A 52,337-nucleotide genomic window follows, 5' to 3' on the forward strand; every position below is an offset into this window, starting at 1 on the left:
GTCTCCCACTAACTCTCCTTTATGACTTGTAACCGTTGATATCGGTTGAGGCGATGTACCCTATAAATATCCTCCCTTATGATCTCACTCCCTCGTTCGCCATTTTTCAGAGAAACTAAGTGATGTTCATCTTTCTTCTCTTCCTCCCTTTGTTGCCGACGCCATTAATTCCGGTGACTCTCTTCTCTTTTCAATCTTAGTCTTTGTTGTTTTTGTTGGTGAGATTCGCGACAGTTGTGGTTAGTTCTTCCTTTTTCTTTTCTCTTCATCAGATCTCGTATCTCCCCGTTCGTTTTTCTTGCCATGGCTTCTTCTTCTCCGTCAATGACCGAAAAAAGGTGCGTGAGTGATACCTTCTCCGAGGGCGATGTCGTTTCTTTGGATTCCCTGTTTTGGCTTGAGAGTCCATCCCATAACGATTATCGTGATATAAATTCCCTTTTCCCTAATGAATATCCTTCTTTTTCATGAGGTCTGATAAGAGAGTCTCAAAAGACTTGTCTGATGATGAGTTTATTGAACAGTTGAAGGAAGAATTTGGCCTTCAAAACTACGAGTTATCCCTGGTCTCGGGCCAGACGGGTGTATTGAGAAATTCCGATGTCGACAGATATGATCAGTCATCCGAGGCGGTTATCGTTACTCGTGGGAAATTAGAGCTCGGTCTTCGCTTTCCTTTGTATAACCCTGCTAGCCCTTTCTACTATGAGGTGTTTGGTGGGCCCGGGAACGTGTATAAAAATTAAGCGCAATGAAACGCGATCCTACAGTAATACCGCAAGTGCACGGTCGTCGGTTGTAGCTCGTGCAAGTACGGGTCGATCCACAGAGATTGGGAGTGTTTTGTTGTGTTTAGCTATTTGGGCTCTAAATTGCTAATGGGCTCTAAATTGCTAATGGGCTTAGAGTACTAATGGGTTTGATAACAATAAAATGAACTGAGCTTGGGCTCAGTTGGTCTTTGAAGTGTAAATGAGCTTTGGGCCTTTGAATGATGAACTGAGCCTTGGACTCAGTTGGTTTGGTCTTGGGCTTTTGAGTTTAGGCTTATGGATTAAGCCCACAGTTGACTGAATTGGGCTTCAACTTTAGGTTCAAACCTGGGCTTGGTAACTGTGAACTGGGCCTTTGCTTGGAAAGTAAACTATTACAGTGGGCTTTAGTAATGACTCTTAGCTGAGCCAAGCTCAGTTGCAGCAGCAGGGGAAGGGGAGCAGCAGTACTGCAGCAGCAAAGCTGGAGAAAACAGCAGCAACAGCAGCAGCAGTGCAAAGAAAGCAGCTGCACAAGCACTGAGTAGCAGGGGAAAGAAAAGGCAGCTGCAGCAACAGCAAGGGAAGCAACAGCAGCAGTAGCACAAGCAAGGAAGAAAACAGTGGGAAAACAAGGCAATAAAGCAAAGGCAATGCAGTAAACAACAACAATGGAAATACTAGACAGCAAAGAAAGATGACAATGAAGAAAACAGTGTGAACAAGATAAATGAACCAAGGCCTAAGGCCAAGGGCAGGGATGTGGAGAAGAAGTAACAAAGCAAAGCTAAGGCATTCATAAAGAAAGGGAAGAGAATTAGCTTGCTATGAGCACTAATTTCTCCCAATGCTCAATCAAATCAGTGCAACCTAAGCATACAAAAATGGAATGGCAAGATAATCAGCTTGCTATGAGCACTGATTTCTTCCATTACTCAATCAATTCAGTGCTTCAAAGGTTTCTAGCCTAGCATTCTATCACTTCACATGTATCACAAAACAGGTATATTAACATTACATGGAACTAAACATGCATTAATATTAAACAGGACACATGTAAACAACATCTAACAGTAACAACACACATTAACAGAACACATGATTAAACAGGAGCAACAATTTTAACAGGAGCACATTTAACAGGAGACAAACAGGATATGAAAACAGGAAATTAAAACATGAAATTAAAACAAGCACATTAACAGGAACTTAAAATTAAAACACAAATTGCAATAAAAAGTGACAGAATTTAACAGAACTTGAAATTAAAATTGAAACCCTAAATTGAAATCTAATTGAAATTTAAGAACTGAAATTAAACCTAAACTAACCCAATTTTGGGGGAATCTCGGCTAGCCCAAGAACACCTTCTACACCATACCCATCTCTTCTATTTATACAAAAAAAATGTAAGCAAAACCCTAATTTTGAAAACCCTAATTTTTCTAGGGTTTGAAACTTCACCTAATTGACGTGACAAAACAGCTTCAAAATGTCGACCCATGCTTCTTCTCTGCTCCTACTCCATTCCCATGCTCTATTTTGTTCTCTAGACTCATCTGTTTTAATGATTTATCACCTAGGGTTATGGTGTGAAATCATTAAAATAGAGGGCTAGAGAGAGTGAAAGGAAAGGGTATGTGAAGGTAGGTTTAGGGGAGAAATGGTGTGGTGTACGGTGGCGGACATGGTGTTCGGTGGAGAAGGTGGTACGGGCAGAGAGGAAGAAAGAGAAGGAGAAGTGAAAATATTAGGGTTTCTTCATTTTTTTGGGTTATATATCCTAGGGTTGTTTTGGTGTGAGGCGAGTTCATCGATTTTTGATGTTCAGCGAGACTAAGCCGAGAGATGTGGAGCTGGTAGGCAGATCGGACGGTGATGCGGAGGCGAGCGAGGATCGACCGTCGGATGAAGGGATACAACGAAACGAACGGTGCTAGATTAGGTTAGGTGCTGTAGTGTAAGGCGGAGATATCAAACTTCGATGCACAGCAAGGGAGCAACCGTTGGATTCAAATACCATCTAATCTGAAGGCTTGGAATTTCAGCGCTGTGGTGCTTGGCAGAGACTTCAGATTTTGATGCTCTATGAAGGAGCGACCGTCGGATGCTTCTGAGAACTGATCTGATGGCTGAGAACGGAGGCGTTTTTGTGTGTAGAAAATGAGGTTGTGCGCACCATTCTTCGCGGCTTCCTTGCGTGATTTCTCCCGGCTTTTCACTACTTTTCTGCTCTTTTCGCTCCGCAAGTCATCCAGACTTTATTTATTACCTAAAAATGCAAAATTAAGTAAGAAAAATATTTATTCTTGAAAACAATGAAAATACAGAATATGGGATAAAATGTAGAATTAATGCACAAAAGATGAGTTAAATGCCAACAAAAAGGGATAAATATATACAATATTAGGCACTCATCAGTGTTGTCGCAGCTTCATCCTCCTCGGAACTTGACCCAGTGGAATGGCAACACTTTCCGTCTGATGAATGAGTAGAGAGACCGGGGCGAGGGTCATGGATCTACGGCCGATTGGTCGACCTACAGGGCCGAGGATGCTCCCAAATATATTTTCTCCAATTTCCTTGCGAACTATCGGAGTGGGACATCTACCAATGGTGACCTTGCTGGTTTTGCTGCCAGCCCTCATCGCTTGAAGTTTATGCCTGATGGTGCTGAACGATTGATGTTGGATGCTGATCCTCTAGGGAGAGGTTCCAACAAGCGTGCTCGCCATACTAATAACCGATACTGGGATCGGGTTTCATTTCTTGTTCACTGCCAGATTTTGCATGGTAGCTTCCCTCCTCCTCAGTTTCATGCGGATCCTTACTCATTCTGGGTGATTAACGATGACAGGGTATGTTGTTTTCTTTCCATTTTCTTCGATTCCTGTTGTGTCGGCTCAGGGTATTGATTACTTTCTTGTCGTAGGTTAAGCCTCAGGGCGAGCCTACCAAATCGGCTTCTATTTCCAAGAAGAGGAGCGCTGGCACAAGGGTCGAGGAAGACCAGGGGAAGGTAACAAACATATAGCTTTTAATCTAAGTACATGTACTTGCCCCTGTTTTTTTCTTTCACGTGTTCTGACGCTGAACCTTGTGCAGAAAATCTCTAGGCGCGAGGATGAAGATGTTGGAGGGTACGATACTGTTGGTGATGAAGGTTTGGTTCCAAGGCGTAATCCTCCTCGGGGGAAAGTGGCGGCGAAGGGAGTGATGCTGAAAAGTTCGGACATCGCGATCGACATCCCCGATCAAGATGATGAGGACGATATATTCGGGGACGAGCAGCTGTTTGATGAGGATGGGGTGCGCAGAAAGAAGGGGAGATTCCCTTGGAGAATACTATTGTGACTCCTACCATGCAGCCTTGGGCTCAGGGGCCGACCGAAACATCGCTCCAGAAGCGGCCCCCAATGGATGTTGGTTCTTCCTCGAGTGTTCACACATCTTTTACCATATCGGTCCCTCTGAGTGATTCTCTCGGCGCATTACACTCGGAGGAGTTCGGCTCCTATACTGATGAGAAGATGATTGCTGTCGTGCCCCTGTATCCTGAAATTGCGCCGGTCTTTGATAATCTGGTAAGTGGTTTGTCTGAACTCTTCGTTTTGATGTTTTTGGGCCTTACTAATCTCGTCTTGGAATGAAATTTGTAGGCATTGAATCGGTCGAGGTTGGTGGCTGCACTTCACCGACAAGAGATTAGGAAGTTGGAGGCTACTCTTCAGCAGGATAAGGAACGATCTCGTGAACTGGAGATCAAACTCGCCGATGCTCAAGGTATATTGTTTACATAGTTTTGTTGATTGAGTTCTTCCTACCAATATCCTGAGTCAATTATCGTTCTTCTAGCCGAAATATCTAGTATAGATCTAGATGCTTCTTCGGAGTATAGGCTTATGAAGAGAAAATGGGATATCGAGAAAGATCTTGTGGAGAATCTTTGACAACGAATTTGCAATAAGGATGGGAAGATAGACCGACAGGAGGCCGAGATCCAACAACTTCAAGAGGAATTGGACAGATATCGCCTGTTTGATTATGTCCCCGAGGAGATAGATAACTTGCGAGCTCGCTTGGGGATGTTTCAGAGACTTGATGGTGATAAAACGTTACTAACCGATAATTTGGAGAGTCAAAATGGTTCCCTTAGGCTTCAAAATCGAGATATTCATGAAGATCGGCGACGAATTTTGAAGGAAAAGGCTATGGCCGAACAATCCAACCGAGATCTTCTTTAAAGGACCAAGGGATTCGATAAGCTGTCCAGTTACCTAGAGTGGTCCCAAGCCCAGTAATCGATGCTACAATTGTCGTATAATCGTCAGAGGGCCTAGTAGAGCGATCACAAGAAATATTGCCCTTCGAATGAATTCAATGAACAATACTATAATGAGTTAACTTTGAAGCTTTCTAAGGCCTAGGATGAGTTGTCCAAGTCCGTGGAGTCGTTAGAATCTGTGTTGTCAACCCTATCAGGTCTCTGGGGTGTATGCTTGGGTGGCCTTAGATCGAGTTAATTTGTTGTTCTTATTCTGCATTCTGTTATACTCCTTGTCTAACATGCTTGTGATTCTTTGCTACAGCCGAGCAGGGTCGCGTTAAGGATCTGGAGCGAGATGTGCACAACCTCGGGAAAGAGGTGGAGCAGTGGAAGAAGGCTGAAGGTGAGGCGAAGGTTAAGCTCCAAACCGCCGAGTCGAGGTCTGAGCAGCTTTCTCAGCAGATTGTGGATGAGATAAACGCTCATCAGAGCGAGCTAGCTGAGGCGATTAAGGCCGGTGTGAATGAGTACATCGCGCAAAAGCATCGTGAGGTTGCTCAGAGGAAGGGAGGGGCCGGTGTTGTTCCACCCAGGAGTTGATCACGCCTTTTGTAGTGTTGCGTCACTAATTTTCCCTTTGTTGCGGGTTGTAATTCGTTTGAACACTTGTCCCATGCTTCTTTAAACAACTTCTTTTAAATGGGGTGCTGCGTCGCCAAGCTTGTTTTTTCTTTTCTATTTTCCTTGAAAATTTCCGCCTTTTCCACTGTGTTGACAATTCTCTTGATAATTTCAGTCTTATCTTGTTGATGTTACACACCTGCATTTAATGTCACACGTATTGGTTATTAGTGCCTTTTCTGTCGAACACACTCAACAAGGAGGGTCATCGGGCCCGATGCCATGTCCCAGCCGAGGTATCTCATCACTACCTTTTAGATTCAGTGGAAGGGTTATAGTTTCCCTGGGTATAGGCCCGATAATCCCGAGTAATTATCGACCACTCAACTCGGGCAAGTGGTCACGGCCACCTGCGATGGGGGTAACCTTTCAGATGTAAGTAGGTTACCTGGCTGAGAAGAAATCGTATCTTAACAACCTTTGGAATCTGGCTTCCAACCACCAGTACCCTTAGGCTACCTCGGCACTTGCACACCGCCACTGCCCCGAGTATCGGATTAGCTAGTCGACTGTAAGTCACCTCGGCACTTCCACACTGTCTTTGCCCCGAGTACGAATGACCATTCGAGTGTAAGTCACCTAGGAACTTCCTCATTGTCTTTGCCCCGAGTATGAATGACCATTGGTCGCTCATGTCATATTTCCTACCCATCGCGATTTTAAAGAAATGAATGACAAGTATGTTTTCCTGTTTCCCTCGAACTCCTCATGGGTAATAGAGTTTCAGATGTTGTGCGTTCCACGGTTTTAACTCGGGTTTGCCGTCTGGTTTGAGTAATCGATAAGCTCCCTCGCCCGGTTTAGACACGATTGTGTATGGTCCTCCCCACCTTGCCGCTAGTTTACCACACCTTTTGTCACGTTACCAATCGGCTATATATTTCAACACTAACTGCCCCGGTTGAAACTCTCTTGGTCGAACTCGTTTTTTGTACTCTCGTTGTAATCTCCTATGGTAATTCTCCATTTTTTGCAACGTCATCTCCCTTGTTTCCTCCAAGTCATCGAGCTTGGCCAATATTAGATCTGCCGATAGGTTTCGCCTCCAGGCTTCAGTTATTGTGGTGGGTATCATTGCTTCAGTTGATAGTATCGCTTCGGTTCCATAGGTCAGCATGAAAGGTGATAACCCTGTTGCTTCCCTTAGAGTGGTTCGATAGGCCCATAAAACATTGTAGAGTTCTTCGCACCAATTACCGTACTCTCCATCTAGTTTTTTCTTCATATTATCGGCGATAGTTTTGTTTGTGATGTCGGCCTTCCCATTACTTTGAGGGTATATGGGGGTAGCCTTGCTTTATCTGATGTTGTAGGTGTTAAATAGTAGGTCAATGTTTTCTCCCTGGAGATGTTTTCCGTTATCCGAGACGATGGCCGCTGGTACTCCGAAACGACTTATGATGTTCTCCAAAATAAACTTAAAGACGTCTTTGTCACGGATATGTCTCAGTGGTGCCGCCTCCATCCATTTAGTGAAGTAATCCGTCGCTACTATTAAGTATTTTCTCTACCACGATCCCACATGTAATGGCCCCACGATATCGATCTCCCACTTGGAAAAGGGCCAAGGGCTCACCACCGAGTTTAGAGTTACAGATGGCGCATGTATCTTCTTACCAAACAACTGACATTCTTCGCAAGCTCGTGCCATTTGGTTTGCATCATCATTCATGTACGGACAGAAGTATCCCATCGTTTTCGCTCTCGCTGACAAACTTCTTCCAGAGCTGTGATTTCCGGCTGCCCCATAGTGTAGTTCGTTCAGTATTGTCTGGCCTTCTTCCTTGATCAAACATCTTAAGAGGGGCCCCAAGTACGATTTTCTGTATAAGATTCCATCTCTTAACTCATAAGCGGCCGATTTGATTTTGATCTTGTTGATCACGGGTCTCCCTTTGGGTAATTCACATGTCTCCAAGTACGAATGAATCGGCTTTCTCCAATCTCCGTCTGGATATCTATCGGCCGTATTGATAGCCACGTCGACAGATATCTCGGGTTTCTCTGGTATGGATGGGGCGAGGAGTCTCATGACACGAATTCCCTCCACAGTTGAGTCTTCTAGCTGGGAGGCGATGTATGCCAGTGCGTCCGACTATCGATTGTCTTTTCTGCATATGTGGCGGAATTTGATGCTGGGGAGGTGGTTGATATAGAATTGGGCGAGCTCCCAGTATTTCTGCATAATTGGATCGTGAATTGCATATTTGCCCGAGATTTGTCGGATTACCAACTGTGAGTCGCTAGTTAGCCTTACATCTTGTAGGCCCATCTCGACGATTAATCTCAGGGCGTGGATTGCAGCTTTGTACTCGGTGACGTTGTTTGTCGCCTTAAATTCCAATCTAAACGAATGGACCATTTTTTCGTCCCTTTGGTATGGTAAAGACTATCCCAAGTCCCGATCCATCTTTGTTTGACGCTCCATCGACGAATACTTCCCAACGTGATGGGCTACTTGCATCGAGTAAGTCGGCCGGGTCTTCTAGATCTTCTTCCATTCCGGGTATGTCCTCGACCTCATCTTCGTCGCTTAGTGGAAAATTTGCCAAAAAATCTGCCACTACTTGTGCCTTCACTGCTGTCCTCATTTCGTAGAAAACGTTGAACTGTTTTATTTGCGCCCCCCAATTGGAGATCATTCCAGATCGACCTGCATTGTCTAGTACCGCCTCAATAGGTGATTTTGTGAGCACTCGGATCCAATGGGCTTGGAAATATGTCCTCAGCTTCAAGGTGGCGAAATCTAGCGATAGAATAATCTGTTCCATCCTTGTATAATTTTTCTCGGCCGGACTCAGTATCTTGCTAATGAAGTAAACGGGCTTTTCCTCGTTCTCTTCATTTCGAACAAAGATTGCACTGATAGCATATGAAGTTTGTCTGAGGTATAATGTGAGGACCTCCGACGGCTCGGGTCTTTGTAATACTAGAAGACTTGCAAGATGTAGCTTAATATTCTGAAACGCCTCCTCACAGGCATCCGTCCATTTGAATTTCTCTCCCTTTTTAAGAGTGCTAAAGAAATCCTTGCATTTGTCGGACGACCGAGATATGAATCGCCCTAATGCTGCTATACTTCCGCTTAGCTTTTGTACGTCTTTTATTGTGACTGGTGACGGCATCTCGAGGATGGCTCTGACCTTCTCGGGATATGCTTTTATCCCATTTGGAGTGATGATATATCCCAAAAATTTTCCCGATGTGACCCAAAAATCGCATTTGGTCGGGTTAACTTTCATTTTATATTCTGTCATCGTTCGAAAAATTTCCCGCAGGTCTCGGATGTGATTCTTGGCTAGGCGAATTTTTACTAACATATCGTCAACATAGACCTCAATGGTGTTGTGGATCTGGTCCTCAAACATATCGCCCACCAACCTATGATATGTGGCGCCTGCATTCTTTAGCCCAAACAACATCTTGGTGTAGCAGTATAGGCCCCTTGGTGTGAATAAGGAGGTGTGTTCTTGATCTGGTTATACCCCGCGTATCCGTCCATCAACGGCAGTGCCTCGTACATGACTATATATTCCACCAGTTGATCGATACTTGGGAGAGGGAAACTGTCCTTCGGACAAGCTTTGTTCAGGTCGCTGAAGTCGATACAGATTCTGATTCCTCCATTTCTCTTTGGTACCACGACCATGTTATATATCCATTGTGGGTAGTGTGATTTCCTAATTATTCCTGATTCATGTAACTTCTTTAACTCCTGGTGTGATTCGCCTCATCTTTTGTCGGACTGGCTTGAAGCTTGGGTCGATCCTTAGATAGTGACAGCATACCTCTGGATCTATACCCTCCATATCGTGCATGTTCCATGTGAATGCGTACATGTTTTCCTTTAGCACCGCCACGAGCTGGTTTACCTGTTCATCCGATTGTAAGGACCTGATCCTTACCACCCTTGGTTCCTCTTCAGTTTCCAAATTAATCTCTCGAGTGGCTCCACGGCCGAGAAGTTTGGTCTTGATTCCTTCATCGGCGTCGTCTCCTTTAATTGCTATGAAGGCTCGCTTCCTTGTGCTTCGTAAGCCATGACCGCTTGCGAAATAACCTTTTCCAGTTCTTCTGCGACTTTGGCTTCTTTAGCCTTTTTATTCTATCCCCTTTGTCGTGCTCGCCGCTCCTCATTTATCTAGGCGTCGGCCTATATGCACTGTCGGGCATCTTGTGGATCTCCTACGACTTCTGTTATCCCCTTGTACGTTGGGAACCGTAATCTTTGATGATAGGCCGACGCCACTCCTTTGATTCCCGCGATCCATGGTCTTCCGATAATAACTTCATAGGGCGAGGCGACATCAACCACACAGAATGTGGTTAAAGTATCCAGGTAGCCAGCTCCATCCGATACCCTTAGAGTTACTTCCCCCTTCGGGATGGTTGCCGTCCCATTAAAACTGTATATACGATATTTTGACGGGACGAGTATATCATCCGACAACTCCATCCTTTTGAACGTATCGTAGAAGAGTACTTCGACGGAGCTCCCACTATCTACTAGTATCCTTCTTACCCCTCATTCCTCAATTAGCAGGGTAATAACCAAAGGATCACCGTGAGCTTGGCCGTTCATCGGGACATCCTGGGCCGAGAAAAAGATAGGTCGCACCATCCATGGTTCCATAGGCAAAGATTTTGCTATACTGAAAATTTCCTTCCCACTATGATCTCTCTTGTTGATTCTAGACATTATTCCGGGATTCATATTGTATGCTTGACTGGCGGAATGCGAAATCGTGTTGACAAACTGCATGGATCTGTCTATCCGAACCTGATGGACTGGTGCACTTGACGCTGCGGTCGCCTGGGCTGGATATCGGACGAACTATCTCAGATAACCATCTCTGATAAGGTGTTGCACGATGTCTTTCACTTCTTGACAGTTGTTTGTTGAGTGGCCTCAATACTGATGATAATGGCAATATTCCGGGTGATCCTTGGTCTCTTTGAACTGTATCCCTCTTGAAGCTGGGTATATGATGTCACTCCTTTTTTCGACTTCTTTGAAGATTTCTTCCAGTGGAGCATTCAAAGGGGTGTACGTTCTCGCCTCGTGCCTTAGCCTCTTCCCTTTAGTTATCCATTCCTTCTTCCCATTTCCTCGCACGGGCGAACTCGGTCTCTTCTTGGGCCATCTTTGAGTATCGTCTGACGTTGACTCGGGCGCTGCACTAGCTTATTGTACTCCTCTATCTCTTGACTCTTCCTGTATTTTTTCTAGGGCGATGAAATACTCTTGCATTTTCCCCATTTCTTTCAACGTTTATGGTTTCTCAACGAACTTGGCTACCCAGATGGGATCCGATCTCCCAAGTGCGTTTTCAAACCCGAATATCTGCTGGTCGACGGGTACATTCCCAATCTCTGTACACAAATTTCTCCATCTATCGATCAATGATCTGAGAGGTTCTCTGAACCGTCGGGCCAAGGTGAATAGCCTGTTAACCCTGGGCCGAGGTCTACTGTTGTGCATGTATGTCTCAAGGAAGGCTTCAACTAGAGTCTCATAACTGTTGATTGTTCCTGGGGCGAGGTTGTAGAACCATTTCCTTGCCCCGCCTTCCAAGCTTGCAGGGAAGAATTTGCACATTACCACCTCGTGGTTTTTCCATCGTATTAGGGACATTGTGTACATCTTCAAATGCTCAACTGCGTCTCCCGTGCCATCAAACCTTGATGAGAAGGTGGGGAGCGTGCACTTAGGTGGTAAGGCCCTTAGTTCTAGCTCTTGGGTGAAAGGGGTCCTCTCGGCCTCGCTTATAACCTCGACGAGTTTGTCTTCATTGCCAGTTCCTGACAACTTCCTTATCTTCTCCTCCAACTCTCTCAGTTTGGCTTCAGTCGCATTATCATACCTTGTGTTTCTCTGCTGGTTGTTCCTCTCTCGCCTTTCGTCGTCTGTTGATGAATCTCGGGTGGCCCGTATCCCTGACAGGTGGTGTCGGGGGTGGTCCCGATCGACCGGAATTGCTAGGTCCCACTGCATGTGGTGCTTGCCTGGTTCGGCCTTGGTGACCCGATGTTCCTCGACTTGAGGATTCTTTCGACCTCGGCCTTAAGTTCCGTAATTGATAGTTCTCGAGTTCTAGAGACAGATTCCTCTGTTGAAGATCTCTTAAAGCCTCCTCTTTCCTTCTTTGGCTTTCTAGAATCGCGATGAGTGTTGGGTCTGTGTTCTCATGGCTGGAATAACCATTTGGATGACCTAGATGAGCAGGGGGTGGTGTCATCGTCACAGGTGGTGGAGGTGGTATATTGGGAGGTATCTGAGTCGATGTCGCCGGATCGACCCCGATAACCTCTTCTCATCCCAGTTGTACTCTCCTTAACCGTTCCTTCTCTCGTCCGAGGGCTTCTTGATACTCAGCTTGTCGTCTGATGTTTCGTCTCTGAGCATGCAGAATCAATGTTGCCTCATCATCTTCCGTGTCTGACGCGGTAAGTCCATCTATTTGATCATCCCTCCTTGGGGGCGAGGAGATTCGCTCCAGAGGCGGTGGGTCGTCGTCTCGTCCCAGATCGATCTCCTCGTCCACAGTTGGCATACCCCTTACAGCAGCTCGTGACTCCTATGGTGGTGGATGCCCGTTACTCCTTCGCCTCGTCCCAGTTACTCCTCCTTGCATGTTGTTACTGGAGATCGTGCGATTCCTCAGAGTTCTTCTCATCCCTAACGTGCTAGCCATCAGACACAGTGTGTTGTTAGTCCGAGAGTCATCCCTACCTTGCTAGTTTTCCACGTTCCGACACTAAGTGTTTCTTTTAGGCGGGTATCCTGCTACGTCTCTTTCAAGGGCACGATGTCGCTCTCAGTACCACCGCTCTGCATTAACTACAGTTTGTCCTACATTCCATAGACCCCAAATCATTAGCGCCTAGTTATTTGCGAGTAAAAAAGGTCTAAATTCGTACTTTTATGGGGTCAGCATGCCATGGAAAAAGACTAAACTAAGACTTATGCACTTCCTTGGAACTGCCAAGGGATGTATTCCCTTGATTCCTTGGATTCTTTCACCAGCAATGTATGATTCGTCGTGTTGTTGTTTCGGCACTTTCCCATGCCAAAATGAACCTCAAACAACTTCCTCCATACATCAAAGATGTTACTTGGGAGTTTGTGAGTTTTCTGCTGTCGGACTCACAAGACAATAACTAAGATCAAAATATGAAGAGAAGTACGAAAGATTCTACGAAAACGAAAATTGAGACCTGAAAACAGACTCGGCTAGAGACAAGACTAGTCGACTGTTCAGATTCAACCCAGCTGAAAATGTTTGCTAACAACTCAACTTTCTCAACAAAAACTTAACTATACCAGCATAACTTAAACCAAACGACTATAAACAGACTTTTGCCGAGCAGAGTTTATCCCCTAGCGTCAACTAACAAGCGAAGCGTTTTTAGGAGATTTTGGATCGTCTCTGCGGTACATGCCGTCAAGGTATCCGGAGAACTTTGACGTTCCCCTTATTCGGCGCCAGAATGTAGTAGCATAAAACCACACACTACATCCAATGAAGTATAAGATGATTTAACACAAAGTGAAGATACACAAGCAAATGTAGACACAAGGATATACGTGGTTCAGTATGATTACCTAAGTCCACGGGGTGAAAGGATGAATGTTCTTATTTCTCTTCTTTGGTTACAAGTTGCTCCCTCCTTCTCAAATAGTGAAGCTCTCACAACTCAAGTTTAATTCCTTGTTTTTTTTCTCTCCTTACAACCTACCTCTCTCTCGACCTGCCCTTATATTTATAGGCCAAAGTCGACATACAACAGAATTACAATGTTGGTCATATTACATCATTTTAGATGTTCTCTATCGGACCTTCACTGATCGCCCGACTTCCTGGTTTGACCGATAATTCTTCATCCGAGACCGAGTCTGTATCTCCTGGTTAGCACGATGTCGCCCTTCTTTCTTATCGCTCCTTTGTTTGACCGTCTTCCTTCGTCTGACCAAGTGCTTTCTTATTGTTCGCCCGACCTGTCAGAGGATAAGGGTCACATCACATCCGACACCTATTGGGCCATCACGTCCGACCACGTGATACCTCGCTCTTTGCTCCGCTTGGTTCTATCATGTGCTTCGCCGCTCTTTTCTCTTTGGTGTATCATACCTTAGGATCTTGCCACCTAACCCTGTGAATTATCTGCACCTACAATAGGTGAAGCTAGTAATGTTTCATCTAGAAATCCCGCAGTCATCTGTCTTGGTTTTCAGTGTTGCGTCTTTGTTATAAGTTATGAGAGTGAAATGCTAGAGACATAAATTTACGAAGACGTTGACAGAGGTTCATCCGAAGATATGAACTTTTTGTTTTAAATTGCAGCCTCAAGGCGTGGCACCTTTTTAGATTTGAGTCATATCCGATGTCGTATGCATCTTTTGTATGAGTTTAATCTTGGTGTATGTAATCGAATTCAAATCCTCGATAGCGGCTCACATCTTTTGTATGAGCTTTTTTTCGGCGGATGTTAACGGATTTAAATCCTCAATAGCTACTCACATCTTTTGTATGAGCTTGGTTTCGGTGGATGTTATCGGATTAAAATCCTCAATAGTTACTCACAGGAATATTCAAAATCATTCATGTCAATACGAAATCCATGTCGTTTTATGTATACAAAAATAAAACAAGATCATTAAAACTATCATGTTTATGAGAAGTTCTATATAATGCTCGACAGATCTATTTATAAGCTATAAACAGATGCAGCAGATCAGTCTTGACAGATTGAAGTTCAAGCAAGATTTTCGGTTTAAAAACTAAAGTTACGCTCATCATGATTTGAATTTACGTTCAAATCCATAGATTTGCATTTGTAAGCAAGCATATAAAAGAAAATTCAAAATTGAGATAAGTGTGCACTTAGCTTTTTTCGCAGTCTTTGGAGTTGACGTTGTTCTCGACATTTGGCTGTTTCTGCGCGACTTGCGACTTGCCAACCCGTTATCGTCAGCCTCAAAATTGTAAATAGTAAGCACAACTTCGAGAGTTAGCTTAGTTTAATTGAATATCTTGCTCTGTAAGTTTGTGCCTTCGGAATTTACTACTGCATGTGGAATTGCCGATGAAGCTTTGATGCAATATGTAGTATGTATAGGGAGGTAAGAACATTTGATTAAAATTTCCTTAAGATTTTGGGAAGATGCAATATAATAAATTTTGTGATAAGGAGGTAAGAACATCCCTGTTTAGTTTGTAAATTTAGTAGTGAGTTTAGCGAGCAAGGATACATCATCATGGATGATCCGAGATGAGTGCTTTCGACAGCATACAACCATTGGTTTTGAGATGAGCATCTAAGATAGATTCCATAGAAGAGTCCTTCTGTAAAGCCTATTAGCATACACCTGTTGCTCATGGACTGTATCAAATTTCCTTCAGTTCAAACAATAATCATTCAAGTATTTAGAAGTTTTAACTATTACTATCCAAAGAACTGATTAGTATAGCATGTATGCAATATTCCAAAAGAAATCAGTAAAGAGAGCTGGGATAATATGTTATCCGATTTGCTGCTCCGAGATGAGTTGATGAGCTCGGGATGAACATCATCGTGCTGATTGCTTCTTCAATGTACGATCTTAATCGTGTAGATTGTCTGTCCCATATCGCCTCTGGTACGATAGGGGTTGAACATCATCGTGCTGATTGTCTGTCCGATATGGATTGAATCCGAGATCATTGAGCTCGGATTCTCTTTCCGAGGTTGGTTCTCTCTAGATTGGGAAATACGAGTTGATTGGCCCCGATTGAATTCATAATTCTATGCGAGTTGGTCTCAAAATGGTGGCGATGCTGATTGTAGTGGCATAAAACCACACACCACATCCAACGAAGTAGAAGATGATTTAACACAAAGTGAAGATACACAACAAATATAGGCACAAAGATATACGTGGTTCGGTATGATTACCTACGTCCACGGGGTGAAAGGATGAATGTTATTATTTCTTTTGTTTGTTTACAAGATGTTCTCTCCTTCTCAAATGGTGTAACTCTCCTTCTCAAATGGTGTAACTCTCAAACTCTCCAATGTAGTGTCTTGTTTTTTTTCTCTCTTCCAACCTGCCTCTCTCTCTCGACCTACCCTTATATTTATAGGCCAAGGTCGACATACAACAGAATTACAATGTTGGTCACATTATATCAATTTAGTTGTTTCATATCGAACCTTCACTGCTCGCCCGACTTTCTGGTTTGACCGATAGTTCTTCACCCGAGGCCGAGTCTTAATCGTCTGATTAACACGATGTCGCCCTTCCCTTCTTCTCGCTCCTTTGTTTGACGATCTCCCTTCGTCTGACTTAGTGCTTTCTGATTGTTCGCCCGACCTGTCAGAGGATAAGGATCACGTCACATCCGACCCACGTGATACCTCGCTCCTTGCGCCGTCTGGTTCTATCTTGTGCTTCGCCGCTCCTTGTTCTTTGGTGTATCACAACTTAGGATCTTGCCACCTAGCCCTGTGGATTATCTACACCTACACTGATGATAGCCTGTAATCGTGAACTGCTGTCACTTCTCTGATGTGACTTTGCCTATCACCATTCTTCTGTAAAGAAAAGTCAACTAAGTGAGTAATCACAATGAAAATAGGCTAGTTTGGCAACTAATGAAGGAAAGTATGAAGAAATATCGAAAAGGATAAGCCCAAGTCAGGGTAAGATGCTGAGGCATCCGAGTTCATGCTCTGGTTGTCCTGTTGATTGCCTGTCCGAGATTGGTGTTCGCAGATGAACTGATGAGTCCGAGTGGATTCAGTGATTAGCCTGATATCACGTCGTCTTGCTGACTGCTTTGCCAGTACGAGATGGTTACTGCAATTGAGTTGTCGTGCTAGCTATGGTTGTTCGTCCGAGCTTGATGATCTGGGATGAGATAGTTTTTTATGTGATCCGAAGGAGCTCTGCATGATGTTACCGAGTAGAAAGAGGAAACGTTAACACACATATCCAAATGGGTGACGATGGTGCTACTTGATTGAAGGAGCTTTGTTATGTTCTCGGCATCATGATATCGAGGCTTTTAGTGGGATGAAGACATTGGATAAAAAGGTAGGTGGAGCAACAACTTGTTAGGAATACATCTCATCAAGACTCAGTCAAAGCTCTTCTGGTAACAGCTGCCAGGAGAAAATCACGTATCAATCACTAGCTTGTGTTACGCTACAGATTGATATGGATTTATTGCAAATATATTCTCTATAATTGCTAGCTTATGTTACGCCAAAAACATCTCTGTAACCCTTGTAAGAAAGGCATGTAATCGCTATATATTTGTATACCTTTCCACCAGTTGAAGTGTGGATCAATTCACCAAAATATTGTATTCTGTTTTGGTATCAGCGCAAGGAAGGTTTCCACAGAATCGATCTCAACAAAATCAAGGTTTTCGTCAGCAAAATCAACACAATCGACAGCCTAAAAGATATCAAGGACAAGGTCTTTGTCGAATTTGCAATCGCAAAAACCATAATGCAAGTTTCTGCTGGTTTTGCAAAGATAACAATGCACCACAAAGAGGAGAACCAGCTGCATATCTTGCTTTACCTGGTGGTCCTGCTGATAACAATTGGGTGACTGACACAGGAGCAACTCATCACTTCACTACAAATCCCAACAATCTGAACATCAGGCATGAATATGATGGAACTGAACAAGTTCGTGTAGGAAATGGCAATGCTCTACACATTGAAAATATTGGTAATGCTTTTTTTACCCATAATAATCGATACTTTTATCTCAAAAATATACTTCATGTGCCTGACATAAAAGCAAATCTTCTTTCTGTTTCAAAGTTCTGCAAAGATAATAATGCATATTTTGAATTTCACTCCAATTTCTTTGATGTAAAGGATCTCAAAACCAGGACAACACTGTTACAAGGAAGGAGTAAGAATAGGCTCTACATGTTTGATGATGTTCGAGAGATTACCAATACAACTCCAGCTGCTCTAGTAACCAACACTATTCCACTGTGGCATCAACGTCTAGGACACCCAATGCTCCGTACTGTTTTCCGAGTCATTAAAAAATTTTCCCTTCCAGTTTCCAATAAGAAGTTTGAGTTCTGTCATTCTTTTCATGTGAGCAAGAGTCATAAACTTCCCTTTCCAAATAGTAGTACTATAATCGATAAGCCATCGATCTTACTTGTGTCTGATTTATGGACATCTCCTTACTTATCTATAAATGGATATCGATATTATCTTCTGCTTATGGATGTTTTCTCACATTACACATGGATCTATCCACTGGTTCGTAAATCAGATGCATTTCCTGTGTTCATTCAATTCAAAAAACTCATTGAGAATCAAACTGATCTCAAGATTAAAGTTTTTCAGTCAGACAATGGGGGAGAGTTTAAAAAGTTCACTGCCTTTCTAAATAGCTCAGGAGTTATACATAGATTTTCATGTCCTCACACATCAGCTCAAAACGGTCTTGCAGAACGTAGAATTAGACACATAACAAAGTCAGGCTTAGCACTTCTTTTTCATGCCTCAATGCCAAAATCCTACTGGTTTGAGGCTTTCACAACTGCATGTTACCTCATCAATAGACTCCTAGCTTCAAAAACTGAGTCTAAATCTCCTTTAAAGTTATTGTTCAACAATACTCCTGACTGCTCCTCTCTTAGAGTTTTTGGATGTTTATACTATCCATGTCTTAGACCATATGTCTCAAACAAACTCGAACCAAGATCTTTACCATGTGTTTTTATAGGGTACAGTAGTGCTCACAAAGGTTATTTATGCTTACATGTTTCAACCAACGGGATATATATCTCTCGACATGTCAAATTTGTGGAAACAAGCTTCCCATTTGCTACCTGGCAACAGGTAAATTCTCCTAACTTCACACAGAAATCACTCACTACAAATCTCTTAAGCTCATCTGTTTTATCAGTTTCATCTTCTAGTGCATCACTTGAACCTGTCCAACCAGCATCACCATCCATTGAAGCTGAAGCTGTAATAGATCAACCGTTGTCCTCTAGTCTGCCACAAGTATCATCTCCAGTCATTGATCAACCCACAGACAATACTACCGTTGGTACTTCATCAGTAGCAGCTGATAACACTGTTTCTCAAGCTCAACCACAAATTCAGCAACATCATATGGTCACACGAGCTCGAGATGGAATTAGAAATCCTGTAAAAAAGTTGTGTCTGCAAGCAACTAAATATCCACTAGAGACAACACATATTACCGCTCCAACATCTTATACTGAAGCATCAAAAGATCCAACATGGAGACCACCCATGGATGATGAAATTAATGATCACATTCGCAATGGAACTTGGAGTTATGTTCCATATGAGGAATATATGAATCTAATTGGCTCAAAATGGGTGTTTCATGTCAAAGAAAAAGATGATGGGTCAATTGACAGACGCAAAGCCAGATTGGTAGCACAAGGATATAATCAGCGTGAGGGACTTGATTACTATGAAACATTTATCCCAGTGATAAATCCTAGCACGATAAGGCTTGTTCTCTCAATTGTTGTGTCTCAAAATTGGACGATGAAGCAATTAGATGTCCAAAATGCATTTCTGCATGGTGAGTTAACTGAAGCCGTATATATGAAGCAACCACCAGGGTATGTCAATCCTGACTATCCTAATCATGTATGTAAGCTCAACAAATCGATTTATGGGTTGAAACAAGCTCCGAGAACTTGGTTTTCCAAATTAAGTAATTTTCTCATTGCACTGGGATTCAAGGGTTCTATTTCTGACAGTTCTCCCTTTATACAACAAGCATCGGAAGGAGTTACATATGTCCTCATCTACGTTGATGACATCATCATCACAGGTTCAAACTCTGCTCTTATCACCAATCTTATTACTAATCTGAGCTCTTCCTTTGCAGTAAAGGATCTGGGAAACCTAAGTTACTTCTTAGGCATAGAAGTAATCCACCAAGACACTTCAGTGATACTCAGTCAGCAGAAGTATGTAGTTGATCTACTCAAACGAACAAAAATGGAGGCTGCTAAACCAGTCTCTACACCTCTTCCAGTAAATGCCAATATCAGTAAACACGGAAGTGTGAAATTTGAGGGCCCTACTCTGTATCGTAGTGTCTGTGGAGCTTTACAATATCTTCATCTCACCAGACCAGACATTGCGGTAGCAGTCAACAAAGTCTTTCAGTATATGCATAATCCTTTTGTTGAGCATAGGGATTTAGTTAAGAGAATCCTACGATATCTCAAACATACAGTGCATTATGGTTTAGCTTTCCGTCCTTCAGCGGATACAACACTTCATGCCTACTCAGACTCTGATTGGGCTGGCAGTTTAGATGATAAAAGATCAACAAGTGGCTACGGTATTTACTTTGGCAGTAATCTTATTTCGTGGAGTGCACGCAAGCAAAAAACGGTCTCTAAATCCAGTACTGAGGCTGAATACAGAGGCATACCCATAGCTACATCATAATTGATATGGCTTCAGTCACTATTGCATGAATTGGGCATTGCAGTACAAGTTCCAACATTGTGGTGTGACAATCTGGGTGCGAATTATCTGACAGCAAATCCAGTCTTTCACGCACGAATGAAACACATTGAAATTGATTACCATTTTGTACGATAAAGAGTTGCAAACAAAACACTACTGGTAAAGTTTATTTCCTCAAAAGATCAGCTAGCTAACATTTTTACAAAGGGTCTTGCTTCTGTAAGATTTGAGTTTCTCAGAGACAAGTTGAGCATTCGGCCACTCATGCACAACTTGAGGGGGGATGTTAGGAATACATCTCATCAAGACTCAGTCAAAGCTCTTCTCGTAACAGCTGCCAAGAGAAAATCACGTATCAATCACTAGCTTGTGTTGCGCTACAGATTGATATGGATTTATTGCAAATATATTCTCTATAATTGCTAGCTTATGTTACGCCAAAAACATCTCTGTAACCCTTGTAAGAAAGGAATGTAATCTCTATATATTTGTCTACCTTTCCACCAGTTGAAGTGTGGATCAATTCACCAAAATATTGTATTCTGTTTCAACTAACAAGGACGTTTTGTTGTTTTTTCTTTTGTCTTCTCGGCTTACCAACTTCGGAATTCATCCTCAGTACAGTCATCTTCGGAATTTGAGAGGATCTTTTATTCAGAATTTTTACAGTAGTTGGTGTGCAAGGGCAACTCCTTACTACTTCGGTCCTTCTATAACTGTATCGGCATCCTTGGATGGCAATCGAGTGATGCTTTCGGGAGAAGTGGGCATGCTCCGTTTGATGTTTTGTGATGCTTTCGGATGAACTTCTTATCTTATTCGTGGATGAAATCCAATTGGGGACTATTCCGAAGTGGTGATCCGTCCGATATTGGTATTAAAGATTAGTCCCCAGTGAAGTCTCCAAATGTAAACACCCTTTAATTATCATAGGGTAATGAGGAGACTAATCCCAATACACAACACAATTATCTGGAGAACTCTTCCTTCTTCTGGAAGATTTCCCTGTTATTTATAGGCAAAGCCTGACATATAGGCAAAGCCTGACATGCCAGTACCGTACACGTGTACCTTGCCGCATTCACGACTATGCCAGTACCGTACACGTGTACCTTGCCGCATTCACGACTATCTAACACTTCTCTCTATGCCAGGATTCTTCTTCTTTAGATCCTTGCCGCATTCACGACTATCTAACACTTCTCTCTATCTATATATATTACCCTAATTATACTTTGTTTTAGAGTTGGCCAAGAGTTAGCGGTTCACCATCTAAGGCCCTCCTTTGACCTGAACACAAAATTAGGCGTGGCCCAAGTAATACTGGTACCTCTTAACTCAGCCATGCTACCCAATAATAATATAGCTACCAAAAAAATAAAATCATTCCAGGGATCAGCAGAGTAATTCTGAGACTATTGGTAGTAAGCCAGATATTATGTTTTGTTGTAATTTCTAATGGTAACTTCTCCATTAAATCTCTTAAAGTTTCTTTATTCTTTTCTTTATAATTCTTAACTATTTCACGAATTTCTAACCCATGGAGCGTAGAGGAGGTTATATTATTTTCATTTGCAGCCATAATGTTAATACTTTGTGCAGAGCTAGCATTTTCATTCCTTGAAAAGAAAACATTTCCATCTCGTCGATTAAATGAAAATGTACTGAAAGCATAACAGATATAACAAATTACTAACGTAGAAACCAAAGTGAAACCATAAAACGGTCATTAACATACCACGCATAGCAAATAACATCCAAAAAAGAAAGGGAACAAGAACACACGTATACAGTACATACTTCTAGCTAGTTATAAGCCAAAATACCAAATTATGGTAGAGGATGAACACCACTACCATCTGCACATCCTGCACCACCACCTGCACCTGCAGCACCACCCAAACCACCAAGACCACTTCCACCTCCTAAACCACCAAGACCACTTCCGCCACCTAAACCCCCTGTTCCACCAAGACCGCTTCCACCTCCCAAACCACCTAGCCCACCAAGACTGCCACCGCCGAGACCACTACCACCTCCCAAACCACCGAGTCCACCAAGCCCGCCTGCTGCACCACCAATACCACCGATACCACCAACACCCCCAGCGGCACCTACTCCACCAGCTGCACCAACACCCCCTAGAGCACCACCAACACCAGTGAAACCCCCAATACCTGCGTAGCCACCTATACCACCGTATTTGACAAAATTCTTTTGATCATTCACACCTAGTGCAGCTGACTTGGTTGTAGCTTTGTGAGGATGAACAACTACTGATGATGAATCTACAGGAACATTACGTGCACTAGTAATGTTAACAGAGCACAGTAGTACTAATAACATAACATACCCTAACTTGGCCATTTCACAATTTCTCTCTCTTTACAGACGGAGATGGTGATAACAACTAGTGCGTTCTAGTGTGAGTGAGGAAGTCGCTGTGGTTTTGGATGAGAATAAATAGAGATCAAAGAAGAGTTATGAAGCGGTGGAAAACAGTTGAGAGAATAATAAAGAAGAGAGCAAAGGAAGAGAGATTTAAATGTGTATGTCAGTGTTTCATGATACTTCCGATGATGATGAGGTGCTAGCTACCTAGCTACACATAGTTGAATATACACTGATGCTGATACAGGACTTATGAGTGCATTTAAGATCTTACATATATAATATTTTTTATTAGTCATCGCTTCACCTTTACTACAGCAAACTCTCAACAGTCTTACACATGTACATGTGCATGGCTTATTGCTTCAAAATTTATTACAGCTGTGAGCAGTTTTCATTCAATAAGTGGTATGGACAGGGAGGCTGCATGAATATGTAGGAGATTTAGGGTTAAATGTTCACATTTCTTAAGCTTTACTTTGTTCTAGAGACAATCAGAAAGTGGCAAGATGCATCTAGTGCATGCTGACCCATTCTGCTTGGATCTTAAAAAGAGAGAGAGGTTCTTCATACTGATCACGTAGGATCATTAAATCATCAAATATATTAATGGTTTCTTGGGTTTCTCAAGGAGAGATAAGAAATGGTTGCGTAGAGAATAGAGATGATAGACAATACTGTTTGTAGTCACCTAGGTTTGAAGAAGACAACACAGCTTTGTACTGACATTTCCAATAAAAACTACAGAATAGTTAAGTCAAATGGAAAACTGTAGTCTGTACCTGTTGCCCAAAACAAGTCGCCCGTTTTTGATCCACCATTTAATCCTAACTAGATATAGTTACTAGTGCTTTGCACCGGGACAATAGTGTCGTTGAGGCTCGGCTCAAAATTAGTTCATTCTCCGAGCTAATCATCTAATATCAACTTATGATAACTCATGATAATAAATAATTAACGTTTTTTATGCCCACAGATGATCAACTCGAATAGTGCTGATTTGGACATTAGTTCATATTTTTTACAACGTTTATTTAAATTCTTCCAATCACATGATCAAATATATCAATTGCACGCTCAAATACATACACTTGAAGGAATGGCTTAGTCGCCTAGATATAAATCGTTATTTTTCCATGTCATACTGAAATTTCTCAATATGAATATGTTGGGCTACAATTGAAGTTTAAAAGCCGGAAAAATAAAAAATATCAATAGAAGATTAGTAATAGTAGCACTAAGTTTCTTCCTATTTTGTTTACCGATCAAAATATATATATATATTTTGTTTCCTCACGAGCTTTTCTTTTCTTTCCACCTTTTTTCTTCGTATTTGATAATGGCGAAATGAGGCTATTCACATGAAGAGTTGCTCGATTGGTGGTATACATTAAAGGCGTACAATCACCCATGAATTTCTTCAAAGTCTCATCTAACTTTCTCAAAGACTTAGTTTCAGGGTCATAACAAGAGAGAACAACATTGTACCACAACAAACATCCATCTCTTTGTTAGCGCAAATGGCTGAAACCAGCTGTAGTCTTCCCATGCTATATTGAACTTCATATCCCAAATGGAAAGGTGTCCGTACTGTTCCTGTGAGTAGTTGACAGTCTTCCTACACCTTAACTCCCATACTTGACATGTTTTCTTGGAATTACTTCTATAACACACAAATTCCCTCCCAATGCCATGAGTCCGACATGTTTAACGTCGTGACCAACAAAAGGTATTGATGGGAGCAACTCCAACGTTTCATGTTCCATATCGAAAGCTACAGCCTTAGGTTTTGTACTGGCCCGATCTATCCAGTTAAGAGCTCCACCAGCAAAAACACCGGCTGGCTGTAAAACAGTAGTCAACTGCGACAAAAGCCGTCTATTACTTTCTTTGTTTCTCCACAAAGATCTCCAAACAGACTCAGTAGTACCACCCTGGATGGTACACACCTTAACTTCGCCTTCACCATTGTCCCGGATAAGAACAACCTTGTATTCATTACTTACACGACTGTAACCAAATCCAATAGCCGGATTCGAGTCACAGTTGAAAATACGGTCCGCCCACCAGTTAATAGCAGGAAGTTGAATGTGCTCTCCGGTGACAGGATTGCAGATATAAAAGTTTATCAAAAAGATTTTATAGGTTACTAATCTGGCATAAAAAACTAAACCGTTACAAGAACCAACGATGAAACTTCTGTTTGAAAAACTAAGATTTTCGAAACAACAGAGCTGTTCATCGACATGATTAGTACTGCTAACCTCATAATCAGCATTTTGTTCTGTAAAATAGAATCGTGCTTTAGTTTGACCAGCCTCCTTAAGGTAAAGCAAACCCGTGTTGGAGGCATACCTGCGGCGTTCCTGTGTATAATTTGATTCCCATATCGCGACATGTTTACTTGGAACTACTTCCAGAACACACAAATTCCCTCCCAATACCATGAGCTCTCCAACACCACGACTAACAGATGAGGGTATCAATGGGAGAAATTCAAAGGTCTCATGCTCCAAATCAAAAGCTATATTACTATGCTTATCCATCCAATGAAGAGCTGCACCTGCAAAAACACCCGCTGATTGTGTAACACTCCAGTTGTACAAAAGGTGTTTCTCACTTTTTTGGTTTCTCCACGCAGTATCACTTTGGAGGGTATACACATATACATCTCGGTCATCATTGTCCCTCAATAACTGGAAGTTTAATATGCTCCCCACCAGTCAATAACTGGAAGTTTAATATGCTCCCCGGTGACCAGATTGGAAATATATATATAGATTTTCATAATAAATTTAGCGTGATATGTTTGTAATCTGGCATAACAAACTAACCCGTTACAAGAAGCAACCATAAAATTTTCGGATGTTGAACATCTGTCTAACTCAAGTGTCCCGAAATAGCGTAGCTGTTCATCGCCCTGATTAGTACTACTAACCTTAACATCATCATTATTCTGTTCTGAAAAGTAGAATCGTGCTTCATCAATATTATCAGTGGTAGCGTAAAGTAAACCCATCTTAAGCTTCTTGGGTTTTGGTATCAAAGTTTTCCATGTTTTGCATACTTCTCTGCGCTGTATTTGTGAGACTATTGGTAAGCCAGAAAGAAGAAGTATGTTTGCTGTGATTTCTAATGGTAACTTCTCCATTAAACCTCTTCAAAGTTCTCTTCTTCTTCCAAATTCTTGTCGCGTTCACGACTGTCTAACTCTCTCTATATATATATCTATATTATAAAAAGAAGTGGTGTGTGTAGCCTTACAAATACGTTCATCGATTTCGTCATACCACGATGGAGATTGATCGGTTATATATCCTATATAGACGTCCATCCGATCCCTTGGCTTCCTAATAAAAATATGATTCTAAAGATTATTTAACGGCGTCGGATCTTTGGATTTCTTAATTTGACTGCAGCGTCGGATTTCCTAATTTGACTAAGTTTCCGTTAATATGGGCTAACACTAAGTAGATGTATTTATAGAACAGAAGAGCATCATTCTTTAACGGTTTCACCAACAGATGGTCTTCTATCTATAGTTCTTCCCCTCCATTAACGACTTCTAATTCTTAACTTCGTCTATATATCATAATAATACTGAGTTATTAATACTAAGTTATTATTATGGATGATTTAAAGGATGGATACGGTGAAATAAAAGAAAACTGAGCTGATGATTTTAAAAAAAAAAATTGGTCTAAAGAGGAGAGGAGAAGAAAGAAAACCTAATAGAGGAAGAGAAGTGAATTGGTAAGAGGTTTTATGTTTAATGCAACCAAATATCTCCTTACTAATACATCTTCACGGAAAACATATGGCTAAGGGTCTGTTTGGCTTATGTTTGGTGGATGACCCTCCATGAAGATTATTCGTATACACCAGATATTCTCTGGTCCATCGAACGTTCAATCATCCAATAAGCATAATGATTTGTACCATAACTTTCTCAAGAAAATTTAAGTTAGCCTCAACTAATCTAAAAGCTATTTTTAAAAAATAAATAAAATAAAAAACATGGTAAAGATTTATGTGCGAGATTTAAGTGTCACAACCCCAACCAACAAAACATTAGGGAATGTTTAAGGGCCACGGTCGGGGCTGTAAGCCCCGACTAATTTGACCTGACCAACAAAATACTATAGTATTCTCAAGGGACCACGGCCCCGGCTAGTTTGACCCGATCAACAAAATACTATGATATCCTCAAGGGACCACGACCGGGGCTGTAAGCCTCGGCTAATTTGACACAACCACAAATACTAGGGACGCAAGTCCGAACTAACTTATAAGCTCGATGTTTGACCGTTATAATCTAATTAGTTTTGCGAATGACTAAAAAAGATTTTGGTAGAATACGGACCAGCCGATCAAACAACAAAACGAAAAAGAAAACGAAAAGGGTTGAGCCCCGGCCGTAGGCCGGGGTGATACCTAGTCTATATCATAAAAAGAAGTGTTGTGTGTGTAGCCTTACAGATCCGACCATCGATTTTGTCATCCTACGATGCAGATCGATTGGTTATATGTCTTATATAGACGTCCGTCCGATCTCTTGAGATTTAATTATTTTGGACGACATAGATTATGTCGTGGCCCGTACCAAAGCTAATTTCAAGTTAGACATGGTTCTGAAATAGGCTCTGCCCGACCACCAAGGTAACGAGCCCTTCTTAGTTAACCTGACCTAACACGCCTAAGCTACCAAAAAAGAAAAAGTAAAGCGTGAAAGCGCAAAACAAAAACAAGTGGGACTCGTTTGGTTTTTCTTTTTTTGTGAGCAGTGTACAAACACGAAGAAAAAATTAATTTCCTTTTGCAACGTGGTTAAGATTTGGACTTAGACTTTTCTTCTCGGGATTGATAGTTTTTTTATCCTTTTTCTTTTTTTTTGAAGCATCCTATTGATATTGAGCATCAATATTTGGGATATATAGTCGATCAGATACGGTCCATACGGCAACGTCAGATATTTGCGAGACTACGGCAACTATATTATAAAAAGAAGTGTTGTGTGTGTAGCCTTACAAATCCGACCATCGATTTTGTCATCCTACGATGCGGATCGATTGGTTATATGTCTTATATAGACGTCCGTCCGATCTCTTGTGATTTAATTATTTTGGACGACATAGATTATGTCGTGGCCCGTACCAAAGCTAATTTCAAGCTAGACATGGTTCTGAAATAGGCTCTGCCCGACCACCAAGGTAACGAGCCTTTATTAGTTTACCTGACCTAACACGCCTAAGCTACCAAAAAAGAAAAAGTAAAGCGTGATAGCGCAAAACAAAAACGAGTGGGACTCGTTTGGTTTTTCTTTTTTCGTGAGCAGTGTACAAACAGGAAGAAAAAATTAATTTCATTTTGCAACGTGGTTAAGATTTGGACTTAGACTTTTCTTCTCGGGATTGATAGTTTTTTTATCCTTTTTTTTTTTTGAAGCATCCTATTGATATTGAGCATCAATATTTGGGATATATAGTCGATCAGATACGGGCCATACGGCAACGTCAGACGGCATCTATATTATAAAATGAAGTGTTGTGTGTGTAGCCTTACTAATCCGACCATCGATTTTGTCATTCTACGATGCAGATCGATTGGTTATATGTCTTATATAGACGTCTGTCTGATCTCTTGAGATTTAATTATTTTGGACGACATAGATTATGTCGTGGCCCATACCAAATCTAATTTCAAGTTAGACATGGTTCTGAAATAGGCTCTGCCCGACCACCAAGGTAACGAGCCCTTATTAGTTAACTTGACCTAACACGCCTAAGCTACCAAAAAAGAAAAAGTAAAGCGTGAAAGCGCAAAACAAAAACAAGTGGGACTCCGTTTGGTTTTTCTTTTTTTGTGAGCAGTGTACAAACACGAAGAAAAAATTAATTTCCTTTTGCAACGTGGTTAAGATTTGGACTTAGACTTTTCTTCTCGGAATTGATAGTTTTTTTTATCCTTTTTCTTTTTTTTTTGATGCATCCTATTGATATTGAGCATCAATATTTGGGATATATTGTCGATCAGATACGGGCCATACGGCAACGTCAGATATTTGCGAGTCTACGACATCTATATTATAAAAAGAAGTGATGTGTGTGTAGCCTTACAAATCCGACCATCGATTTTTTCATCCTACGATGAGGATCGATTGGTTATATGTCTTATATAGACGTCCGTCCGATCTCTTGAGATTTAATTATTTTGGACGACATAGATTATGTCGTGGCCCGTACCAAAGCTAATTTCAAGCTAGACATGATTCTGAAATAGGTTCTGCCCGACCATCAAGGTAACGAGCCTTTATTAGTTTACCTGACATAACACGCCTAAGCTATCAAAAAAGAAAAAGTAAAGCGTGAAAGCGCAAAACAAAAACGAGTGGGACTCGTTTGGTTTTTCTTTTTTTGTGAGCAGTGTACAAACAGGAAGAAAAAATTAATTTTCTTTTGCAACGTGGTTAAGATTTGGACTTAGACTTTTCTTCTCGGGATTGATAGTTTTTTTATCCTTTTTTTTTTTGAAGCATCCTATTGATATTGAGCATCAATATTTGGGATATATAGTCGATCAGATACGGGCCATACGGCAACGACAGACGGCATCTATATTATAAAATGAAGTGTTGTGTGTGTATCCTTACTAATCCGACCATCAATTTTTTCATTCTACGATGCGGATCGATTGGTTATATGTCTTATATAGACGTCTGTCCGATCTCTTGAGATTTAATTATTTTGGACGACATAGATTATGTCGTGGCCCATACCAAAGCTAATTTCAAGTTAGACATGGTTCTGAAATAGGATCTGTCCGACCACCAAGGTAACGAGCCCTTATTAATTAACCTGACCTAACACGCCTAAGCTACCAAACAAAAAAAGTAAAGCGTGAAAGCGCAAAAAAAAAACGAGTGAGACTCGTTTGGTTTTTCTTTTTTGTGAGCAGTGTACAAACAAAGAAAAAAATTAATTTCCTTTTGCAACGTGGTTAAGATTTGGACTTAGACTTTTCTTCTCGGGATTGATAGTTTTTTTATCCTTTTTCTTTTTTTTGAAGCATCCTATTGATATTGAGCATCAATATTTGGGATATATTGTCGATCAGATACGGGCCATACGGCAACGTCAGATATTTGCAAGACTACGGCAGGGATGTGGGTCCTGGCTAATTAGACCGACCAACAAAATACTAAAATTCGCGTAAAGGACTAAGGCCGGGGTTGTAGGCCACGACTAATTTGATCCCATTAACAAAATACCAGAGTTTGCGTAGGGGACTACAACTAATTTGACCCGACAAACAAAATACTGGAATTTGTCTAGGGGACCACGGCCGGGGCTTACTAATTTGACCCCATCAACAAAATACCGGAATTTGCGCTACAGCCCCGACTAATTTGACACGACAAACAAAATACTGGAATTTGCGTAAGGGATCAAACAACAACAAAAAAAGAAAGAAATCAAAAATGGTTGAGCCCCGGTCGTAGGCCGGAATTTGCGTATGGGACTACGGCAGGGATGCAAGTTCCGGCTAATTTGGCCCGACCAACAAAATACCGGAATTTGCGTAGGGGATTACGGTCCCCGAATAATTTTCCCAGACCAACAAAATACAAGAATTTGCGTAGGGGACTACGGCCAGGGCCATCAGCCCCGGCTAATTTGACACAACCAATAAAATACTGGAATTTGCGTAGGGGACCACGGCCGGGGCTGTAGGCCCCGACTTATTTGACCCGACCAACAAAATACTGGAATTTGCATAGGGGACCACGGTTGGGGCTGTAAGCCCCGGCTAATTTGACACGATCAGAAAACACTAGGGTCGCAAGCTCCAAACAACAACAAAAAATCGAAAAAAGGTTGAGCCCCGGCCATAAGCCGGGTTGATACCTAGTATAGATATATATAGGTCTAGTATTACCCTAATTAATTAGTTTTAGGTTTGGCCGATACCCAAAAGAAAACGGAAATGTTATTTGGCTCCCTATTCTCCTCCTCCCTATAATTTAAGCCTCACATCCATATCGAGATCCTCATTTAGGCGCAGGTGGGGTTCACCATTCCCCTAATATGGGGTTCACATTGTAGGGAGGAGAATAGGGAGGTGGAGATTAGGAAGCCAAATAGCACTGCCGAAAAAAAAAGGGCACAAATAAAACAGGTACCCCTTAACTCAGCGATGCTACTCAATATTAATATAGCTAGCAATGAAATTTTAAAACTCAATCTTTAGTTCCATCAATGGAGGAGGTCTACGATGTTCTAGTAAAGATTTTTGATGGCGAAACAGCAACCCTAAAATTCACAACTCCCAACAATATCAGGTAAATCAATCAAAAGCCATTATACAAAATAACTCAAATCCCCCAACTTCATCAGAGATTGATCACATGAACCAAACAAATCAACAATGAAACCTAATTACAAAAATCCCTAATAATTATATAGAGATGGTATTCACATTTCAAACTACTGGGTCATCTTCTTGGTGGAAAATGAGGGTTTTGGTCACTCTTAGAGATATGAGTGGTAGAAGATTGAGACATCTGAATGCTGATTAGAAATTAGAAGAATGGAAAGTTAAGAAGAAGAGAGGAAATTAGAGAAAGTTACTGAGAAGTTTCTGAAGAAGATAAGGGAAGAATTGAAGAAAAACGGGTGTAAAGGTAGTGAGAAATATAGAGAGGATTCTTAGACATTCATGGAAGGTGGTGAGAATGCTGTTAGGAATGCATTTGGGGGTTCGAAGGAAGATCTTTCCTACTTCTGGGGAAGTTCAGAAAAGCATTTGAAGCTATTGTAAGGATTATTTTTTGTTTTGCTTATAATGTGTTTGTTATTTTGTTTTAGAGATTATCTTATATTCTGATTGATTGAAACCTGGTGGTGGGGGGTGAGTGGTGGTTGTTGCCTGTTGGTGCTAGTGGTCTATGCATACCAGCCTACCACCCAGAACCATCACCAGTCACCACGTTTGAAATTGTAACATGGTGGTGGTCTACGCAGTACCAGCTATCATCCATCACCGCCATTGAAAATGGAGTGGAACTTGTTCCTGGTGAGTGGTGATGGTGTTTGATGGTGGTAATCTAGGAAGACCCGATTATCACCCACCACCCACGAATTTTACAACCATTGAAGTTGAAGGTTGTGCTGGTGCTCTTGTTGTTGTTGAAATTTTTCAATTTCTGTTTATTTTGTAGGGCAGTGAAACAAAAGTGATAGCAGTGCAGATGAAGACGAAAGTGATAGCAGTGCTGATGAAGATGATGGACATCGTAGTTTCTTGATGATGGAAGTCATGATATAAAGTTAAAGGATGGTGAAGGAAGTTCTGGTTCTGGTTCAGTGGAGAATTTTGATGGTGAATCTTCTTCTCCTGGAGGTTTGACAGAGAGGAGCTCGGGATGTTTTGAACTGGGGCAAGGGTCTGGAGTTCATACTGAAATCCATCAGCTTGTAGGACCGGAGTTGGGGAGTCATGAGGATATTGTATCTGAAGCTGAGGTTCATGTTAAAAGTAATGGGGCTGTTGAAACTAAATCTGAAAATGATATTCAAATAGTTGATGAAAGTGCAATCGTTTCGAATCTGGAAACTGGGAGTGGTTCTGTTGAAGAAGCAGCAGTTGCAAGTGAAAACTACTCTGATTTAGAGAAGCCATTGGATTTGGATGATTTTAACTCTGCTTCAGAGATACAGGTATGAGTACAACTCCCTACTATACGTTGTTGTGGCAATTAGATAATATTAATTTTCTTCAATTATTATGAAATACACCAAACAATTTTCTCTCTAGAAGTTAGCAGTATAAATTATCTCTTCAGTAGGATGTAAATGTGGAACTTGCTAGCGGAACAAAAGAGTTATAGTAGGGCAGTTCAGCATTCTAAACAGTCCATCTTAGAAAAACGAGTTGGTAGAATAGAAGGACTTGCCACACACCAAATATCATACAAACGATTGAGACTATGAGCCATGGGCCCCTTAGATTGTTAATTACCCCAGCCTCCTTTCCATCTTAGGAATTAGCTTTAGCATTTAGCAAAGGCCTGAGTGGTATATTCTTCGCTGATCAAAATTTCTAATTGTGACTTATTTTCTTACGGTGTCTGATCCTTAGAATAAAGCATGGCTCCGTGGTTGTGTGTATGGCATGACAAGCAAAGAAGACAAAAATACTACCTAACCAAGTGGAAAGTGAGATTCGAGGTTAGAGATTGAACAACATGTGGTGGTCTGCTCTGGTGTGTGTATGTCCATGACTCTTTAAGGTAGTCAACTATTCAACTATTCACGAACCTAAATGGATAACTATTTAAGCGTATCCAACTTCCTCTGCATGGTGTGTCTAACTGTGTATTAAGCATAAATGTCTATTCGTCTTTGGTTTGGAAGTACATATAATTTGAAGATCCAGTGAGCTGTGAGCCTTTGTTCCTCAATGATTGATTGTGTGCACGAGTTAAAGAAAAATCCTTTACTAGGTGATTAGATTTTGAACCTCCATAAAATTCATATCTACAGTTGATCTAACACACTGCCATTCATTTGATACCCCGTGTTGTTGTATGAAATTTGTAAGCTAGGGATGGACATGGTTTGTAAGCTTTCAGGTCTCAATTTCTTTTTTTTTTCTTTCTTTTCTTAAAATGTGGTATTGAGATGCATTAACTAATATGTTTAAACCTTCTCTTCTGTATCAACTTAATATACATTTCTGCTTGCTGTTGTTATGTACTTGATATTGATCAATGTATGCAGGTTCTTGGTTTGGAGAGGTTAAAAGCAGAATTACAAGCACATGGATTGTAATGTGGGGGGATGTTACAAGAGCTTGTTTCTAGGCTTTTCCTGCTAAAAAACACATCTGTAAGTAAACTGCCAAAGAACCTCTTGCCAAAGAAATAATTTTTTGTAATTCACAGTTGTTTATGACAAAGTAGCTACACAGAGGTATTGTACTGTATCGTTTTCAAGATAACTATTTAATGGAATTGCAAACTTCGTTGTGAAAAGTCTTATCCTGAATACAAAGAATGAACTTCAGCTTCTAATCTAGACTAGTTTGATTATCATTTTAAATTTTTTTTGGATAATATCTTTACCCTAGTTCCATACAATTGCAAAACGTTGAGCACGGTGAATGATACTTTTCAGCTAGCTCAGTAAGATAAACATAAAAATGCTTACACCCTGGAACCAAAGCCTGTAGATCAAATCTGCAATGTATTCTCTGCATATAGTAGTCTGTGTAATACAGTTTGCAGGATCTTGACTATACTGTTTCTTAGTAGTAACATGGTTTTTTAAACTGTTCATATCTCAGCTGTATGCAAAATCTCAATGCAAAGTAACTTCCAATTGCAGCATATAGGTCAACTCTCCTTGAAATGAAATTGGGATTTCTCATGGCAATTCTACTACCCTATTATTCTAAGTTTTCCATATCGATTATGTATGTGTCCTTATAAGTTTCAATCCACTTGGTGCGTGCATCTTCACCATGCTGCAGGATGCACTCATCTCTCAGCTTTTTAGTTGCTGGGCAGGCAGAACGGATCTTCTTCTTTGGCAATTCGTATATGTACTAGGTGGTGTCATGGTTATTAATTCTTCTTTTTCTGTTGCATTGCTGAAAGTTGAAACTGCAAACTTTCTGACACAATGGTAGTCTTCTTTGATTTGGGAATCATAGGTGAAAGGAGAGTATATAACTAGTAAACACAAAAATTATAGAATGAATTACATATCGTAGATACATAAAAACAAAACTGAGGTCTTGTTGATTCTGTGGGTGATATCATGCAAGTAAGGTTAAAAGTTGAACATGTCAGTGATGTCACAGTACACAAGATAATGACAAGTTGCTATCCATGTGGCGAAACTATGTGCCCATGTGGCCTAACCATGGCAGAGATAGATCAAGTTTAAGCTCTCGAGCAGGGTGAATGCAGTTTCATATTCTGTTCACAGACTGTGATTTCTTTCTTTCTGCAAAATTTTGTTTGTTTCTTTCTAGACAGTTTGCAGGTAGTCAGAGAACGAAAAAATGGCGTTTGCAAAGTTGGTCTTGCTTGTTGCTCTCTTGTTGATAATCTCCAACTGTAATAGCGCAGAAGATGTTTCCAGTGATGGTCTTTTACCGTCCTCGAATGTTTGTGTAAACTGCTCAATCTGTCCATACACATGCCAGTCTCAACCTCCACCATCGCCATCAGGGTATCCATCATACGGAGCTCCACCACCACCTGTTCAAAGTACACCTATGCCAGGTACGCCTGGACAAGTCAATTGTCCACCACCGGCAGTTCAGTGCTGCCAGCAGCAACATCCTCCTCCAAACCCTTATGGTTATTTCCCTTATGATAATAATTTTTCAGCTTCAGCACGTTCGAATTCTGCATTCATTTGCATCGTCATGGTTTTCTTCTTTGTTCTTCTTCTTTAGACATATGCATGGTTGTTACTTGTGTTATTCTCCTTGTAGAGCTTCCTGTCCTCATCATTTAAGAGGACTCAAAACCCAAATAAAAGTTTGTAATGTTCAAATATTTTGATTAAATTTGTGTTTCAGTTAATGTTTGCCTCGGTTGAAATCTTCTTATGTCTTTAATAATCAATTGGCAGTGCAACTGCAGCAATATCAATTCATAGGAAAAACAGGAATTCTGGCTAAAAATCTTGAGAATGTCTGGCATAAGCGAATGTCTTTAATCTTCTTTTTTTTTAAATAATAATAATAATAAATGAACCAAATTTTATTCAGCAGTTTTAATGAAGTCCCTTGCATCCATGAGAACAACAGATGCTATGCGTCTTAAAATCGGAACTCCCGCACTAAGCTTTATGGCCTTCAAAGAGATTTTAAGTCTTGCTCATGTGCAGAGGCAGAGCCGATCATGGGACATTTGCCATTTGAGATTTTCTTACAAACCTCTTTGGGCTGAAGTATCCGTTATGATTTTGAGGAAAAGCCCAACCTCAAAACCCAACTATATAGGGTTTCAATTTCCTTTTCTTCGATGGGAGGTGGATGTTAGACCGTTTATTTTTTCATTCGAGTCAGATCAGGTTTACCTCGTCCCCTTATTCAGACTTGTTTGTATGAGAAAATAAATTGAGAACTTTCTTGTTTAGTCCAGTAAATCCGACCCAGATTAATGGCTAGTCCAGCGAGAAAACATATTTACTCGCTAGTCCAAAAAAGTTTTGAAAAGAGTAAAATTACTCTACTAACCCTAACATATAATATTATGTATATTAATACATATATATGTTACAACATATGCAGTATGTAATAACTAGTAGTAATATGTAGTAACTAGTATACTAGTAGTATAGTAGTAACTAGTATACTAGTAGTAATATGTAGTATACTAGTAGTAATATGTAGTATATTACTAGTAACTAGTACTAGTAGTAATATGTTATATATTGATACTACATATTAATATTGATACTACATATTAATATGTAGTACGTTATATATTGATATTACATATTAATATGTAGTATCAATATGTTATGTTCAATACTGTTATGTTATGTTATGTATTGATACTACATATTGATGTGTAGTATGTTATATATTGATAATATATATTGATATGTAGTATGTTTGACATGTAGTATGTTATATATTGATATTACATATTGATATGTAGTATGTTAAATATTGATACTACATATTAATATGTAGTATGTTATATATTGATATGTAGTATGTTATGTATTGATACTACATATCAAAAAATTGTTATGTATTGATACTACATGTTACTACTAGTATTAGTTACTAGTATACTATATACTACTAGTATAATAAAGTAGTTACCTAATTTACTAGTAACAAATTAGTAAGATATTTTTGTTACTACTAGTATCGTACATATTAATATGTAGTATCATCGTATTGATATTACTAGTATGTAGTAACATACTACTAGTAACATTTACATGTCTCGATACTAATTAGACCTGGAAGGGTGTTTTAGGTATTTAGAAAATACACTTTATAATCTCCACGAAGTTTTTGGACTAGAGAGTAAATTATCTAGTCCAAAAACATGTGCTTTCATCTTTGTAAATGTTTTTCACGGGTGGACTAGCCATTAACTGGGTCATGAAAAATTGGACTAAACAGTAATTCCTACAAACAAAATATTCCTGACAAACGGGACAAATTCCTATCTTGCATGTTTTGGGGTTAGTTGAATTTGATCTGACTCAAAAAAACGAAACACATTTAGTCAGCTCCAAATGCGTCCGGGTCCGTTTGGCACGCCTGAATTAACAACACAAGATATTGCCAATTACATATAGTTGTTATGTCATGTATTGAAACTACATGTAGTTCAATGTTTAACATTTGGCATGAAAATAAAATGGATCTAATACAAAGATGAAATGCCAACTTTAAAATCCAAATATAAGAAAATTAAAAATCATGAATAAATAAAAAAGAAGAATATATTTAAAGTAGAAAAAGAAAATTTTTAAAAGAATAATATATTTTAATAATATAAAATTTATGAGAAAGAAAAATATTTTTTTCGAATAATAACAAAAATTAAATAAGAAGAATAATAAAAATAAACAATCAAAATAATAGAATCAGTAAACAAATTAAAAAAATTAATATTGAACATTTAATAAGCAAAAAAGGAAAAATAGAATAAAATTCTGAAAAAAGAAAGAAATAATATACTAATTGAAAAACAAAAAAAGTAAGAAAAAACATATAAAATTAAAATTGAACCTCTAATAAGTAAAAGATTTTAGGGGGATTTTGCGTTTCCCCTCAAAATAAATGGCTATTTTGCATTTCCCCCTTTTTAAATTATTAATTGGTGAAACCCCCTTTAACGTGGATGCGCCGTAACTGGCCAGTTAAATCCAACACGTGAAGCGCACCCGTGTGATACTAAATGATGACAATGCAAGTAGAGATAGTTACCCTATACGTGGCATCTTCTGAGCCTAGCTTTCACATTAAAATAAAAGAAAAACAAAGAACACACCATCGCCGATGTACCTCACTCATATAATTTTACTCGGTCATCGGAATCCACATTGCTGGAACCTTAAAAAATCACTCCCAATTTTTCACAATACTCAAACGCCCTTCACGCAATCACCAAATCTTTATCCAAATCAAAGCATATCCAAAGAAGGTTTTCCTACTGGATTATATAGTGACGCCATTAATGGAGAGTTCAAAAGGTTGTTGTAGTTAAGTAACCATGGTGAAAATCTTAATTCAAGAACTTATATATCATGTGATAACTCATCATATGCACTATCCCATCAATAAACTCATGATCAATTAGTAAATCCTATAAGAAAATGTTGTTGTTTCCCATATCAATTTTATTGTTGATCCCCTGAGAACATCAATTTAATATATCAAAATTCATGCCCGCATCAATTTTATTGTTGCTGCTGTTATGGGTGGTGATGTTGGATTGAATTTATCTCTCAAATCCAATTAGGGCTTAGTTTTGGGTATTTTTCATTTTGGGTTTGTTCATATGATTTAGGAATTAAACGATGACAGGGAAGAGAAACTGAGGGAGATTAATTTGTGTTTTTTTGTTTTCCCCGGAGAATTAGTTGCAGAGAAATATTCGCGAAGAAGAAGGAGATGACGAAGAAGAAAGAGATCTGATATCTGTCCGTTCATCCATTTCAGTTGATTGCAACCGCAAGATATCAAATCTTTGTTCTTCAAACACGTGTAACTAATTTTGGATTTTCCATTATGTTATTTTATTATAGTCACACATGCACTACACGTGCAGGATTTAACTGTCAGTTACGGCACATCCACATTAAAAGGGATTTCACCAATTAGTAATTAAAAAAAGGGGAAATGAAAAATAACCATTTATTTTGGGGGTGGGGGGGGGGGAAGCGCAAAATCCCCCAAGATTTTAAAATTAAAAAAATTAAACAAAATACAAATTCCAAACTTGATCAAGAAAATAAACAAAAAGTAAGAATAATAAATAAAACAGAACATTAAATAGAAAAAGAATTTAAAATAAAAAAAGAATTTAATTTTTCAATGTTTAAAAAAAAGATATTTAAAATAGAAAAAAGAAGCTTCAGGTTGATAGCATCAACCAAGCTTTGGTGCATTGGAAGGAAAGTGGTGGTTGTGCTCATGTTATTGAACAACTTTTCGCTGAGTCTGAGAAGCGTCAGCAAGTCAGTAAATCAAACAAGAAGAAGAAGCTTAACATTAATGTGCAAGCCTGTAAGAAGAAATTGAGCCATGGTCACTACAATGCTGCTATAAAAGTTTTATCTTCCGATGGTATAGCTCCAGATACTGTTGACACGCAACAAGAGCTCATTCAGAAACACCCAAATGCTCCATCCCCATTTATCCCCCCTGAGCCAGTTGAAGTTGCCGCTTTGTCTGTCGATTCTAAAGTTGTCCTTGATGCTTTGAATAGATTTCCTAAAGGTACAACATGTGGTAGAGATGTGCTTAGGGTTCAACATCTCTTAGATGCTTTGATGGTGCAGTTGCTGCTGTTAGTGACGAGCTTTTAGCATCCATTACTGGAGTGGTCAATTTGTGATTGGCAGGACAATGTCCATCTGTTTTAGGGGAGTACATTGCGAGTGCTCCCTTGACTCCTCTTCTCAAATCCTGGAGGTGGGCTTAGGCATATAGTTGTTGGTACAATATGACGTAGATTATGCTCAGAGCTTGCTGCCAAATCAGTTGGTAAAGACATGTCTTTATATCTAGGGGATCATCAGTTCGGAGTTGGGGTTCCATATGGAGCAGAAGGTATTCTTCACGCTGCAAACAGACTCTTGGAGATGAAAGGTACTCTACATATTATGTGTATGCTTCTAATTAACTTCTCTAATGCTTTTAATATGGTTGATCGAACCACGTTAATTAAGGAAGTTAGACTTAGGTGTCCTAGTTATCCAGATGGGTGGAGTTTTGTTATGCTTCACCAGTAAGACTCTACTATAATGATGTTGTTTTGTCATCTGCTATTGGGGTACAACAAGGGGATCCGTTGGGGCCTCTATTATTTGCTTTGGTTCTTCACCCTCTAGTGAATATGGTTTCAAGTCAGTGCAATCTGGACTTCAATGCATGGTACCTTGATGATGGTACTATTGTTGGTGATATAGTTTGGAAGTAGCAAAAGCATTCTCGATAATTCAGGCTGAAGGAAGTAGCCGTGGATTACATCTTAATGTTAGTAGGACTGAATTATTTTGGCCCTATGTTGATCCTAGAAGTCAAGTTGATGGAGTCTTTCCGGCCAACATTAGTAGACCTACTAGTGGTGTGAAGCTGTTGGGAGGGCCGGTGAGTCTTAATTTGCAGTTTTGCAGTGATCTTGTGAAGACTAAAATTGATAAAACTTTACAACTCATAGAATCTATTAAGCAATTACATGACCCGCAGTGTGAGTTATTACTCTTACGAAGTTGCGCAGGTGTTTCGAAGCTTTATTTTAACCTGAGAATCACTAAACCAGATGCTCTTCAACAAATTATTTCTTGTTATGATATTCCCTTGGTACAGTTTCTGCGGCATATTGTTACAGGAGATGGTGCAGGGTTTGGTCTTCTCCAACAACGTATTGCTACTCTGCCAATGAAGGATGGGGGTTTGGGTGTTCTCACGATAGAAGACACGAGTAAATATTGTTTTCTTGCTTCTTGTTTTCAAACAAGAAATCTGCAAGAGATCATCCTTAATCTTCCACCTGCATCTGAACTAAGCCTAAGCTTTCAACATGCTTTGTCACAATTCAAGCAGGTATGTGAGTTGTCTTCTTTCAATATCAACAATATTACCGCTCGTCCTATGAAATTTTTGGCAATACAATATTTTGAAGTTGTTAAGAAAGATATGCCTTACAAATTTGTTATGTCGGAACGTTATTCTATAATTTGGAAAAACAATAGGCTTGACCATGCTCAGGATTATCTTAAAGTTGTACCAATAAGTGGACTTAATTAGACGCTTGGACCTCGCCATTTCAGGGCAGTTGTTTGTTACAGATTTGGTGTACCTATTTTTAATACTATTGATGTTTGTACTTGTTGTAAGAGGAAGATGGATGTCTATGGAGATCATGCACTTCATTGTGCAAGTGAGGTGGGTATAAAGTTCAGGCATGATTTTGTTAGGGATGTTTTTCCAGATATTTGTTACAAGGACGGAGTTGCTGCCAGAAAGGAGGTCAATCTTGGGCTCTTATCTGATGACGCCAAGGCTTTAAAGCCCGCTGATATTCTTGTTTATAATTGGATTAACGGGCAAGATGTTTGATTTGATGTTATGGGTGTTTCACCATTTTTCTGGTATTAGTGGTCGGGCTTTCGTTCCGGGTGTTGCCATTTCTAATGTTATTTCACGCAAACGGGCAAAAAATTTGAATACGGTGACTGCTCATGGGTATGGTTTTGGCGTCCTTGCTTTCTCCACTTTAGGCGAACTTTGTGAAGACATGGTGATTCTCTTGAAGAGGTTGAGAAATTGTATAGCTAATTACGACCTCAATTACAAAATAGGTAATTCTCTTTTTTATAGATTATGTATTTCAATTCAAAAAGGTGTAGGGGCTCAACTTGTTGCTAGGTTGTCCTCTATCGACATTGTACCTTGTATTTGATTATTTTGTTAATAAAAGCCTTTGCGACGCCTTTTTTATAAAAAAAAAATTAATGAATAAAAAAAATTGATAAAAAAATAAATTCCAATGTAGGAGGTCAATCTTGGTATCTTTGTCACTTCCACACCATGACATACATAAATTTTGTATAGGTGTGTATTCATCTGGCTTCTACTTTTAACATTGACAATATAATACTTTGATGTTGGAAGAAAAGGATTAGCAGAAAAGTTTACATTGACAGAGAGAGATTCAAACCTAATATGCTGCAACAGGATAAGGTATGTAGATGACTATCTATTAGCTATGCCAATTAGTGGGCTAAATCCGTGTATGGATCCCAGGTAATTTAGCTCAAGTTTGTGTTACAGGCTCGGTATCCCTCTTTTTAAAGATAACAATCTTTTCCCAAGTTGCAACCGCGCTATGGACATAATATGGAGACCATGTGTTGGACTGCCCAAAAGATGTTGAGCTCAAGTTTCGTCACAATGTTATTCGAGATTTGTTAATGGACATGTGCTACAAAACCAATGTTTCAGGTAGAAAAGAAGTAGCCTATGGGCTTCTTATCCGATAACGGAGGCGCGTTACTCCCAGCTGATATTTTGGTATACAATTAGGAGGGTGGTATACAATTATAAGAGTAGGCAGGATTCTTGTTTTGATATTACCGACATCTCGTATTTCACAACTGTTTTGTACCTTGTAGTCATTCCTGGCCAAGCCATTCCAAATGCGGTCCTTCGAAAACGCTACAAATACCTTAGCAAATGCATTTCTCAGATATGGTTTTGGTGCCTTGACTATCACTACTTTAAGAGAACTTGGTGACGATCTGATCACCTTCTTGAAGAGATTGAAAAGCCGCCTTACCAGCCATGATGCTGATGCTAGAATGGATAGCTTTCTTTTCCATAGACTAAGAATAGCTATTGAAAAGGGTGTCGGTGCGTAACTTATTGCTAAGCTACCAATTAACTTCATGTAAATATTTTTTTCTATTGTTTATTAATTAACAATGATAAAAAAATAAAAAAATTTGATAAAATAAACCAAAAAATAAGAAAAGAAAATTAATACTAAACATTTAATAGTTAAAAAAAGTGATGTTTAAATGAATACAATGAAAACAAATCTGATTATGCGAATAAAATAAACGATTAATATTGGTCAACAGTGTAGTGTACAGAGCCGCATCAAATGCATACGTCAAGAGATGAACATTCAATATAGCTCTTTGGAGCTAGTAGCAACGACATGTAGTTGCTATGTTACGTAATTGGATCCATGCCAAGCACCCAATATTTGAATGCATCTCTTGGCTACTACTCTTTTGACTGCACGACACCTTTCGACTACCTCTGATGATTTCTTAGGCCACTTCTTATGGGTGTAAATATCTGCCATTTATGCACCCACTATGGAGGTGGCAAACTTAGCCAGGCAAGGTCAAGTTCCTACCGATTCGATCGCTCGGTCTAGTCTACACGTAACGGTGTAGTGTCCACCGCCACCGGTCTATACTAGACTAGTCGTGTCATCTCATTCAACGGCCATCATTTTATCTGCTTATAAATACAATATCAAATTTCATTTCAACTCACACCATTTCTTCAATCTCCATTCTTTCACTCCACAAATCCAATGTGTCAGTTCGAGTTCGAACTCGCAAATTTAGCATATCTGAAGATGAATCCATTTGCAGGCATTATGTTTTTGTTACGCAAGATATGACCGATGGTGGACAAAATCAACATCAAGAGGTTGTATGGAGTCGCATATTTCAGAGATTTCAAGAAGAAACATTGAACCTCAATAGTCGAAATGCAGATGGATTGTGTCATCGCTTCGGAATAATCGGCAAGGATGTGGCGTTGTGGGATGCTGCACTTACTGAAGGCTATCGAAACCGACAAAATGGCCAAAACGCAAATGATGTGGAGCAAATGTATCGGCTCGAATGGCGCAACAGAGTTGGAAACAATTTTCACTTTGAGGGTTGTTATCTTATCTTGAGGGTGTTTTCAAAATATGATCAGTTTAGAGTAACTGCCCAAATATGATGCATCTTTCGTTTGTATGATGCAACTATCATTTGTATCAAATTTTAATTTTAAGATATTAATATAAAACTAGTGCATCTTTCATTAAAAGTTTAGAATTTTAATTTACATTAGTGTCTCTTTCATTCATCTAGATAATGACATAACTTACAATAAAGACTTTAAAAGTAAAAATAAGACAATGTTCTTCATTTTTTTTATCTTCTTCATTTGACCAAACTTCCAATCAATGCGCTCATGAACGGAGTCTCCTTTGTTTATCTTCTTCCTAGCCTTCAAAATATCCTTCCCTTGAACTTTTCTTGGTCTTCTCTTAGTTGGAGGTTTGATTTGGTTAATATCCAAAACTTGTATACTTATTTGATTTTTACCTATTTCTTTAAAACCTTCACATATCTTATTAAGGGCGGATTCAAGCACCATTCCAGAAAAATCAAGTTGGGTAGCCAAGTCAAATTGGGATTCAAACTTTGTCATTTTGAAAGATAATAAGATAGAAAGATAGAAATTTTTTTTGTAAAAATCTTGGTGTAATTTTTGTGTGATTTTTTGCCATTTTTATAGCGGTGGAGAACGAGCCGTTGGAGGTTTCAAATCCACCGAACGGTTGAGACTACACCGTTACCGGTCTAGTCTACACCTCTGGCGGTCGAGTCTACACCACTAATGGTACAGTTTCACCCGTTCGGTGGAGACTCGACCGCTTACCTTTTCTCCCATAGTGGCGCGGCCAGTTTGCCAGGCTAGCTGGCATGACATATAGAGGGTTTAGCCATCCATAGGAACCGGTCTTAGTAGAATGAGAATCTCTTCCACACATATTTGGGCTGAATTATTCGGTATGATTCTGCGAAAAAGCCCAACCCAAAATCACAACCTTTTAGGGTTTCGATTTCCTCTTCCTAAGAGGCGGTATATAAACTAAATAGAGAGAGACAGATTCGAGAGAGTAAGGTAAGAAATCTGTAGAAGCACAAAATGCCTGCTGGACATGGTCTCCGTTCAAGAACCAGAGATCTATTCTCTCGTCCATTCAGGAAGAAGGGTTACATCGCTTTGACTACTTACTTGAGAACATTCAAGATTGGTGATTATGTTGATATCAAAGTTAACGGTGCTATTCACAAGGGTATGCCTCACAAGTTCTACCATGGACGTACTGGTATTGTCTGGAATGTTACCAAGCGTGCTATTGGTGTTGAAATCAACAAACAGGTCTGCTTCAATCTCATCCTTTTTCAATTTGTTATCTTTTGATTACTGAATCGGTTTGTTGGGTTTATGGATTTTGAGTTGTAGTAGATGAAATGGGTTTTTAGGGTTTTATGTTGATGAAAATGGGTTTATAGGGTTTTGAGTTGTATGATTTATTGTGGATTTATAGGGTTTTTAAAGCAGATTTGAGGTTATTAACAAATTAGGGGTAGAAGCACCTGAACAACAAGAATTAAATTCAATGAATTAAACAGATTTTGAACATAAATAGTAACATACTGTTGGTTGAAGAGGACAAACCATAATTTCTGTTTTCAATTGTCTATGATTCTTCTGAGAAATTTAAATGTAAAATTGGGTTTTATGTAAATCTGTTGTAGGGTTTAGTTTTGTAAAATGTATTTTATGGATTTTTGTGATTTTTATATGTTATTTGCAATTGGATTGGTCTTAACAAGCATGATTCTATATGATTAGAGTTTGACACATATAATTGCTAATTTTTTTTTTGATGAAAATGATAATGATACCCCAAACTGTGTAATTCAGCAGGATAATATATTTAGTATAAATGACCTTTCAGTTTTGACAAGGCCACTACTGCATGAAGAATGAAATTAGTTTTCTTTGCCACTTCTTATCCTGCACCAACCAGCCGTGCAGCTTAGGGCCTTTCGAGCATCTTGTCGAGAAAGTTTTCCATTTTCACTTTTCTATCTTTTGCTTACTGAATCTTTTCATCGAATTATGGATTTCCATTTTTAGTAGATTATAGTTGTTAATTGTGAAATCGTTGTGGTACTAGCAAGCATGATGGCAATGCATGGTTCAACTTTGCTAGAAACTTTTGGGATGAAAATGATATTGATACCCCAAACTGTAGTAATTCAGCAGCTACCCATTTCTAAAATAAGTTTTTAGTAATAAAGAATCTCAAGTTTTAGACTACGCTGCTACCACACATTGTTTGAAATTAGTTTTCCTTGCCACTTGTTTAACCTGCACCTGCCAGAAGCATAGCTTTGATGGCCTTTTGAGCAGCTAGTGGTGAAAGTTTTCTTGATAGTAGTTTCATATATGGTATTTTCTTGATAGTAGTTTCATATATGATACTTTGAAAAATTACTAGCTTCATGTGCATGATTGTTGTATATAATATTATTTGGGTTGAAAGAGAACAACGTATGTGTGGGTTCCTGTTATCAGTGGCCCATCCCCCTTGGTGGCAATGGCATTCAGCCCTTTTGGTTGCAATAGGCCAAATCACAAACTTGTTGTGATATGATAGTCTTTACTAATTTTGTATACATGTAATCCCACAATGGGTTTAAGCCATGACAACAAAACACAGTTTGGTCCCCCTCTATTTGCTTCCTCTAGGAAGGACCATTTCTCTCAGGGTTTTCCTTCGTTGGTATAGCAGCGTTGATATGATAGTGGAAGAATTTGGATTAAATGTAGGATTTGACCACTACAGCCCATAGGATGATGTTAGTTATCTTGCCACTTCTTTATCCTGCACCCACCAGCAGTATAACTCAAGGGCCTTTCGAGTAGTCGTCTAAGTTTTCTTATCACTGGGAGTGGTTTCTATATCTTAGTGGTAGTAGAAGAATATATGCTATTTTTCAAAATAATCAGCCTTATGTGTAATAAATTTTGTAACTGTTTTCAATTATCTATGACAGTCTTAACCATCAGTGTATACCTAATGAATTGTACATGCTTGTCTGTTCTGTATGTAATTCTCTTGAGAGATTTTAACGTATTTTGGGATGTGTATTTTGGCACCAGGATAAATGAACCTTATCCACAGGCACCAGACATTCATATCTGGGATGTGTTTTATAATTTATGGATGTTCATGAACTGTTTCTGCATTACATTGTTTGGGATGTAGTTCTGATATATTGTCATTATGCATTCAATTCATGTAGGTTCGTGGTCACATTTTAAAGAAAAGGATCCATGTAAGGATTGAACATGTTCAGCCATCAAGGTGCAGAGAAGAGTTCAAGCTTAGGAAGGTTCAGAATGACAAGTTGAAGGCTGAGGCTAAAGCTAGAGGTGAAAAGATTAGCACCAAGAGACAACCTGAGGGCCCTAAACCTGGTTTTATGGTTGAAGGAGCAACACTAGAAACTGTTACTCCCATTCCATATGATGTTGTTAATGATCTTAAAGGTGGTTATTAGAAACAGTTTTGTTTTTCGCTTGTGGTGGAGGTTATGTTGGTCGAGAAACAAAAACTGCAGTCTAGACTTGAGTAAGAGAGATGGAGGTAATTAAGCAGATTTTGTTATCTATATGTGTAGGATGTTTTAGAGATTGGTATTTCATCTTGATTTCCCTTGTTAATTACTGGTTTCTACATGCTGTGTTGAATATCTCTCTGGAGCTGCATTCCAATTTTAGTCTCTTTAAGTGTTCATGGTTTTCTTTTAAGAAGTTTTTAACTTTTATCCGTCATTAGGAATCCGTAGAATGGTAAGTTATCTTGATGAACTTGATTTTTTGTTTATCTAGGACTAAGTTCGATAGTCTGTTCCAATTTTAGTCTCTTTAGGTGTTCATGGTTTTCTTTTAAGAAGTTTATAACTTTTATTGACGGCATTAGGAATTCGTAGAATGGTAAGTTATCTGATTTTCTGTTTATCCAGGACTAAGTTCCATACGGATAATTTAAGAGAACATATCAAGATGTTTACCTAAGGAATTCATAAAAAAATATGCTTAATAGAGTATGGTCATCAATCTTGTATAAATGAATTTCGTGCTATCAAATCTTTCTTAGTCCTGTCCTGCACCATGTTGCTTCACCTGCTTCCTCTCTATTTTACACGGTCTTATAACAGTTCTTTGTTCCATATCAGCCGTTCTTTTTCATCCTCGAGAAAAGCAAAGCAATCATCCTTGTGATGCTAAGGTTACACGGTTTTGCCATGATCAACTCTGATCTTCCTGGCGATGTTGTGCTATGGAGATTATCCAAACCACCGCACTTCTAGTCCCTTTCATTCTTATCAAGAATATTTGCTTGCGCGGTTGTGCAAATGCACGCACTGCTCCTCGAATCAGGTGATGGTTTGGTAAAAATTCATCGTCACAGAAGTTTGATTCTAGTTACAAACAAGTAGCGATTGGGTAATCTGATCGGATGATTTTTATTAAAAACAAATCTTACAACGAAGCAGGTGAAAATTTTGAACAACAACAGATGATAACAGTGAAACTCATAAATCTTTTAATCTTCAGATGGTTGAACTTTTAATCATTCTATTATTGCCGGAAACCATTTTAACTAGCAGGGACTCCATCGAGGTATCTAACCTACAAAACAAGAAAAAAAACTACATAATTAGCGTGAAAATGAGAATCAATGAACATACATTTATTGCTTTTACGGGAAGAAAAAACGGATTACCACTTTCTCATCCCTCTCCTCGTCACTTCGATAATCGATAATGGCAAGATATACGTAGTAATGGATAAAATACTGCAAAAAATAGAAGACAATCCGTCAAATTAGACATTGAGAAATTGGTACCATTTACCCCGAACTGCTATGTTTAGTATTATTGCAAGTACAAAATGACTGGTTAATTACCAGGCCGGTGTATAAGATATAATCAGCTCCTTTTTTATCCTTGGCTTCCTGCTTGAGATCCACCTTTGGGGGTACCTGATGATCTGATATGGCAACAAAGAACGATACAGCTAAGTACATAACCAATGCACTCACAACTATTCCAGGTCGTCTGGATACGGAAAGAGACTTCCATTACCTGCACCGGTAGTTAGACCTCGTCGTTGGTGGATTAGCTTTGAAGTTTGATTCGTTGACGACGATAACATTTGACGTGATATTTGATTACTTGTGCTGCCTATAGCTGCACGAGCAGCAGTCATCCAAGCTGCCATTGATTTCACTTGTTTTTCTTTTTCACCAAAAGAGAGATTCAAAAGAATCTGAGCTTGGTGGAAGAAGACTAATCAGATGGAACAATAATACAGATACATGAAAACTAAACACCTTAATTAAGGGTTAGTTAATTAAATCGTTGAAATATAATATAAGGCAGTGGGTGGGTGACGAATCAAATGGGATGAGTTAATAAAAATAAAAAACAACTTTTGGTTCAAAAAGAAGAAATAAAGAACTTGAAAATGAACTACTCCAATAGTCACCATTCAATCCTTCAAAGTAGTTAAGTCAAACAACCTGCCAAACAAATTTAACACAAGCTTATACAAAATTACATATCCGTTTTTATCTTTCTAAAATACTTCAAATCTGAAAACTTCAAATCTAAAACCCTAAGGGATAGTAGGAGCGATATTCCACAACAGCTGGTCGGTCTCGCACTCCGTCGTTTATTGTAACAATCTTAAGCTTCTTCTTCTTTTTGGGCACTTCGCCAAACATGGCATATCCCCAAAACACTATGTAAATTACTAACCCCTGCAAAAGAATAGGAGTCAACTCAAATTCTAGCTAATTAAACTAACCATAGTTACATTATACTCTAATATACAATTAAGAGGAATGGTTAATTGTGTAACCAGAGACTTACACATAACTTGTAACCTGCATATGACTTCTCCTTTGGTGGTCCATGAGGATCTGTTAATGGCAGTCAGCGAAGTAATTCAACGATTGAATACAGAGAAATTGACCTGCGATCGATCGATTAGAGCCAAAGAAGAGTAGAAATATGGAAAGAAGAGTAATTGACTTATTATGTATGCTTTACCTTTACCACTAGCTAGATTACATAGTTCACGACGCTGGACTAGTTTCGAAGATTGATTCGCTGATGATACCATTTGATGTGATGTTTTAGTTGTTGCGGCCATAGCTGTACGAGCAAAAGCCATCCAAGCTGCCATTATTTTCAATCCAAGACAATACAATTAAGAAAGGAAAAAAAAAATGTATTCACATGGTCTTACGCAATCTCCGGGCAGGCACATTTAGAGCTTCTCCAAACAAGACATCTCCTTCCTGTTTGGCACTTAGGTCTCCGAAAAATTAGGGAAAATAAGTATCGATCTCCAACCCTACTATTCTTTGACCTCTTCGTTGCCTAGTTGTCAACTTGTAAAAAAACGAAATTAACTTAATATTAAGATTTTATTGGGTTCTCTCCGCGATAAAATTGATCAAAAGACCATAAAAGGAAAACGATAAAAAATATATATAAGCAAATGATTGAAAAACGTTGGAGTTGGAGAACTATTGCATCACCATTCAATTGATTCAAGGGCATGAACGGATGACGATAAGCAAGCTGTGTAGTTATGATTACAGTTATTCATTAAGTTTCTCTTGATTATAGTTGTGATTACGATCTAATTCCTTCTGTAAATCTTGTCATGTATGATTCTGAATCTACCTAGAAACTACAATTGTTCAAACTTTTTTGAATCGAACAAAATGGGATTTTAAGTTATACAGGATTTATGTCTCTAGTTTTATTTCTAGGTTGTAGTTCCGGGAATTATCACGGGGAAACATATTTCCCTAGCTTACTCTTGCTACAAACCAAAAATTCATAAAGCTCCACTAATCTACTGTATTCATTATGCAGCACGTGATGAAATATCATCAATAAAAATGTTAGTATAGGATTGAACAACCAAAGAGTATTCATTATGCAGCACGTGATGAAATATCATCAATAAAAATGTTAGTATAGGATTGAACAATCAAAGACGTGACTAAAATTAGTCCCAAAAATTAAATATTGTATGCTTGTATGATTTCGATTTTGTAACCCTCAGTGGCTCGTGGAAAGGTGAAGATAAATATTTCTGGAAAAAAATGGAAGAACAAAAATTGTCGTGATTCTAATTCTAATTTAAATTAGATTTATTATTCATTAAAAAGTAGCCGATTAGGATGGGTAGACATCTTCTATGTGAACCTCTAAAACAAGAGGTTGAGCAAGAGGATGTCTTCCCATAACTATGTCATGTCAGCTAGAAATTGATCATAGAGGTTACGGTTGGAGAAATATTTTAGAATTTTTGGATGTGTATCCTACGTGTATTAAAACTTTTTCTCTCACGCACATCCCATTGGAGAAGCTCTTAGAAGGAAGACATTTGGAAACTAAGCGTTTTAGGTGAGAGAGTGTCCGAAACAGTGCCTCTAGCCAAATTTGTTTTTGTGGTCGTTGACCCTAGTCAAAATTAGGTTTTTTTGTTCTTCTTCGATTACAGTTCTTTCCGTGAGATTGTTGAGTGTTTTTCTGGTTTTGGTGTGTTCTTGCGTGGTTGTTGTTTGGTAGAAGTCACCATCTCGGTAAGGTAAGTGATCTAAAATTTGGGTTTTTCTAATTTTATTTTCATCTTACGGGTTTGGTAGAGTTATTGGTTGGGTGTTCTACAGGTTTGTCTCTGATTCTTCATTGAATTGTCATTTGGGTTGTTCTTTCTGTTCTCTTCTTTGTACTTAAGGGTGCACACGGTACGGTTCGACTCGGTTCTTGAAGAGACCGAGTACCTGTACCTCCCTAGCCTCGGTTCCAAAATTTTGGACCGGTACCTGTACCTCGGTTCCGGTACCATTCGGTACACGTCCGATACCTGGTACGGTTCCGGTACCAGTCGGTACTTTTCCAGACAGAAATATGTCTTTTTCTCTGACAACATAAGTACCTGTTTTTCAATATATTAAGTAATATCTCAATCAAAAAACAAATCACCAACTAATAAGTAGCAATATTACTTGCAAACTAAACAAACAAAGTATTGAAAATCTGAAAAAAGAAGTATCAGTAGGCAGTAGCACACAAACTGACAAACACACACACTAAAGTCTTGAAAATCCGAAAAAAGAACAAGTAGCAGTAGGCAGTAGCCACAGACACACATACTAAGCCTTGAAAATGAGAAAATCTGAAAAAAGAACAACTAGCAGTGTAGCTAGTGCTGCAGTAGTCTTGAATCTTGATCTTCTAATCCATGTCAGCAGCACTTGTGGTGGCATCAGTGTTGATAGGACCAAGTAACGCTGCAAAAACAAATAATAGCAGTTAATAACTATTAGTCTATATCTATTACTGCCAAACACAAGTAATGATGTAATATGTATATTAGCAATGTATATGTTTGTACAATTGTATGTTACCTTCTTCAAGTTCAACATCATCATCTGGTATGTAATCAGATAGAAGATCAAGTTGTATTGGCTTCCTTAGCCAGCTTTGTGTGCAAAGCAATGCCTCAACTGTCCTTGTAAATAAAGAGCTTCTACAAGGACTTAAGACTCGCTTTCCTGTGCTAAAAGCAGACTCAGAGGCAACAGAAGACACAGGAATGGCTAATATGTCCTTAGCCATATGTCCAAGTATCTTATACTTTGTACTGTTGGTCTTCCACCAACCCAATAAGTCAAACTCCTCCTCATCATCTTCTCCTTCACCTTCTTCATACTTGTCAATGAAATATCTATCCAACTCTGTTTTTTCCATGTCATCATTTGGGATGCTCTTGAACCTCTTACTCCTTGACATCAACTCTTTCATACGACTTGGCCATGCCCCTGGTTTACTTACCACTGCTTTGGCTTGTCCCTGGATAGAACTACTTGACTCCTCCTCATGAACTGAATACATATCCTTATATTCTTCAAATAGAATCTTAAAATACAACATAACACTCTTCATAACAGATTCAATCTTGGAAGAATTCTTCCCATACAAGAGCTCAAGAGCAAATTCTAGTCCCTTTTCTTTCTCTCTAGGATCCAACAACATGGCAAAAAAGGTTGTAGAGTTCATCTTTGCATA

General features: G+C 39.4%; 3 protein-coding genes and 1 long non-coding RNA gene across 6 annotated transcripts; 2 read left to right on the plus strand and 2 right to left on the minus strand.

The window, feature by feature from the left end:
* Positions 1 to 22,023: 22,023 nt before the first annotated feature.
* LOC113332441 (acanthoscurrin-1-like) lies at positions 22,024 to 22,593 on the minus strand. Its single transcript, XM_026578982.1, has one exon. The coding sequence runs from the start codon at positions 22,558 to 22,560 to the stop codon at positions 22,024 to 22,026; it is 537 nt and encodes a 178-aa protein (XP_026434767.1). The 5' UTR covers positions 22,561 to 22,593.
* Positions 22,594 to 30,856: 8,263 nt separating this feature from the next.
* Positions 30,857 to 33,651, plus strand: LOC113332544. The gene is made up of 3 exons (XR_003351580.1): positions 30,857 to 31,397; positions 31,802 to 32,300; positions 33,363 to 33,651. It is a non-coding gene; the product is annotated as an uncharacterized LOC113332544 (long non-coding RNA).
* A 10,615-nt stretch (positions 33,652 to 44,266) lies between these two features.
* On the plus strand, positions 44,267 to 46,972 carry LOC113332538 (60S ribosomal protein L21-2-like). The gene is made up of 2 exons (XM_026579085.1): positions 44,267 to 44,541; positions 46,479 to 46,972. The coding sequence occupies exons 1-2, from the start codon at positions 44,305 to 44,307 to the stop codon at positions 46,734 to 46,736; spliced, it is 495 nt and encodes a 164-aa protein (XP_026434870.1). The 5' UTR covers positions 44,267 to 44,304; the 3' UTR covers positions 46,737 to 46,972.
* Positions 46,973 to 47,649: 677 nt separating this feature from the next.
* Positions 47,650 to 49,536, minus strand: LOC113332362. Of its 3 annotated transcripts, none has more exons than XM_026578908.1 (7): positions 49,495 to 49,536; positions 49,296 to 49,400; positions 49,116 to 49,165; positions 48,327 to 49,003; positions 48,149 to 48,231; positions 47,966 to 48,037; positions 47,650 to 47,871 (listed from the first exon to the last, which is right to left on the minus strand). In XM_026578908.1, the coding sequence occupies exons 4-7, from the start codon at positions 48,460 to 48,462 to the stop codon at positions 47,839 to 47,841; spliced, it is 324 nt and encodes a 107-aa protein (XP_026434693.1). In that variant the 5' UTR covers positions 48,463 to 49,003; positions 49,116 to 49,165; positions 49,296 to 49,400; positions 49,495 to 49,536; the 3' UTR covers positions 47,650 to 47,838. The 3 variants fall into 3 exon arrangements, with proteins under 3 accessions (XP_026434693.1, XP_026434692.1, XP_026434691.1); XM_026578907.1 differs by having other exon boundaries at positions 49,116 to 49,218; XM_026578906.1 differs by lacking the exon at positions 49,495 to 49,536 and having other exon boundaries at positions 49,116 to 49,218; positions 49,296 to 49,435.
* Positions 49,537 to 52,337: the final 2,801 nt, after the last annotated feature.

The sequence above is a fragment of the Papaver somniferum genome, unplaced genomic scaffold (assembly GCF_003573695.1).
Source record: "Papaver somniferum cultivar HN1 unplaced genomic scaffold, ASM357369v1 unplaced-scaffold_131, whole genome shotgun sequence".
NCBI lineage: Eukaryota > Viridiplantae > Streptophyta > Magnoliopsida > Ranunculales > Papaveraceae > Papaver > Papaver somniferum.

Bases quoted from the DNA above. Each gene is read 5' to 3' on its own strand.
- LOC113332441 (XM_026578982.1), bottom strand. From the start codon at position 22,560: ATGGCCAAGTTAGGGTATGTTATGTTATTAGTACTACTGTGCTCTGTT.
- LOC113332362 (XM_026578908.1), bottom strand. From the start codon at position 48,462: ATGGCAGCTTGGATGACTGCTGCTCGTGCAGCTATAGGCAGCACAAGT. The intron at 48,232-48,326 runs GTAATGGAAGTC...TTGCCATATCAG, and splicing joins AGGTCTAACTACCGGTGCAG to ATCATCAGGTACCCCCAAAG. The intron at 48,038-48,148 runs GTAATTAACCAG...TATTTTTTGCAG, and splicing joins ATATCTTATACACCGGCCTG to TATTTTATCCATTACTACGT.
- LOC113332538 (XM_026579085.1), top strand. From the start codon at position 44,305: ATGCCTGCTGGACATGGTCTCCGTTCAAGAACCAGAGATCTATTCTCT. The intron at 44,542-46,478 runs GTCTGCTTCAAT...CAATTCATGTAG, and splicing joins GTGTTGAAATCAACAAACAG to GTTCGTGGTCACATTTTAAA.